General features: G+C 40.4%; 8 protein-coding genes across 11 annotated transcripts; 4 read left to right on the forward strand and 4 right to left on the reverse strand.

Annotated features, from left to right (window-relative positions):
- Positions 1-5,361: 5,361 nt before the first annotated feature.
- On the forward strand, positions 5,362-15,255 carry RB195_011158 (uncharacterized protein; the record flags this gene model as incomplete). Of its 2 annotated transcripts, XM_064192463.1 has the most annotated exons (9): positions 5,362-5,450; positions 6,248-6,310; positions 6,418-6,439; positions 6,496-6,508; positions 12,896-12,998; positions 14,289-14,386; positions 14,462-14,516; positions 15,000-15,123; positions 15,181-15,255. In XM_064192463.1, the coding sequence occupies 9 exons, from the start codon at positions 5,362-5,364 to the stop codon at positions 15,253-15,255; spliced, it is 642 nt and encodes a 213-aa protein (XP_064050046.1). The 2 variants fall into 2 exon arrangements, with proteins under 2 accessions (XP_064050046.1, XP_013298800.1); XM_013443346.1 differs by lacking the exons at positions 5,362-5,450; positions 6,248-6,310; positions 6,418-6,439 and having other exon boundaries at positions 6,463-6,508.
- Positions 15,256-16,444: 1,189 nt separating this feature from the next.
- RB195_011159 (uncharacterized protein) lies at positions 16,445-17,607 on the forward strand (the record flags this gene model as incomplete). Its single annotated transcript, XM_064192464.1, has 4 exons — positions 16,445-16,468; positions 16,542-16,645; positions 17,343-17,472; positions 17,539-17,607. 4 exons carry the CDS (start codon positions 16,445-16,447, stop codon positions 17,605-17,607), a joined length of 327 nt encoding a protein of 108 aa, XP_064050047.1.
- Positions 17,608-17,795: 188 nt separating this feature from the next.
- RB195_011160 (uncharacterized protein) lies at positions 17,796-22,659 on the forward strand (the record flags this gene model as incomplete). Its single annotated transcript, XM_064192465.1, has 12 exons — positions 17,796-17,902; positions 18,109-18,169; positions 20,597-20,772; positions 20,834-20,977; positions 21,039-21,157; positions 21,385-21,479; positions 21,568-21,682; positions 21,869-21,963; positions 22,023-22,133; positions 22,191-22,289; positions 22,387-22,503; positions 22,561-22,659. 12 exons carry the CDS (start codon positions 17,796-17,798, stop codon positions 22,657-22,659), a joined length of 1,338 nt encoding a protein of 445 aa, XP_064050048.1.
- Positions 22,660-25,924: 3,265 nt separating this feature from the next.
- Positions 25,925-46,477, forward strand: RB195_011161 (uncharacterized protein; the record flags this gene model as incomplete). Of its 2 annotated transcripts, XM_064192467.1 has the most annotated exons (12): positions 25,925-25,981; positions 27,238-27,244; positions 28,023-28,089; positions 43,334-43,490; positions 43,695-43,782; positions 44,433-44,523; positions 44,595-44,755; positions 44,819-44,961; positions 45,033-45,140; positions 45,216-45,323; positions 46,113-46,190; positions 46,304-46,477. In XM_064192467.1, the coding sequence occupies 12 exons, from the start codon at positions 25,925-25,927 to the stop codon at positions 46,475-46,477; spliced, it is 1,239 nt and encodes a 412-aa protein (XP_064050049.1). The 2 variants fall into 2 exon arrangements, with proteins under 2 accessions (XP_064050049.1, XP_064050050.1); XM_064192466.1 differs by lacking the exons at positions 25,925-25,981; positions 27,238-27,244 and adding an exon at positions 28,273-28,341 and having other exon boundaries at positions 28,037-28,089.
- A 2,832-nt stretch (positions 46,478-49,309) lies between these two features.
- RB195_011162 (uncharacterized protein) lies at positions 49,310-49,690 on the reverse strand (the record flags this gene model as incomplete). Its single annotated transcript, XM_064192468.1, has 1 exon — positions 49,310-49,690. One exon carries the CDS (start codon positions 49,688-49,690, stop codon positions 49,310-49,312), a length of 381 nt encoding a protein of 126 aa, XP_064050051.1.
- Positions 49,691-49,759: 69 nt separating this feature from the next.
- RB195_011163 (uncharacterized protein) lies at positions 49,760-50,197 on the reverse strand (the record flags this gene model as incomplete). Its single annotated transcript, XM_064192469.1, has 1 exon — positions 49,760-50,197. One exon carries the CDS (start codon positions 50,195-50,197, stop codon positions 49,760-49,762), a length of 438 nt encoding a protein of 145 aa, XP_064050052.1.
- A 52-nt stretch (positions 50,198-50,249) lies between these two features.
- On the reverse strand, positions 50,250-51,194 carry RB195_011164 (uncharacterized protein; the record flags this gene model as incomplete). Its single annotated transcript, XM_064192470.1, has 1 exon — positions 50,250-51,194. The coding sequence occupies one exon, from the start codon at positions 51,192-51,194 to the stop codon at positions 50,250-50,252; it is 945 nt and encodes a 314-aa protein (XP_064050054.1).
- On the reverse strand, positions 50,250-52,151 carry RB195_011165 (uncharacterized protein; the record flags this gene model as incomplete). 2 transcript variants are annotated; one of them, XM_064192472.1, is made up of 2 exons in its annotated part: positions 50,250-51,498; positions 51,628-52,151. In XM_064192472.1, 2 exons carry the CDS (start codon positions 52,149-52,151, stop codon positions 50,250-50,252), a joined length of 1,773 nt encoding a protein of 590 aa, XP_064050053.1. The 2 variants fall into 2 exon arrangements, with proteins under 2 accessions (XP_064050053.1, XP_064050055.1); XM_064192471.1 differs by lacking the exon at positions 50,250-51,498 and having other exon boundaries at positions 51,555-52,151.
- Between the last annotated feature and the right edge of the window lie 8,797 nt (positions 52,152-60,948).

A 60,948-nucleotide genomic window follows, 5' to 3' on the forward strand; every position in this document is an offset into this window, starting at 1 on the left:
CTGCTTGTTGTAAAAATGCCGACTTCTATTTATCAAAAGTCTGAATTTTAAAACTCTCAAGTAATGAAAGGGGTACGTTTGAGTTCATCTCCTCAAGATATGTGTATGTACATTTAGAAAAAAAAAACTTATGGTCACAACCATGCGCATAAGAATTTTTGATATTTTGTGATATTTCACAACCCCGCCCAACATCCCATGTGCCGCTTCAAAAGGGAAAACTCGTCAACTTAATGAAATAGGAGCTTACCCGCGAAAGAAGCACACATACTGTAGCAAAATAGAATAATTCAGGCATAAAAATAGGAGAATATGCAAGGGAAAACAAATGCAAGAAAGAACGCATATTTTCAAAAATATTTTTAAAAAAAAGGTCGAGTTCACCACTTTGGTTCTTTCTAACGCGGAGACCGGAAAGGTATCGGAAGAGGAGCATGAGAAATGGAATTCCCATGCATACTCCCCAACCAGAGGCATTCTCATATCTGCAGCAATACTGCGCAAACAATGGGAGTGAAGAATAAATAAGTACTCCTCGACAATAGGATAGCTTCAACCAGCGTAGAGACGTAACAGGTGCTACGGAAGAAATATGTAAAAATATGTAAAACCATCTACTCTATTAAAGCCTCTACTACTCGGCTCTGTTTTACAGAAATAAATACGCGATCGTTATGATCTCCACAAAGACCTCGCAGATCCTTAATCAGTAGGATCTTCACAACATAGTGGTAAGGAAAAAAAGCATAGAAAATTACTTCAAGGAACCAATACCGAGAAATAAGGAGTACATCGTGATAGTAAAGTACACCATTGATAATATCACATTCCTTTTCTCAAAATTAAAATGTCGTTCACATGTGGCATTTCATCAACAACGAGGAACACCTCTTTCTACTGTCATAAACAAGGCGCGTACCGTGCTCTAATAATTGGTCTGCTGCATTGCGATATCCTTCATATCAATCAAAGCGGTACACTGACCTAGCGACCTATCACTTTGGGGGTCAGAAAACCTTTGAAGATGGTCACTCCTGTGCACTGCTATAAAAAAAAGTCTTGTAAGACTTTGGAGTCGAAAAGTCATTTCTGCTTCACAAGAAATACCGGTTGTAATTACGGACCTGATGAAGAACAGTGAATATTTTTATATGATTGATGAAGAAAAAAATAAATAAATGGTGGGAAAAGCTATAAAAAGCAGTTGCAAAGCAGCACTTATACTTGAAGACAGATTCTGACACGTAGACACAACTTTCAATTATGAAAATAGTTAAGGCTCAAAAACAAAATCTAAATTAGTATAAATTTTACAATTCTTATAAATGTAGTAAAAAGTAGAACTATATGCACCAAACATCTACACAGGATATACGAAAAAAAGACATCTGCAGCAAGAATGTGGGCGACGAACTGGTCGGGATAATTAGTAAAAAGTGATAGAGCCATTGCGATAACATTCGTGGCTGACGCTGCTACGCCACAACTATCTTTTTCCTAATTTTAAAATAAATAATAAAGAGCAAAGCAAAAAAATGTACTTCGATTTGTAGATGTTGTATTTGTAATTGTTTGTTCCTACTTTGAACATCGTCTTTCTTTGTACTAGGTTTGAGTTAATTGTTTTTGTTTGGCTGAGAGGAAAATTTGCATTTCAGATAATTGGCAAACAAAAATTGATCAGCAATACATCCATTTACATCACCAATGACTCTTTTCCAATGCTAGCCTGGCTTCATGTCCTCTCATCACTGAAACGTTTTAGAAGGGTCAAGAAAGCGAATAAAGAAAGATGTGAACAGTTCCAACATATCCGGGAAAGCCCGATGGTCTTCCAAAACGTGGCCAAGACTGATACAACCTCCCCTCAATGACATTCGTCGAAGATGCCCCTAGACTCAGAGGCAGATTGAAATATTTGTTCCGTAGACGGCACAATTACTTCAATCTGCCTCAACCATCCTTGTTCCCCTAATAAATCAAAAAAGAGGAGGAACACATCTCAAAAGCTTGTTTTTTTAGCTTAATGTTTGATCTTCTTTAGCCGACAATTAAGAAAAATTCTTCCAATCTGCCATAGATGTGATAGTCGGAGCCGGTGCTCTGACCACTTTTGAACGGTTGTGGAGAGGACCTCCTTCACTTTTAAACGGTTGGCGAAATTACCCCCTTCACTTTTGGACGGCTGGCGAAAGGGCCCCCTTCACTTGAGCTGCACCCCATGAGCTAAACCCCCTTCACTTGAGGAAGGTCCGGCTCGACCCTACAGCACCTATGCAATCTACAAAATCTGCTGTCTATTGACCGAGTGTAACTGTCAAACAACATGTTAGCAAAGGATTGTTCTGGCAACAAATGAAAACGCTATGAACTTTTACATCCACGTAATAAAACCTTTAATTACGACAAAATACCTCTCAGCATCCGAGTAACATACGTAGTTCAAAGCTTTTTCACCTGACAATTTTACCTAAGAGTAAGTAGGTCTTTTATTTTCGCTTACTGAGAACACTCTTTCAACAACACGACATCGTATCTATGAAACGCTCCTCTCATCTTGCACTCATTCCTACTACAACTACATCCACAAATATAAAACTTATTTGTATTCCATTTGGTGAATAATGTGGTTCCTGGAAAGCATACTCTGTTAACTAGAGTTCACACAAAACGCATTCAATTGATCCTACGAAATCAATCGCAGAAGGGGAAGGACAGAAAAAGAAGAGAAGACACCTGCGTTGGATTCACGGAACACTGTATGATTATTAGCTATACTTTCAAGAACTAGAGATTGGTGAAAGTTAGAAGGTGCTTGATACTCAGATTTTAATTGCTACCATGGTTACGACAGTACGTTCACAAATCCACGGCCTAATAGTTTATTAACCAATAACAAAGAAACTTGAAAAGCCACAAAGTGCTAGAAATTGCTTAGCCTACGTCCCATAAGGAGGACCTGGACCCTCTTCAGGTGAAGGGAGTCCAGCTCACGAGGTGCAGCTCAAGTATTTAAAATTCAATGAAATCCGAAATGATTGGAAAAATGAAAAGAGGGACAAACGAACACAAGATGACTTCTAAACACAGTGCAATAGCAGTGGAATCCGAAATTTCAAGCTAGTAATTGCAGTGGATCCTTGAAAAGTAGCATCGTTAGAAATTTGCTTTAAGAAGGCAAAAACGAGTAAAAATCTTTCTTCCCACTGTATGAAAAAAAAATAAGGTGAAATGAAAGCATTTTCACCTGGCTTTAATGAACGAATAAAGGAACCAAAACGAAACAACATCCACAGGACCCAAAGTCTGAATTTAAAGGCATCACCCCACGAATCTGAGGTGGTGCAGATTTCAGGTGGAGTATTCTTATAAGGGAAAATAGATTATGAAGAGGCGGTGATTCCGTCCATTTCTTCCCAATTGGCGTAAAAAACGGCCCGGAAGATGCGGCGCCGCACAAGGCTGGCGCGCTCCAGTCGAACTCCTTGTAGAAAAAAGTGCGCCAGAATGCCCGACGCCGTATCTTCCAGGCCGTTTTTTACGGCAATTAGGAAGAAATGGACGGAATCACTCCGCTCCCCATAATCTACTATGCCGTTTACGAATACTCCACCTGAAATCCGTACCACCTCAGATTCGTGGAGTGATGCCTTTAACTCGAATGTGCGTTTGCACATCATAAACGAATTGATTGGCGTAGATTGCTTCAGAGAACAGTGCCCCTCACGATGATAGATTCTCCTTCATTGCACATCACTGTTCTGTGTCGTGATTCTAAACGCTTCGAAAAGTCAAAAATCTGATCGCTCAGCTTCGTTGTGAGATAATTCCATAGTTTTTTTCAAGGTACCACTATCGCCTAATTTTTCTGCATGTGTCCTTTCGAAAAAGTGTAAACTCAACCCGACTGGACTCTGAAGTAGTTTTGCAAAGAGTGAGAGTTCCTCACTAGACCCCAGAAAGGATCTAGAATGGAAACTTTTCACCTACAAAGTCTGCAGAAATTGTACGTTAACACCAACGTGTTATTGTCAGAGCTGGTGCTCCGATCCCCTTTACTTCTAGATGGTTGGCAAAGGGATCCCTTTACTTCTCGACGGTTGGCAGTGAGATCATCACTTGGTCTGCTCCTCTTGAGCTGGATCCCTCACCTGAGGAGGGTCCGGGTCCTCTCGCACCCACCCATACACAGTGATAGCGAGAAAGTGTTGAATTGAACACAGTAAAACCCAGAAGTTTTTCTTGTTTCATTTAAAAGAATTGTTAGATTAAATGTCCTCTTCTAAAAGAAAAGTGATGTTGAACGAATTGAAGCTGCAAACTAATAGTTGCATGCACTCGAAACCTCCGAATAACTAACTATAATTCATGAGAAAAGTTGGAGTTTTCGCAGGATTTTGCAAAGCAGTGAAGTATCGCTTTTAGCGACTTTAGCGAATTTTTGGAGACTTTACTTTATTACCTATTGCTCATGACGCCAGAAGAAAGACTGTGTTATGGAAGGATGCTAAGCGTACATCTATGAACGAGCGGTTAATTTAAGAGTTTGATCAGTCCTGTCGACACTGAATCAAAAGAAATGTTTTGAAAACTAATTGCGATCGGAGAAATTCTGTAAAAATCAGTGAAAACACCTACTCTGTTTTAAGCTATGCGATTATGACAGAAATAGGAAGCTTCCTCTTCCTAATTAGGAAATGCAGATACACAAAAAGTTAAAGGAAAATAAAAATCCATGAATCTAAAACTCAAACAAAAAACAAACAAACAAAGAATGCTAAGGGCAGCTTTGCAGCAAAAGAAAATTAGCGCTTAATCCAGAAGGGGCCCTTCATATCTGGATGTATCCCAAAAGTACGAGAAGCGGAACAGGGAGTAAAAATAAATGAATATAAAATGGTACGAAAGAAGAATATTTGAACAAATATAATGAGTACTGCAGATAGAGAAGTCACAGAAAAAAGCAGTAGATGAAGCAGGAGGAAACTAAAAAAATTAACTTACCCACACTCGATAGAATGTGTATTGGTGCGTGCTAAGATACAGAGACTGGTATTTGAAAAAAAGGACTGAAGAGTAATTCTGATTTTACGTATGCAACAAAATAACAGTTGAATTGAGGGAGGAGGATGGGGGACACTGCTACCCGATTTCTCGAGATGCCTTCTTAGACATGCTTTCCTTGTGGTTCCATCTTCATGTGGAGAACGTTAATCCACCTAAAGATGAACAACAAAGAAACAATATCTAAGAAAAATTCTCGAGCATCGGATAGCAGTGACCCCCACTTTCCTCCCCTCGAAATATCAACTTAAAAAGCAGAAATTCTGGGAACGTTGACAAAGGTTAACAAATTTCAAAATGAGCTGTACGCAAAAAAGGATGGAAGACTCCCTGAGTGAAAGAAAAGAAGCGGACGAGTTGAAGTGCTCGAGCTTAAAGCCTTTTCGGTAAACATTTTGTTGAAAGTAGTACTAAAATGTTTGAATGGTTATCATAGCGTGCATGGTGGTAACATAACCTGATCAGAAAATAGAGCACAAATTGATTGTAAACAGAGGATCAAGTGAGAAAGTCAAGAAAGTCTTTTTGTAGAACTGCTGTTGCTGAATCAAAATTTAACTGAATAACACAGACAATTAATTATTAAAACAACTAGAACTTCCTACCCATCAAAAGGATTCATCAATCAAAGTATTATAATTCAGATTTAAAGTATGGCTTGATTCAAATCACGTGGGAATAAATGTTACAACCAAGATGATAAACGGAATGATGCCTGTTAACTTAAAGTATTTGTTTCCAATGAAGAATAAATCTTCAAATATAGGAGAACGCCGGCGAAAATATGACGAACTTGACAAACCGCACACATGGAAATCATGGGGCGAGAACTGTCTGGAGAAGATATTAATGGATGTATAAGTTATCAAATGAGCTTTTATGAATAGACAGCAGCGAAGAGAACATTTATCTGATCCTCCTGGAGAAAAACGGCGAAGAAAGAAAAACGGTCACCAACAACGATGTTAGGAAACGTTTGGTACTCAAATAACAGCTTTCAGAACAACACAGCATCTCAAATGACTAAACGTCCTCTGAACTTGGAAAGACGATAAAAGATCGTGTTCTTGGAGGGGGAAGAAAAACTGGCGACAATCCAACAGCCGTTGCGATCTTTTCCGTGCAGGACCTCGATAGAGGGCCCTTCAATAGGAGCCGGCTGTGATCAAGTGATTTGTTCAAGGAGTGTGAGAGCATTGCTGTGCGGTTGTTTCTTCATTTCTCAGCTTCGATCTTCTTCTAATAGGTGATCTTGAGGCACTGCTTTAACATCTTGGCGCTTTGCGGTCCTTAACTTCTCAGCGCCTGTTTTTTCGTTCGAGAAGGAATAGCTCTCATAAGTTGTCGTTTTAGGGACATAGCGCTAGTGTTCCTCGTTCGTTGTTTCGGGTCAAAGTTATGGGCGAACCCCAGGCATCCCTCCTTTTGAAGAAGCAGCTTGCTGGTAGGTTTTCTCACTTGTCATCCTTTCCTACCGTATATTCAGTTTTTATCGTCATTTCCTTCTTCATTTACGGACATACGTATAGAAAGATGTGACATCATCAGGAACGCTTCAGCAAAGCTACAGTACGCACATGCGTTATTGAACAAAAAAAGGATCAGTTTACTAGAATGCGTTGACTGGGGATCGATAACCATTGATTGATTGTGGGTGTCTGTACGTGGTCTTTGCTTGATATGCACTGAATAGCTGTTCAAAAGTTGTAGACGTCCGTGTACGTGTTAATATGCGGTATGCCTGCAGCAATCGATACGCATCCATCCTGTATGTTCCCGCATGGGTGCCCTCGATTCAGGAAACTAGAGGTTATCAACTAGATCAGAGAGCGCTGCGAATCTGGGACCTAGAAAGGAAATATTTAGCAACTCGTTAGGGGAAAATCAGATTGAATTTCGTGAAACAACGAATAATATTGCTGTTGACCAACCTAGTTGCGATTATAGGACTTCTCATAACTGCTCTACATTCTGTTTGGTGATGCAGCCGGTCATACAGACCGTCGTCTTTTTTGGGTAGTAACCTCCTGGAATCTTCATTTGTGAGGGTTTGAAAACCATACCGTTTCGCTGAAGGTCACGACCCGTCTCATTTCTAGTATACGATTGTTGTGTTCTGAAGAAGAAGCTGATATTGCTTAACTAGTCCGAAACTTTCACGAATTGTCCCTATACGATGAAGTTTAGCGCACTGAAACCGTTCAAGACCACGTTCGCGTTTCGACACCGCGTCCAACAAAATGCAAGCTTTCTTAAAGGAGCCACTGCACAGTAGTTTGATTTCCTGAATGCACGAGCCAAATGCATTAAGAGCATCACGAATCTGACGTGATATGGATTTCCGATGGACAAAGACTATACGGGATCGTAGGTTACAGAAACGGGTGGGATCCCGCTCATTTCTTTCTAATTGCCGTAAAAAAACGGCCGGAAGATGCGGCTTCGATCGTTCCGAGGCGCTTTTTCTACAACGAGTTCTATTGGAGCGCGCCAGCCTTGCGCGCCTCTTCTTCCGGACAGTTTTTTCACGGCAATTAGGAAGAAATGGACGGAATCACTCTCTCTTCCACAATTTACGACCCCGTATAGGCATAACCCACCTGAAACCCGCACTATCACAGATTCGTGGGGTGATGCCTTTAGAACGCCAGAATTTTATATTCCTGATGCAGCAGTTCTTTCCCAGGAACCAGTATAGAACAAACGCTTTGCCTTAGGTGCGTGTAACATAACATACAGTTCCAAAAACTTGTACTTTTCACCGTAAAACGGTTGCACATCACTGTTTTGCAGTTATCATGCAGCAGCTAGAGTCGGCGTCGAATGTGACTTGGTGTGCGCGACGCGTTTGCGTTACACGCTAATTCCCTGCTCGGCAAGCACTCTCTACTCTGTGCCCTGGTAAAAGTCAATGGTGCAGCGCGCCCAACGTGAAAAATTTGACGCCAATTGCATTTCCACCACACGTGTTCTCAGCTATATTTCACAAGATATTCGTAGCAATCTTCTGTTTCTTCTACCTCGAGTGATAAGGAGTAGGAGGATTTGAATTTTTCAAAAGGATATCTCCAAATCTTAGTCGTTTTGCTAAAACTTACATTATAACGAATAGGGTAGAGTAGTGACAAACATCGTGTACTGCCGACTAGAATAAAAACGATTCTTTTACTGTTGCATCGAGCGACATGATTAAAATTAAAGTACTACTCCAGTACTCCAGTACTTGAAGTAGTTTTATGTAACTTGCAACTCTTTGTAACTGTAGGGTATTACCCCATTCTGACTGTTTATAGAACATTCTGTATATTCATTGCGTTTAATGATGATTCACAGTGCACATTACTAATATCTGAAAATATCTTGGACGAATTTCTCTTGAACCCACTGCTCTGGGTCGAATTGTTAAGAAGATGGATTATCCTCTTAGATCTCCGCTTCGGTCGTATCCTGTTTTTCGTTTTGATTCCATTCTCGTTTTTTGTCTTAGTTTTGTCTAGTCTTAGTTGTCGTCTAGAGTAGGATGAAGTGGCATGAAGGCATACGTCTGCCCGCATAGAAGGACTCGCATGTTTAGAAAGAGAGACACGAATGTAGTATGGCAAAGGTGTCTAGGTGGGAAGCGCCTATCTCAAAATTTAATTTTAGCTTTGATTTTCGGAATAAACATGAGTTGGAAGTCGGTTGAAGGCATACTTTCGGACGCGATCGTCGGTCATATTTTGACTCACAGTGGTGATTATTCCTTACGTTACTGCTGTTTCCCATTACCATCAACAACCGAACTCGGGAGGATTTTCGGTATAATTTTGTTCTGGGCGCTGAGTTGTAGTTTTCTGATACGTACTGGGGTCGCTATGTATCATGCAATTTCATTGCCATGGTGCTGCGGAAAGTGCAGTGCTTTTTTTCGTTTTCTGTTCTCCTGTGAGACTGGAGGTTCTTCTCTCTCCCAAATTAGTCGTAAAACATACCATTACGTAGTGTGACTGCTAGATTATTGGTGTGACTGATCTACAAATCCTCACACTGAGTTCGTTTGGAGCTTTCCGTTAATCAGTGTATTTGTTAGTATGTGATACTAAGGGGGCTGAAATATGAAAGAAAAAAATCTCACTGTTTTAGGTGTAGGTATGCATAAAGATAATATGAGATATACAGTACGAAAGTAGAAATTGGTACTGTATTAGCAGTATTGGACACGTGATATTTACCCTCACTTCGCGAATGCTTAATGCAAATTGTATGAGAAAAATAGATGTGATTTTTAGATACTAATGTAGAATTATCCTATCTTTGCCTACTCCTTGAATAGCTCGTGTAAAATGCATCAGAATGCATGAATTGTATGACATCACAATACTGTTTCGGAGTTTGAGAACATTGCTTTTTCTAAGGGAATCCTATTACGGATGAAATTGTTTTGAAACCATCGAGCCGTCCAATTCCGTGGGAATCTTCTAGGTTTTCAAACCTTGTGTTTACTCAGTTGAACTTCAATTTTTCGGAAATGTAAAATCCAGATGAAGTGAAAAGTGAGTAGGCAATGGAAGATCTCTACGGACCACTTTTTCCACACAAGTGAATTCAAATGTTATCAAAATTCTCTCAGTGACCTAACTGCAGAATGCTGTGGATTCTTTTCCTCTTCACCTAAGGATGTTGGTGCACTGCGATAAATTTGTACTCTGTAACATACAAATGGTACAATTTTGGTACAATTTCTAAGTTTCCGTTTTATTTGCATAAATAGTACAAGATCTAAGGCAGCTTTCAATGGCTTATTGCTTCTAACCTATTCTGCAGAATTGTTTCCTATGTTTCTTCTCTGTGACACGACACGGTTGTGGCTTTTTCTGTGACTTAGTACTTAGAATCGTTCCTTCTATTCACAGTTTGCATTATAACTTTTACTTGTCTTTTCTGCTGCAGTGTTGGGAACTGAGATTACTGCTTAGTATATAAAATCTATGAATTATATTTTTACTTGTTAAAAATGAAAGTAATATTTCATTGGTTTTTCACAAGAGGAGTGAATGAATATCTTATCCTACCGATATCTAGCTTCTTCTTTACAGTAGCTGTCTTTGCACCGTATGTTTGCTAAAATTCCAGAATGAAATTTGGTGCATGAAACTACCAGAACAAATTCTTTCACATAACTCGCTTTATTTGAATGAGCATTGAGATACACTACAGAAAATTAGAAGCTCCAAAAAGGTCTTTTTCATGAAGAAAAAAGCTTTCAAAACATTTTGAGTAGACCTCTCGTCATATTTTCAGAAGAATAGTTGACACAGCCAGTGAGTGTAACAATCTTGTGGAGCTTACAATAAAAAATCCTTTTCTCATTCGAAGAAGGATGAAAACGAGAAGAACACTTCAAAATTTGGATACAAGGTAGAAAGAACTCATTGTCGGGGTCAGAAGTGTTCTACTTATTAACTCGACGCACGGTCTTTCTCTGCGTGACACATACTTTGCTCTGTCCTTGAGCGTTGCATTTACGCGGCTGAACCCATTGGTTGCCGACTATATGAACAAGGATCTCACCGACAACTTAGCTGTTTCTTTTCCATAGCTTGCATTATAGATATCGAAAACAAGAAATGGCGCAACCCTTATGAAATGACATAGCAAGATTCTGCCATTAAGCCATCATGTTCGACGTCACATCGTAGCCAACCACTACTCGTATGCGACATCGCACTTGGACAGTAATTTTCAGACAAATCGTCGCTTCTGAACAGGACTGCTGTCGTCCAGCTGCAACGGAATGTAATTGTATGTTAAAGAAATAACAACATACAATTACCACACCATGATCTCTAACAGGTTCTATTATGAATATTTTTTTCTTGTTTGTTAGGGACCGGTTTTCTCGCTGCACTGCTGGATCGTGATGGCTCTTACGAGCAGTTCTTGCAGACTAATAATATTGGCCTGATTACTATATGGACTGTATGAGCTCGTGAACACTCTGTTTTCTGTGCTTGAAACCACCGTGGACGTTATCCAAATGAAATAACGGATATGCTCTTTTTCCTGACTGCGACAGAAAGGCAAATTTATATCAGTTTGCTGAATGAGTTAAGCTTGGATTTCGACTTCTTTCACTTTTCAATTTCTTATGCATTACAGCAGCATTCTTCTTGACCAGTTTCTTTATGATGGATTCTTTTTTGTACACCTTATTCCTTCCCTGTAACATTTTCAGCAAGAACTTTTGACTATTTGCTTGTTTGACTATATAAATCCCATGGCTAATGTTGACCATACAACAGGCGACATGACTGAATTTGTTGGACTTCATTTTAGTTTTCTTCAAATGTCATCACCGACATCTTCGTTTCTCTGTTAGTATGTCTGTATCGTTGCTACACTGTGGACGTTTCCAAATACTCCCTGCAACAAAACATGCAGTAAAACGCCAAGTTAAAGAGCATAAAAAATCTCCTCTTGGCTTTCGAATGCCTGGCCGATCATGTTGCGGCGTTGTGTCTATGGGCGGCTGTAACGCAGTGGTATGGTTTTCTAATAATTTTCCACATCGATGGTTCGAAATCGCTCCGGATCAAGCAAGATTTTTGTCGTATTCGATGTCAATAAGTTGGTCGAAGACTTTCCTGAGGGGAAATACTCCCTCTCTGGCAATGAAGATTTGTCATCCATATTTGGTTGGTGAGATTGTTAATGAATGTTTCGGACTAGATTCACAATAACGCTTCTACAATTAGTAGCAGTAAGGTGAAAAGCGAAAGTTTATGTATATGGTTTATTTGATAGCTGAGTATATACAAAATATTTAATTAGTTGTATTTGCTGCATCTAGCAAATACAACTTGTAAATAGGACAGATGTGCGACCCCTCCTGAAATCAGACTAACAGTAAGTGAACACATTCTGTATGCAAAGGTAAGTGAAGCAACTATCCATTACTTATAATTCTTTTGGCTGAGCGAATGTCGTTGAACGAACGAACGAACGAAAACGATTGTTTCTACTTCATTAGTTTCGTTGAAGTTCAAACATAGAGCGTTAATGCAATCTCTTAAGTGGATGTGGCGTAGTTAGTAACAGGTTTGGATGTGACTGCAGGGTCGATAATTCAAAACGAGTTTATCTCTTCTGGATCAGTAGATCAATATCAGACTTGCCCGGAAGGATGAAGACACTGATTTGATGTGTCAGCTCGTCCAAGAAAGTCATTGTATAGGCGTTACTCGCTTTCGTAAACTTCAAACATGTACTTGATTTTGAAGTCGAACGCGATAGCGCATCCTGAAGCGGATTGATTAACGTCAGACACCTTGTTCTTGTATCATCTGCCTTTCCTTCTTCTTCAACTGCTTCTTATCGCGATAATACATCATTTAATAAGAAGACAATTTCTTACAAATATTAAAATCAAATGTGAAATCAAGCGATTGAATTGCTGTGTTGTGGAATCGAAAGCATCAAAACATACAAACCAAACCCGTGAAAAAGAGATACTGTATTAGTATATTTATTAACTACCTGTACTAGTTAGTATCATCAACACGCTTTGTTTTTACTTACTACTGAATTTGTTGCTCTCTCTAAAATGCGTCTGGCTCGTGATCGAGATGTTCTGGCTTCCGCTGGTGGTAAATTCCCTGCAGTATATGTGCAGTGCAGAATTGAAATAGGTGCAAAGATGGTTCCAATTTTTTAAAAGGTAATTAAATAAGGACAAGTAACAATCATCCTACTACCTCATCTGTTACACTTTCTAACTATCGTTCTGCATTTCCTTTATTTTTTTTTGGTTCCCTTAATGTTATTTGTTGAGTTATCAATTCTATATTTTCAGAACTGAGGCGATTGCCTGTGGAGGGATTCTCAGCTGGACTTGTCAATGATGATGACATTTATAAATGGGAGGTCCTTGTCATCGGTCCTCCCGATACTCTTTAGTGGGTTTCACATTTTCAAATAATTGATTATTGTCCTTATTTGGTGCCGTGAGTAAGCTGAGAAGTTGTTTTGACCGTCGAGTGACTAATCCGGATCTCCAACGGAATGCAGCAAATTGATTCAAAACGCTGCTTGCGGTAGCGCCTCTCGCTGCTCGTGATGGAATATTTTGCAACTCATCAGTCTATGGTTTGTTCATAAGGTATTCATAGGAAATTCAATTAGTTCGAACCTACTAATTGTGCGAATCCCTCAATTTCAAATAAAAGTGAACTTCATTGGCACATAAGATCAAAGATCCGCAAAGATCGAGGAGTGCGCTATTCTAACAATCCGAACATCACTGACGTGTCTGAAAAAGCAGAATTTTAGATATTTCTTCGAAATTCCGTTTTAGTTAAGGAAAATCATAGGATCACAGAAAGTTGTGAGTCGTTGAGCACTTAAATGAGCATATCATATACGAAATTGATGGTGATGGGATCTTTGTGGGACGATATAGATTTCGAATTGTAAATTACGAGTATGGCTACACTCAATCCCTCCTTTTCGTCCTAAAGCCTTGCGAAGCGGCATTAGCTCCTACAAAGTGCGTTAGAAAGCACCATCCTTATGCACGCGCTGCGTCTTCCAGCGAAAATCAATGAAGTCTCCTCACCTGTCCAAGTAAAACCATTGAATAGACTCCTGAGGGAACTTGAGCATGTACAAGGTTCCTGGTGGCGCATTCTAAAGCTCGTCGTAGGAAATAGGGGACTTCCCATGTCGTTTATCAAAGCGATTAAGGGGAATTAAGCTTGACCATGTTCGTAATCGTGATCTTCAACCTGAACTCTAGAATGTCCCAAATTGACCTCAACATCGTCAATTTCGTGATATGATCCATTTAATTAAGCGTACTGTTTCATTCGAAATGTCTTTTGGGCAGAAGGACCTCCTAAGAAAGAAATTGTGAAAGATTTCAGTAGAACCGTTTTCTAGTTCAGTTACAACTGGCATAAAATGTATGCTCTCTTCTAAGAATATAACACTGTTGTTTTGTATTATCGTAGGTTTCTTGCAGTGTTCTTAGGACCGTTCATATTTATTATCAATATTAATATTTGTGCTTCCTCACAGTACTATATTGCACATGTGAAGTAAGTGCAATTGAAAACTGTTACCAACTCTGTAAAATATTGAGGTGTTTCTCTGTATGCTGCAGTTCCACAGAACAATTGAATTCACGGCGTTTATTCAAATTGTGTGAACGTTTGTGCTGGCTTTTCGTATGTTCCATTTTCTTTCAGCGAAGGCGGATTCTTCAAGGCAATTCTAGATTTCCCCAAAGACTATCCTCAAAAGCCTCCAAAAATGAAGTTTGTATCCGAGATTTGGCATCCGAATAGTAAGTGATCATTTCGAGCGGAGTAAGCAGTAGATATGGATTTTTATAGTTGTTTTGGTTATTATTCATCTTTAGTTGATAAGGATGGTCATGTTTGCATCTCTATTCTTCATGATCCTGGAGACGACAAGTATGTGCATTTATTTGTCCTTTCATTTGCATTAGCTGAGTTTTACTGTAGTGGTGTTCCAACAAACAAATGTAGAGACACAATTGTACAAAGCAGCGAATTTGTTCCTTTCTTATTCGGTGTTTTGGGATGCATCTTTTGTTGATAAGCTTTCAGAGTCAGGGTTATGGATGAAATTTGAATATTTACCATTTTGATGTACAGAAAATGTCTTCACTAGTACGTACGGTATTAGATGAGTTTTCCTAATGCTTCTGTGAACTTTTATAAGAATGGAACTACCTTGAAGTAAATTTGCTACGTCTTGTTTTGTCGACGTTCTACTCATAAACTGCAGTTGATTAAAAGCCTGTGTTACTCTTGGGGAAACTGCGAAACATGGTCGAAAATGGTGAATTTTTTGATTCGGGAACAAAAGGATTTTGTTTCATCTTTTTTTAGATTGATACACATTTCTTATAGTTTCACTACGGTTGCTTCCAGGTGGGGTTATGAACGACCAGAGGAGCGTTGGCTACCCGTTCATACAGTTGAAACTATCTTGCTATCAGTTATCTCTATGCTTGCTGACCCCAACTTTGAGTCTCCTGCAAATGTTGATGCCGCAGTATGATTTTTGTCCTTGCTCCACTTTTTCGTTGATAGAGTTCAGTTTTTTTTTCAGAAGATGCAACGGGAAAATTATGCCGAGTTCAAAAAACGAGTGGCTGCTTGCGTACGCAAAAGTCAAGAGGAGTGATGTTTTTTATGATCATGTAAGAATTCTACCAGAAACCCACTAACTTTTGGATGTTTCGTATTATCTTCACGTTTTTTTTTCGCACATGCTCCATACTTTTACGGTCATAACATCGTCTTCACCTGCATATGGATGGAATATAGATATAATTTGTGGTTTCTGGCAAAAATTTTATTCTGTTAAATATACTTGTGTTGATGTTTTTGCATGCGCTGCACCGGTTTTTCCCGTCCTTCCATCCCAACTCGTCACATTGTTTGTGTCTTCAATGTGCCCACTGGATAAACATTTGCAAACTCAATAGTGTTGATTTGGGTATGCAATTACATCGCTTAAACATTGCGGTTCTATTACCTGTGTATGGAACAGGTGTTTATGAACACTCGTAGTATTTCTTCTTATGTTTTCCTCTAACATCAACCAAGAATTTGCAATTAGAGGAAGTTACGATCATGTATTTTCTTTTCCTCCCGTGTCAAATTTTCGAGAAGTGGTCATTTTATCCACATCTAAATCGCGATAAGATCGATATTTCTCAGTTGGATCTGCTCCATGTTCTTGCGAATCCAAATATAAACTGAAATAGGCAGCAACTAAATTGTTTACGTTCTGATTAACACATGATAATCCATTTTCAATGCGTTAAGAAATCGATAACTCTGCTCCTCGATATGGGGTTGTTCTTCTTCATATGGAAATTTTATTCTTCTCTTTGGAAACGAACACAAGCGAGATGGAAACAGATTTTCTTGGGGTAGAATTTTGGTGAGCCTTTCTCTCTGCTGTGCAATAGCATCGATGTACTAGTAAGTGCGCAAAAAAACTGATTTAGTTGGGTGAACCTTCAGAACGGAATATGTGAGCATTCTTGTTTGTGTTTATATTTAGTATTGGATCGAGTGACACCTGATGCGCGTTGAAATGGGATCTGCCGTTCACGGTTTACAGTTTTCATGCTATGAACCGTATAAAATGGGGCTGCACATCGTTTCGCGTCTAGTGTGTATTGTGCTCCGATTCCTCTACAATATTTCAACATATTTCGGACTCGTTTGAGCAGTTCATCAACGGGACGCTATCGGAGTTTAAGCCGAGCTGCCCTATGATGGACTCTTCAGCCGTGTCCTTTACTTAGTGTCTTAGCCACTTACACACTACACATTCAGGGGCTGTCTACCGCTGCCCTACGATGGATAAGCCAAAAATTGAAATTGTAAGGATGACTTTTGTTTTTGGTGTTGTCATCCGTATATTCAGATGAAAGGCGTTGAGTATGATATTTGCAGTTGGATCCTGAAGGATTTGCCGAGGATCCATCTTGTCTAACATTAGTCCTTCGCGAGGAAGATCATACAATCGGTAATTCCCTCAAGCACATACTTTGCAGAATGTAAGGATTTGTTTGTTCTTTCTTTGGTAGTCTTTTTAGGTGAAATTTAGTTGGGGGGACTCAGTAATATCCTTTCTGGAAGTAAACAACTGTAAAGAACTATATCAGTCGCGGCCCTAAAACCTAATCATTTGCTTTAGACGATCTATGATATGTAAACAAAGGTTGCTAAGAATAAAGTAAGATAGAGCATTCAGAAATAAGGGAACAATTTATTGTCCACCCCATCTACATTTTCCCGGTCTTTTTCCGACTAGTGCGTTTTACTACAGGTCTCAAGGTTTTGCTAATTGCTATTCATGTTTTTTTTTCTCTTTTGAAGTAGTTTCTTTGGGATTCTAAGCGTTAACTGTGCGTATGGCATTGTCAAGGCGTGGATGTTCTTCGTGGTGATGAGCTTGATTAGATCACATTTCTAATTACTTTACAAGGAGAATTTCCACTGAGTTTCATAATTGACAGATTAGGGACAGATTTCTTTACAAGGAGAATTTCCACTGAGCTTCATAAGCTTTAACAGCAAACTATGCAGCAATGACATGGCATTCATAGCTTTATAAGGGACAGATTAGAGGTTAAAATTTGACGTTCAGTAACAGATTTCGCCTTTTCTGACACGGAAGTATGAATGCCATGTCATTGCTGCATAGTTTGCTGTTAAATGATAGTTTTCTCAGTTTTGTGGTATTTATTGCAGGAAAAATGTCGAATTTTGTGGATATAATGTGCCTCACCCTCTCGAAGACAAGATTCTATTGAGATTACAAACCAGAAAAGGTGTACATGCCGGGCCTATCTTATTAGAGGCTCTCACTCATTTAGAAACAGTAGGTTTTATTAGTCACACTTTAAAGCTGTTTAAAGGAAGGATCAGCTACAAATTTCTATTTAAGATATTTGCGAGTATTCGAGGGAAATTTGAAAAGAGTTACGAAGAATTTTCCATGAAAAGCGAGGCTTAGTGCCCTCTTTGTTGACATCCTGTTTTTTTTTTGTTTGGTTTTGTTTCCCGTTATTAGTTGTGTTATTGTACAGTATAAATGACTTGACAACTGCAGTGTAATGGATCCTCACTGGTAAATTCTTTCTGAATACCTCACTTAGTGATTATCACATGATTGTGAAGCGTTCAACGTGGATATGACTAAGGATGTCCCACGCGAGGGGACAGTTGATGTCCATACATGTTGGACAATGTGGAAATCAGATTGGACAGAGTTTCTGGAAAACGCTTTGTGATGAACACGCAATTGACGGGTAGGTGGTATTTACGTACGGGGTGTTTTTGTGTGGAAGAACCAAACTAATTATGTAGTTAGCTTGTCTGACAGTGCAAAAACCCTCTGTGTTGGAACTGCACGCTGGAGTGTGCTCATGCGTGCGGAGGTTCTCCAGCAACAGGAGAGGAGGGCTGTTTTGATTGAATCGCTCCACAGCTGACTTTAAGAATAAATTGCTTGCAGGAGAGGTCGAATGACTTGCGAGGAAAGTCTTCACGACGACAAAGATGTGTTTTTCTACCAGGTTAGACCCTCTAACGTATTTCCGAAGGATCTGAAACTGCTATCATAAAATATTTTGAACTGCTAAGAGGGATGTTCTCATAGATACGATTGTCGGAGCTGGTGCTCTGACTTTTTCACTTTTGGACGGTTTTCGAGGGGACCTCTTCACATTGAACGGTTGACGAAGGGATTCCCCTCACTTTTGGAAGGGAGGCGAAGGGATGCTTACCACTTGAGATTAAACCCATTACCTAGACCCCTTCACCTGAGGACGGTCCGGCTCCTCTTTATCGCACCTATAAGTGATGTTTGTTTGCCGGTCCTTTTCAACACATTTAAATGCAGCGCTTGCATCTATAACTTTCGAAAGCTGACTGAATGCACAGCATTGAATTGCAGGAAAGTAGGAAAGTAAAAAGTGTTGTAACTTTTATCAATGATAAGTTCTGAAGTGTTAGGTTGGCGAATAAGTTTTATTTTTTTTTAAAGAAGATTCAACATGAAGCCAAGGGGCTTTGCATGAGAAGTAATATGTCATCGTAAAGCTTATTCCTTATTCGATGGCTACGCAAAAAAATGAAAAAATGAGCAGAATTCAGAGAATAGACATGTAGTTCCGTCATTTTGTTCAAATTTTGTTTATTTTTTAATCCCCATTGAATGGGGCGCAGTCGGTTAGAGGTCCGTTGTAGCCACACGGTCGAGGGTTCGAAATCGCCCTAGTGCAGACCAAGCCTTTCATCCCTCCGAGGTCGATAAATTGGTACCAGACTTGTATGGAGGATAAAAAACACTGACTTGATCATCGGCTGGCCCCCGCAAGTCATTGTATAGGCCAACACGCGTTCCAAAACCTCAACGATTACGAATTCCAGTAAAACGCGTTGGATTGATACGCCAGTGACTTTTTGACTTTATCCTTTTAACTACTGCTACTCCTAGCCCCCGCAAGTCATTGTATAGGCCAGTTACACGCTCGTGAACCTCAAACGATTCCTTAAGAATTGAAGCGCATGGTGGCGGTGGCGCATCCCAAGCGGGTTGATTAACGCCAGAAACTTTATCCTTTATCACTTAGATCTAAAATTTCTACAAAGTCTTGCATTAATGTCCTATCGCTGTTGAAAACTATTCCCATTTTTCATATTTCCAAAACTTCTTAAGCAGGAGTAATCCGGGGACAAATAACAAATAAATAACTAGAAGTGCTAACTAATCAGTGCCACTGTTGTAGTCCAGTCGAAACAACTTAATCCGGTGCATTTGTTCAAACGGCCGCGCTGATGCCACTGACCTAACTATTGCATTCGAGATGGGACCTTAACTCACCGTTGCAGCGAGCGAGGGTCGTGCATCGATCGCAGCAGCTAGCTCACCACCGAATGCAGCAGAGTAAGCGGCTGCACTCGGTGTCACGTTTCTGCAAAAGGGTTCTGGTAGTTTTGGCTCGACTGTGTGACTATGGACTTCAATATTCCGATTGTGGACCGTTTAAGTGCCTTTTTTCCTGTTTCGTTGCGAGACAAACGTGTCGTGCCCGTAGGAGCTTTCGCATAGTCGCGTCGGTGTGCGAAGCCGAATAGCACTAAGTGGTAGTTAAGTTTCTACTTCTTTCTACCTCCTCCGGAGTACATACTAGACTAACACTTAGTGCCGTTCGCTTGAACAAGTTTAATGAATTAGAGTTGCATGAATTTCCTACGTCTGGATCGTATGATAATTATGTAATAACCTGTAGGTACCACTGAAGTAGAACTCCGGAATTACCGTTGATCTGTTAAACGCTATAGAATGAGCGACAATGACCAGAACTTCATCAGCGCTCTGCTCGAGTAGTAACCAACTTAAAAGCATCACTCCACGAATCTGAGGTGGTACGGATTTCAGGTGGAGTATTCTTATAAAGGATAGTAGATTATGGAGAGGTTGCTGATTCCGTCCATTTTTTCCTAATTACCGTAAAAAACGTCCCGGAAGATACGTCTTCAGGCGTTCTGGCGCACTATTTTCTACAGGGAGTTCGACTGGAGCGCGCCAGCCACGGCGCCGCATCTTCCGGGCCGTTTTTTACGGCTGATAGCAAGAAATGGACGGAATCATTCTCCTCTCCATAATCTACTATCCCTTATAAGAATACTCCACCTGAAAGCTGCACCACCTCAGATTCGTGGAGTGATGCCTTTAAGTTTAATTCTTTTTTTTTCTGTTCGAACTGCACTAGTATTTTTGAGAAATAGAGGAATTGGAGCAACATGTCTTTACCAAAATTTTGAAGGAGTTCAAGTGCATGAGTATTAGAGGCATCTTCACATATCAGCATTTGAGCGGCAGTTTGAAATTGCATTCGGTTGTATTTTTTCAAATGTTATGCGCTTTAACCTGTTCGAATGTCAGGTACAAACTGTGCTGTTTTAGTGATAATGCCTGATGTTGGATTTTTCCTTAGGCAGATGATGATCACTACGTCCCTCGTGCAGTCTTGGTTGACTTGGAACCAAGAGTCATCAACGGAATCATGGCTAGCGAGAATTTCAGCAGACTCTTTAATCCTGACAACATCTACATGTCAACACACGGAGGTGGTGCTGGTAACAACTGGGCAAGTGGTTACGGACAGGGAGGGTAAATGCTTCGTTGGAAACTTCCTGCTATGGTAAATCCTTTACATTTTATTTTTCTACAGGGAAGTCTATGAGCAGATTCTGGATATTATCGAGCGTGAATCCGAAAACAGTGACCAGATGAATGGATTTCTGTTCACTCATTCAGTATCTGGAGGCACAGGTTCCGGAATGGGTTCGTTGATCCTGGAGAAAATCCGTGATAGGTGCATTTGTCTCGAAATGAAATTACGATTCATTGCCTCACACAGTTGGCTTCAATCACAGGTTCCCCAAGAAGATCATTTTGACATTCTCTGTGTTTGCCAACCATGGTGAGACGAGTGACGTAATTGTACACCCCTACAACTCTGTTTTGTCCATGGAGAGGCTGATTGATTTCCCAGGTTTTTGTTTTGTTAGATATTGCTTTCGACGATATTTTTGCGTTCGATAACTGCTTTTTGATTTTTTTTTAAATTGACGTTCTTCCTTCAAACGAAATGTAGTTCCTGCGTTTTTTTTTTAATTAACAAGTTTTTTTTTCTGACGGGTATGATGTTTTTCGCCAACTCTTAACTTCTGTATTGAAAGTTGTGGTTCCTCAGCTCTAACAGAAGCAGAACTCTTTCAGATCACGTTGTGGTAATCGACAATGCGGCATTGAACAGGCTGGCTGCCGGAAAATTCGGCACACAACAGCCTACATTTGATCATATCAACTCGCTGGTAAGACTATTTGGCTTATGTCATGCTGCTATTTCTTCATATGATTTTTGTTATAATCTGTACTATTTCAAAATACAAAACGTTTTAGGTTGTTCGTATCATGTCTACGTCGACAGCTACATTCAGATTCGATTCCCACCTTCTCACTTCAATACGTTCACTTTTTATATCTCCAATGCAACCTCTTCACTTTATTCAAGCAGGTGCTGTACGTATGGACAGTTATTCATGTTTATTAAGGACAGATTCAATCAAATCAGTAGATCGTATGCGTATATGGAACCTTTTTTAGATTATGTGTATATGTTTTCCATCCATTTTCGTAAATGCATAATCCTAGTCCTAAACTCTTCTTATTTGTTGAATTTCTCAAAATGTTCTGTTTGTAGGTTTCTCCCCCGTTGTTGATCCCAATGAGTCATTTACGAGAAAAACTTCGGTTGCGGACGTGGTGCGAAATCTTTTGAAACCTTCTTCGATGATGGTAATGTTCGATTTTGGAACATTAATTCATCCTGACGGTTACTTCAGTGAAATCTTCAGGTTTCTACTGCAAGTATGACGAAACCAACACATTGCATGTTGTCGGCATACCTTTTTTTGCAAGGACAAATCACTTCGACTGACGTGAACACCGTCTGTCTATCCGAAAACGTTGGTTCACCTATAGTTCCTTTCTTTCCTTCGCCTACATACTCTATTATTTGTCAGCACTCCATAAACGCAATTCGTCGCGCACCTTGGGACTTCACAAACCCTTTGCGAATTGTACACGCACCTTCTTCTCCATACATCAAACCCCAGTACAAGGTGAGGATTCGCCCATTATGCTTTGCTGACTGCTTTAGACTTAAGACTGAGATGTTCCCTGGAAGGTTTCTTTTCTACGATTAAGAAAGAAGTTTAGGTGTCTGGTCTGATGCTAAACAATCACACTAGCATTGCACCTCTTTTCGAGCGTATACTGCAACAGTTCGCTCGACTCCGCAGCAAAAATGCATTCATAGACAGATTCCAGAAAGAGGTAAGATTTCTGAACAACGTTGATTCCATGCCGTCATCGATCTTATCTCTCTTCCAGGAAGGGTTCAGTGTCGATATGATGGACAGCTCTGCAGAGCGAGTACAGGAATTGATAGACTTATATTCCGAAGCAGAAAAACCTGAATTCCTCGGATGATTTTTGCTTTGTACAAATTGATTTTGGGTTTATATATGCCGGGTGTCCACTACTTACCTAGCCGGCCTTAATGTGGTATTTTGCTGATGTGTTTGCATTTGCGATTGCTTTGCTCTATATTATTTGTTCGTCCGGTTTTTTTTTTGTTTCGACAAAGTCTTGCTTGAAATCTCTTATTAATAGTTTCGATTCAGCTTTGAGACCATTCACTTTGTTAGTAGGACTTTAAGCGGGAACCTAATTCGATCTCGCTATTGTGTTGTTTTCGTTGATGCAATGAAATGCATAAATCAATCTTATTTTCAATCATTGGTTATAGATCCTAGCGGGGCTACATTTATATGCTGTTGTTCAACAGTAAATTCGCTCTCGATGGACCCAGCATCCTTCACCAAGATCTACGGGTGGGATCAAAAGGATGTGCTTTGTAGACCGTTTGCGTAAACTATTGCTCCTGATGTGTTGCGATGGGACCCTCGCTTCACTTTACAGCTGATTGGAGCTAACGAGGGTCCCTCCACAATTACATCGTTATGTATAGTAGGGTCAACACGAAATGAAGCATGGTGCAGTTGTGTAAACGGTTGCGCTCTAGGCGGCGTGGTGGAATCGAGGTGGAATCATCGCGAAACGCAATGATAAGTGATACAATTAAGGGTTCCACCACAACCGTAAAGGCATCACCCCACGAATTTGGAGTGGTACGGATTTCCGGTGGAGTATTCGTAAACGGGGTCGTAGATTATGGAGAAGAGGGTGATTGCGTCAGTTTCTTCCTAATTGTCGTAGAAAACGGCCCGGAAGATACGGCTTCGAGCATTCCGGCGCACCATTTTCTACAAGAAGTTCGACTGGAGCGCGCCAGCCTTGTGCTGCGAATCTTCCGGACCGTTTTTTACGGCAACTAGGAAGAAATGGACGGATTCACACCTCTCTCCATAATCCACTATCCCGTGTACAAATACTCCACCTGAAATCCGCACCACCTCAGATTCGTGGTATGCTGCCTTTAAACGCCATGTTCCACTGTGCCACTTCGAGCCGAGCTGCTTACGCGACTGCACCGTTGTACCCGACTATACAACAATGATTATTGAGTACGTTGAAGACTGTAGAAACACTTATTCTGTGTAGATAAGGTTAGATGCTTCCAAGCTTTTACGTCTTTACCACAATCCAGATGTTGAGTAGTTACCTGGGTAGAGATTGCTAATCCCGTTTGCAGTGGGATCTCTGGCTCTTCAAACCGGACTGTGATACTGAGCGGTAGGGCCCGCTGCGCCACTTGTAGCGCAACAGACTACGTAGTTGCACCATTAGCCAGATCATCTTCACCCTACTGTGCATACATTTGTTTTAATTTGTGCTCCGTTCATTTAAACCCGCTGCAGCTGGACAAAGCGTATGGTTTATACAGATGGATAGTTTTGCACTTCTCAGCTCAGCGGAATGCTCTTTTCTTCTCGAATTTTCCAGCATTGATGGGCCGAAGACTATGCATTTGCTCGAGAAAGCAAAATAACCGGAATTTATCCAGTAGTTACTCGGCGAAAACTACTAGTTCATCACTATATCGTGCTTGAACATTTTAATTTCGTTGGAGGAAACTGAGTAGTCTTCTTTTGAAGAGCGCTTTCATCTAAGTAGTATCAGATATGAATTGAAGACTTTAGTGCAAAAAAAAAAAGAAAAATTGCATGGTTAGAGGAAGAATTCCATCCTATGTTTTCGGGTTAATGTCACAGTAGTGAGCTGTTACTGTTCTACTTCGAAAGACAGCTGAGAAGACAGATGTATCTCTCCCAGCGATCACATTCTAGCTGTTTCTTTCCAGAACTCCCGGATCCCGGAACTGTTTCTTACAACGGCTTCTGTTGCAATGTGCAACCGTTGCGCCCTGCCCCTCCTGCGATTCGTCGAAAACAATTTCAGACGAATTGCAGGAGGGGCGGGGTGCCGTGCTTGTCGTCGTAAGAAACACTTCCGGAGTCCTCACAGATACAGGGGAAAATTAAAGGAATCATCCTCTTCCCCACAATCTACGACTCCTGCGATATAGGCATTATTCACCTGAAACCCGTACCACGCCAGATTCGTGGGGTGATGCGTTTAAGTCGAGATATTGTCAACCTTTTTACTGCTGTGCTTTAGCTGTCGTTTTCAGAAACGTCATGTACTGCTCGTGGGATTCTGGTGAGATTCAAATTTTGCCTTTTCATTAGTTACTGCTTGAGCGCTATGTCTGCGGATCCTCTCGCAAATCATCGACTTACTAACAACTTCATGACACCAACGAGCGCACGGATTTTCCATTCCGTCTTTTCTTCTTTTCTTTTTTTTTTGTCCATGAAGCACATTCTCTCAGATTGATTTTGAAGCTCTGATAGTCCAGTACGAGCTCGATCGGCATATATTTCATACTTTCATCGATAAACAGGACTTGTTGGAGTGGTGTGCAGAACAATGCTCATAGCCTTGCTTATAGAATGTGCCCTTATCAATATCTCTGCGCAGCGGAATCCTTTAGTTTCTTCGACGAAATCGATATTTCTGTGATAAGATAACGGCGCTGTCTGCATTTGTCTGAATTTCTACACGAATACTTATTCGATGTATAATTCTGATTTCATTTCCTAAATCTTCCAGTTTCCGTCTTGACTTTCCATCCTTGCACTCTAATATAGTATTTCGTTTCCTTTGGTCATGAGTATAATGCTCAGTTCAGTAATCCTCTGCAGTCGGCGAGGGAAGAAAGTGACCCTAAAAGAAGACCGATTCCCATAGCGTACTCTTTTGGTTGAGGTGCCTCGCCTATGACGGAAGAATGCACTTGAAGCGCACTCAAATAAATGAACTAGGCTTCATGGATTTAGGTGCAGCGAGACAGCTGAACTGACAATAACAGATGTTGAGGTCGTTCTTTTTTTTACTCTAGTTATAATACATGCGTCAGTAGTTAAAGTCGACGCCTGCTGTGTTCAACCGAACGACATAACGCATCTGTCGTAACGCATGTTCTTTCCCTACTGCCTCGCACTCTCTTTTTCCTTTGTTCGGTCCCAATCAGAAGCGCATCACAGTCATTCGGTTAAAGATTTCCGATACTTCGCGCATACTTTCCCGTGCGATCGCAACGGATGACGGATGCACCTGGACTGAGGCACGACTGACGAAAAAAATAGAATGGGTGTTTATAGTCGGACCAAAACGACATAGAGCAAGGTGAAGTTGCTTAAGCACCTGCGCTGGAAACGGCGCGGCGGAGATGCCGATTGGAATCGACGTGGGACCGACGATAACTGGAGTGTTCGATGGTGTTACCGTGAGTCCTTCCGCGATCCTTTCCGTTGCGCTCCACCGCGCCGCTTCCAGCCCAAACGACGCCGAATGTGTTGAGCCGGTTGAATGCTAAGCGTCCTTGATTGGAGCAAGGCAGAGAAAGTCCGTGATTCGCTCCAGTCGCGTCGCAGTCTCCCAGTTGAACAAAGTCAGCTTTGAATGTTTGTAAAACAGTCGAGATCAGTTAACTTCTCAAGCAGCTATTCGAAAGAAACGGTGGTGCTAACAGCAAAAATAATTCCAAGCGTGTTAATTTTGCTGTGGGTAAACAGCAAACAACACTGTTTTTTCTAGTGTGTCGTTAAAGAAACGACGTAATTGGGAAATCTACCCAAAAATGTAGAATTCGGGGTTTATTTTACGACCATGAGCGTAGCTCTTCTCAATTCTCCCTATTCGTTCTGAAAAACAGCGTGGGAATGGCGTTTGCTCTTACGACGAGGTTTGCGCCCCCTTTTAAACATTCCGGTCCCCTCAGCGGCCCATTCATTGTTTTTACTTGAATAGACTAGTAGGAGACCTTATTGATCTTCGACTGCTCGCCCGTAGATGCGGCGCGCAACCAAGGGCGTAGCGTTCTAACGTATCTCGTAGGAAGAAACGCCGTTTCTCACGCCGTATTTCATGGACGATGAGGAGGACTAAGCGGAGCTGTGCTCATACTCGTAATCTACACCCCGAACTCTTTATTTTTCCACGGGCTTCCCAACTAGTCAGTTTCGTGAAACGTTGCGTTTAATGCAGTCCACACGGATCCCTTCTAATGTAACGTCTTTCACTTCGAATAGTCATAAATTTCTTCAACTTCTCGCATCTCAAAGTTTTCATACGTATTCCAAAGCCGAAATACGTATGACAGTCTGCGCCTCCGATCCTCTCATTACCCGCACGCTCTGTCTCGCGCTTTGCTCTCTCGTCCATATGCCAGTGTTGTGTGACACGTTGAGAGCGTCGGGTGTGTACATACATGCGTTGCCTGTTTTGGTGTAGGTCTCGCTTCATACCAATATTACGTAGTGTTGCTTTCTATTCCCACCATAGGGCATATCATTTCCGTAAACATGCGTTCAATGTTGCAGATTTCGTGTTCTCTTATGCACATGGTCGATTGTTTAAAATTTCGACTCGTTCTATGATAAAGATTCAGATAAAGATTCGTTTTCTCTTCTTACTCAGCTGGATACATATCCACGATGTTCAGCTGAAGACTGGTGGATTCCGAAACATCGAAAACTGTAGAGTAAAGGTTAGGTGCTTTAGCGTTCTATTATTTTGCTATTACTTTATTTTTTTAGTTCTTTTAATTGTGACTAGTATTGTGTATTTGTGTGTATCTGTTTGGGTTCTTTTCATTTTTCAAATAGTTTTTCAAAATGTAAAATAAGGTCTGAGAAGAAATTTCACATGTGAGAAAAAATATCTCGCTTTCTTTGCTGTACAATAAATGGTATGCAACAGTAAACCGTTAGAACAATTAAAATGCAAAAATAAACAAGAACCAGTGATTGCATTTTCGAAGTTGTGTCGATAGAAGAAACTACTTCTTATGTTGGAAAGTTTATAAAAGGGCTAGTATTGCACTATACCTGCATATATCGTTTGTTTATTTTTCGTTTGGCTATTCAGTGCAGCATATGCTGGATGCACTACCATATACAATTTTGAATTTGTTTCATCTCAGAAAATGCAACAAAATGGGAAGAACGCATTCTCAGCTTCTAATTATAATTTGATATCAACCCGTTTTTGGGACATGAGTGATAGAGGAATCCCGCAGAGTATCAAAAATAGCGTATTCCTCACTTTTCTCTCGGTGCATTTTTTAAGTGAATACAGATTTTGGATTGTCGTTAGAATATTCTGTATAACGTTCTTTGAACCATTTTGTTACGCATAAATATCAAAACATTGCCTATCGTGTTATCTCTTCTTCTTATAAGTCCTCAATTTTTTCCCTTTTGTGATAAGCTGATAGATATTTCTGTACGTTGCGTTTTATTCACATTAATTGATATATTATTCAGCGATCGCTTGTTCGATGCTGATGAGCAACGTTGTTGCACAAGAGTTTTCGATCGATGGGAAACCCTTGTAAGTCGCTTTCTTCTGTTTTCACGAACATTTACACCTATTTTTTCTCTTTTGTATGTGTTGATTTGACGTGTGCAGCCTTAGTTTTGAAGGTAATGCTTATTAAGTGCAATGGTTAGTGAAATCCTACTGTTATTCCTCCAAATCCTGCTTATTTTGTTTTACTTTTCCGAGGATTTCTAGGAATACATCGGGTAAGGAAGGAGAAAAGGTCCACTGCATTCTTCTTCAGGAAGCCAACGAATTTTCGAGGTTTTCCGAAGTCCACCATCTTAACTCTTTTCATTCTATCATGCTTAGTTCCTCTTTCGGTTGTTTTCAGACGATTAGTGGAATCATAGCATATTTTGGATCCGAACTTGGTTCCTGTCACTACTTTTCTGTCCAACGATCATACCCAAATATTAGTGGATTTCTGAATTACCTAAACGAAATTAATAGATTCAAGGGGTGAAATCAGAAAAATAAACAATCCATTGCTTTTGTATCCATCATATGCATTACATTTACATGCAAATTTGATCAAGAAAAATTGGACTGTTCACATCTATATAGTGGAGTTTCTGTGTACATTCTGATTAGATTATCTTTGTTTTCACTCAAAGCTGGGCGTTTTGGTGATTTACGTTCAGAAAATTACAAAAGTTAAAGCTTAGTTGTAATATCATGTTGCCTGTTAGCAGAATTCCGTTACTTTTACCTACTTCTTTCGAAATGTTACTAGAAGTTTCCCGTTTTTTCGTTTTGTTCCTGCCCCATTTTCAAATAGTGTCTTATGGCAAATTTGTTAGGAGAGTTCAATTGCTCGAGATCGAGAAGCCTTTAGTGAGCACAAAACCGTCTTGAGAACATGACTCAAATTATGTGTGAGTGTGGTTTTTCTCAAAGTTGTGCCGGAGCTTGAGTGTATTTTATTTAATGACATATGTCTGAAGTTCTCTTGGAAGTGCATTCGTTCATAACTTTGTAGATTTCAAAGGTAGATTGCAAAAGATCGGTGTCGTATCGTTTTACTTTTTCTTCCGATTCTGTCTATGTTCAGAAATCGTCATATGAAAGACATCACCCCACGAATCTGGGGTGGTGCGGGTTTCAGGGGGATTATGCCTATACGATGTCGCAGATTATGGAGAAAAGGGTAATTCCGGCCATTTTTTTCCAATTACGGCTCAGAAGATACGGCTTCAAGCGTTCCGGCGAACTATTTTCTACAACGAGTTTGATTGGAGCGCGCCAGATTTTTGCACGCGCCGCATTTCCGAGCGGTTTTTTGCGGCAATTAGGAAGGAATGGACGGAATCACCCTCCTCTTCATAATCTAAGACCCCGTATAGGAACTCTCCACCTGAAATCCGTACCCCAGATTCGTGGGGTGATGCTTTTAACATAAAGACAGGTGTAGCGCGTCCGGTGACAGGTCCGCTATGGCCGCACGGGGGATGCTTCGTGAACCGCCTTAATGCGAACCAAGCCTTTCATCCCTCTGAGGTTGATAAGTTGGTACCAGACTTGTCTGGGAGGATAAAAATTCTGAGTTGATCATCGGTTGCCTCTTCCCTCCTCCCCCAAACCTCCTAAGTCATTGTGTAGGCAAACACGCCTTCTACAACCTAAGCGATCACGAATTGCAGTAAAACGCGTTGGCACCTCCTAAGTGGATTAATACGATAGAGCCATTATCCTTTATCTTAACAGCCTACCATGAATCTGACATGGTGAGGGAATCAGCAGGAAAAGCTAAAGATGGAGTTGTAAATTGCCGGATAGGGGGTGGTTTTGCCCATCTCTCCCTAACCGTCCTAAAAAAAACGACGTGGAAGGCAACGTTTTTCACGACGAAATGGTGAATAAGCTGCTGAGGGGAACGGAGCATGTACAAGAATGGCGCATTCCTATGAGAACTAGGAGCGGGGCTACGCTCATATTCGTAATCTACATCCCGAACTGTGTGTTTACCCAAAGAGATCCAGCATCGTCAGTTTTGCGATACGCTACCTTTAAGAAATGTGTACGTCAAAAAAATTATTGTTTAATACGGGTGGCTTGAAATCGTTTAGACTGAGTCTTTCATGTAAAAAAATTTCGACGGTTCATGTCAGCGCCGTTTTTCACCACGATCAAGGGGAGATGGCCGGAACCACCCCTGATCCCACAATCTTCAACCTCATCTCTAGCTTTTCCTGCGGATTCTCATACCACGTCAGATTCTGCCTTTAAATAACAGTTTTGTCGTAAATTTAGTAAACTTTGCGCTGGCGAATGAGTAACACATTTTGTTAGTACGTTTTAACATGCAAACTATATGAGATTCTTCCCTTGACGATTAGCACTGCCTGAAGAATTCTTAAACAGGCGCGGTTCTTTTCTAAATATTCTTCGAAATTTTCATTTGTTTTCATTCTGTACTCTTAACGTTGTTGTATCATTTACATCTATATCTCGAAAGTCCTTATCGTAAAAGATGGCCTTTTTACCCACAGGTTCAAATTCCATTGAAACACTCGGGTAAAAGTAGTATCTTTGAACCTTCAAAAGTTTTGACATGCGTCTGATATGGTCGCAAACGTAGACACTGGAAAATATTGGAATAACCTCGCAAAACTCAAGAAGTAAGAAGTATTGCAGCAAAAGAGCAAATTATCTTTTTTATGCGTTTTTAATGAGCAGGGATCTTACAACTGCGTTACCAACCGTCGCCTATTCATCGCAGTGAATGTCTCGAAGAGTGGATGTGAGTGGCTACCGCAGAAAAAAGGCTCTTTCGTCTTCTCGAGAATCTTTTACGAGAACGAATTCGAAACTGCCGTCTTCGAGTACTCGTAGAAGAATACATCTCAGTCTGTTTTGATTTCGTATCTTGTTGTTGTCATTTAACAGTCTCGAATGAGGCAAATACTTGTTTTTATTTCCTAAATTTGCAAAAAAAAAACATACACAATTGTGTTCACAATTCTAGGATAGCTACTAAGAAACGCTTCTCTATGTATAGCTCAGATTACTTCCCACAATGTTCATGTTGGCACTGCTCACTCCTTATCACTTCAATATCCGAAATAATTTCTACGTAGGAATGTCGCACCATGAATATACACATTTCGACCTAGAAACATCCAAATTTGTACGACCACAAGCAGACTGAGGGTCATATTAGACTTTTGCAGGCGTACCTCAATTTTATCCAATAGCATATTTGTGTGTTGTCTATTTTCTGGTGTGACGTTGAATGTATTTACTCGTTACATCTGTTTTGATATCTTTAAAAGTTGACGCTTCTTTAGTTAACTGCGATTAATTTTTGTACATTGGTATTCGCCGTATTTTCCTCATAGTATTCACTTTCAAAGGTGCCAACTTTCTACTGTCAAATTATTTGCCCTTACAACAGTAACAGTTAGTACAACTCCTTCTTTCTCTGACTATCGAGCCCTGTTTTATTTGTGTAGAGCGAAATTCTATTATTGCGCGAGTTCTATTCACCAGTTGACCTTACCGATATGAGTTGCTGCCTTTCACATTTGTAATTCGCTGTGTTTCGAATCTGCACTGTTCATTTTCCAATGAACATGTCATTCACCTATTCGAATATCTATGGGGATTGTGCAGTTTACCATTTGTTGTTGCACCATCCTTTATTCTGTTGGATTCTGTGTTTATCAAAGATCTTCAGACGTTTTATCAATCCATGAGTTGACTCTTTTGAGATGATTGCTCTTCGGCAGGCACACACCTCACAATGACTCATCCGTGTCTGCCGGAGCCTGCGTTGTCGAACTCTGTGTGGTTTCTTCTTTATTTGTGATTGAAATTCATTACTTTTCTTTCTAGACAGCTCCGAACTTGTGAATGTGGTCGGTTAGTGTGTTTTCGAAGGATTAGAAGGATACATGATTGCATTTTAGTCGGGTCTCACCTCTATGCTGGAAACTGTCGCCTGCGCATAGCGTCCTCCCTAATTCTGAGTCATCATGACTCATCGTTCCCGGCCTTGAACCAAACATCAGTTTCTCAGCTTTATGTTCATAGCAGCTTCATTTTTGTTGTACTTTTGACTTCTGAGACATTTTCTCTTACAGTAGACTCAGTACAACATATCTACATATGGGCAATATTTTTAGACGTACTTTCCGCTTTTTTCTTTGGGTGGTCCCTTGAGTGAATGGTTGCACTCCTGTGCAGCTCCGAGAGATTCTTCGAGATTTCTGATCGCCGTGTGTTATGTGAGACTGTCAGTTTCAGCGTCGTCTTGGGTCTGTAAAACTTTGAGAGCGCTCACATCTGACCTCGATACAGCGCATGAGGAAACTGTAGCAGCTGCTGTGCTGTGGTTGTTTGTGATTTGTGACGTAAACAACAGTGTTCTCTCTCGTTCACTCGATGCGGTGGCTCTGGATTCTGAACCTGAGACATCTTATTCAAGGTGCATTGCGCTCACGATATTTATCATTCGAGTCTCGATCTAGTTCCGGCCATCTGTGTTAAAACTTTGCGGAACAGTCCTTCGGGGCATGTGCACAGCAAACAAATCGTCATCGTATCGGCGCACATGATAGCTTTCTTAAATAACGTACGCCGCCTTGTGCAATGCATCGAATCGAATCTGAACTGCGTCTGACTGTCGATTTTGCTGTCAACGATCCTACAGAGTATTGATTTCTGCCCAACAACCCGCGTGAAGCTGAGAGTCGCTGGTGCTGCCATGTTTTTTGCTCTGACTACGTGGTGGTGTGAACTAGTTTAGATGTTTGAGCGCACTTCTTGAGGGAATACTTCCACCTATAATGCTTCGTATGTGACTCTACCTCTCTGCCTCTACAGTGCGCGGCCAACTCGCGTCTAACAGGAAATTCATCATCATTTTCTTTTACCGACTCGTTTCTTTCTCGTTTTCATCTCAATTGGTCTCGAAATTTTTCTCAAGCACATACGATTGTTTTTTTTTCTCCTGCCCATGCTGTTCTTTGACACGTTGTTACGTCACTTGTTTTGGTTATCCTTTACTTTCCCGGCGTTACCAATGTTCAGAGATTGTTGTCGTGAATAAGTTCATTAAACCTAAACGCACCCATTATTCTGCTCTATTTTTCTGGTTCGAAATATGTGATCTAATTTTGATTTCATGTTTTTGTCGTTTACAGAAGAATTATACTCGGTATTCTTGAATTTCTCGGGAAACATTCTCACAACCTTACCTGATCCGAATTTGCTAAACTGTTTAATGGTTCTGTAATGCACTTTGTCAAAGTTTGCTGACTGAGTACAGCTTAACTGTTCCTTCTTCCGCGCTCAGCTCATCACTTTTTGCTGCGATTGCGATTTTATATCGAGATTTACTCCACTTACCTCTGAGAATCGCTGCCTCTCACTCCGCTCCTATGTTGCTACAACGAGTAATGTATAATTGCATAAAACTACATTTAATGAACTAAAGTAGAAAGAGGACACTGGAATTCCAACGCTTTGATTCAGTTAAGATAATATTTCTCTTTGATTTCACAAATTTCTTGTATTATGCTGTAAATCTGAGCATTCAATTTCTTGTATTTTTTCTTTGATTCATGTATTTCTTACTGTTGCTCCTATACTTATATTTTTTTCGTCCTTCGGAGTACTCGTTTTCGCGTCTCGCGTTCCTTTTCCTATGGTAACGCCAGTGCTTCCATTTTTACGCCTATTTTGAAAAAAAAAAGGTTTTCGAGTACCAGTAATATTTCTGCAATCCTATGACCTTTGACTAAGGAAGGGACAAACACTTTGCGAAGGCCCCAGAAAACATTATACTGTGTTTAAAGTAGACTTTGAATTTCAAGGTTTCTCTCTTTTTTTTGTACTCATCTATTGTCAATTCCAACGGTAGCCGGTAAAAAAAACATATCGGTGGTATGTTCGATAGGTATTTGTCTGTTTAGAATAAAGAATTATTTTAGAAAAGTAACCGAATATCGAGTAGGGGCACAACCCACTGTGAAATAGTGTTGTAGTTTTCCGAATAAAAATTCGGTTGTCACATACGTGGAGACTATCCATGTTTAAATTGCTGAAGCTTCCTATAGACATAAATTCTCAACGCTTTTCTTTCGAGAATACCGAAAAGTAATGCAGTCGTTTTTTTGATGAAAATTATAATTTCCTATGGTGTCCTGATAGTGTTCTTTCGACATTTTTCATTTCATTTTTTTTTAACGCTTGCAATTTTTTTTTGTGGAAAAATTGGATGAGGTTCCTTTTTTTGATGAGTTGGCGATAGAAGTTTTCTCTTAATTTTTCACTCTAGTTTTTATATGTAATCTCTAAAATATACTATTTCGAGTGTATTTCTAAGGTAAAAACATTAGAGTGGACATATATTCAAACGCAAGCATATTAATGTGTTTAATATTCATTTGTTTCACATGCAAATTATTTTAGCAGTGAGATGTTCTATTGATCGTACATAGTTTTGCGAACATATGTTTTCTTTTACGTTAACTCTACCGTTTCATGCCTTTTTTAAAATAAGAAACTGAAAGCGGTTGGATTCTTGGTGGATTTAACCAGGAATTGGTCAACGTTCTTTCTTCTTATCCGGTTGAGTTCTTCCAGCATTACCATATTCGTGAACATTTATTTATTCAACGTTTGTAACTTTACATTTTGGAGATGAAAAACAGTAAATAGTAAAGGGATGATTTTCGTTACTTTTTTGTGATAACCATTTGATCTACTTGGAATAACAGTGTACTGTGAACGGGCTGACCAGAAACGGCGTTCCACATGTGGCATATCTCCATAGCAGCGCAGCGCGTTCTCTGCTGGGCGCATCGAGCTTTCTGTTGTTCTCGCGTTATTTTATTTCATTTTAATAACTTCTTATCCGGCATAGTCTGGAAATATCTCAACCATCCTCCTCTGTTTCTTAAAATCACATATTAACGTTACATCTAAAAATCTAACCACAAACGCACAGAAGTGCAACCATTGACTCGCAGGATTATCCGAAGGAAAAATGGGTGGTTTTAAAAACATCGTTCATCTGTAGACATGAATTGAGTTTATTATAAGAAGAAAAAAAAAGCAATTCCAACATCTGAATGGGTCATTTCGAAGTTCTACTTCCATTTACTAATGAATATTACATATTTTGCACATAATTTACTCATTTTATTTTTTCTTCTTCTTAGCATTGTACGAATAATATTTCTAGAAATACCAAGAAAAATCTTGAAGTTCTTTGTAGTACTTCTCCTATGTCCATTATTTGAGTGCAACACGTCAATAAAGAAAAAAAGACTGTAATTACTTTGTAGCTTGAAAAAATGAGAAAGTACACCAGAAAAAAAAAACTGCTGAAGTCCATTCCTAAGACTCACGTGTTTTGTTTTCGAATTTTCCTCAAACTGAAAAACTGAAAAAACTCATTTCATGGAATGATGTCGCTACAACTAGATCTCAACGAATGCTGTGGGGACTGTGTTGAAAAGCAAACATTCCCTTTAAACAAGCTCAACTGCAGCATCTTATCCTCATTTTATTCCTAATCATCTGTTACACGATTGTTATAGAAGGTGTGTTTAGTTTGCAGGGAGATTTCTAGGATCTTATAGTTCTGCGAGATCTCTTCTTATGCTGTTTTTGTCTTAAATTTTTTGTTATACTCAGCACTGTTGGAGAATGGGAACTAACCGCTTATTCGCATTGACTGATGTAGGAATAAAACTTTTACCACCGTTAGAAACTATTATGATGTTCCTTATTTCTTGTTTATTTGATTTCTGAGTACTTCTACTACCGAGAAGGGTACGCTAAACGCAAAAGGGATTTAAAATTTATGGAAATTACTCATGGTTAAGGTCCCGATTGTGCTGCAAACTCTAAAGTCACAATCACCATTCAAGTTTGTGTTGAATGGTGAAAAGACTACATCCATACTCCTGTCTCCTATATTCTGGTTCTATTCCTGAAATGGCAAGAAGAAATTTGGCTCCAGGTGTTCTATCCTTGGCGTAAAGTTGCTTTAGCTTCTATCATACAATGTGACCACCTTTTTTTATGGTCTGAGAAGGTTGATCAATTTATATTTCAATTTGTCGGTCACCATTTCTATAACCTTCATCATTGCTGCAGAACACTTTTTTCTAAGGAAGGTTCTGCCAACCGCATCACCTACCGTTCTTACCTTGGGACCTGTGAACAAAGTTTCAATCGTTATTCTGCATTAAAATTCGTTTTTTCCTGCACTCAAGAGTGGCGTTCATTTCCACCAAATTTAACCCAGTTCGTTTGCGATCGAAACACTTGATAGCGATACGGTGCTGACGTGGTTGCGGTTCATCCACTGTTACGGACACATCAGCTTCTTGTATCAGCTCATCTATCAGTTTTGGTGGAAAAAGTGGTGGAGAACATGTGTTTTGTGAGCACTCTATTTTATGATGCCGACCAAAGCCGCTTATCGCATTCTGTGCCGTATTGTGTTATCTGACGGCGGCGGTGACGACGGTTTGATAGAGCATTGCGAGGTCCACCTTTGTGCATTGACTCGTTGTTGGGAACTCGTCGCCTGTTTGCTTGAGCCTAACCTGATTCAGTTCGGTTGTCATGTCATGTGGAACGTATAGGTAAGAAAGGATTTTCCTCACTTGCTTTTTCTTGTTCGCATGTTTAGAGCAATAATTTGCTCTAAAACTCTACAATTCTGGAATTTTACATTTTTTGGACAAAATCTGTCTTCTTCTACTGTATCGCTTTGCTAATTCTAATGGTTGGAAGTTCCTAAACACTGTAGAGTGTTGTTGCTTCCATCGCTCTTCGCACCATAGATCTCCTCAATTGATTTTTAGATGTTTTCATACAGTTTTCACGCAGAAGTCTGGAAGCAATGTAGTTTTCTTCCTGTTTAGCAGTCTTTTGCTAGTTTTCGTTCATCTTTTTCATGTCCACTTCTCTTTTCTGCAATCTTTTCGAACATTAGCAAGTGCCGGACAACTTCATGAATACCTTTTTGTTCAAATCTTACATTTAGCTATTCTTCGTAAAAGCTCGATGAAAGGCACTTATGGCAGTTATGGGCTAGTGTGTTTGTGTTCACTACTTGGACATATTATGTAGCTTCGCTTGCTGTTTACCGAGAAATCGAGGGAATACTGGTTAGAATTGGGTGCTCTTTGTTTCTCATCAAGAGCTGGTTCGGCTTCTCTGCTAACGATGACTGCGTACTTGTTCTCAATAGAAACATATTTGCTCATTCTTTCTGATCTGCTCTCATCCCAACTTTTTTTTGGATCACCTACTTCTCAACCTAAAGCCAAGCATTGTCCTCAGTCTTCCTTCTGGTTATTGAAAACCTGTCGTTGGGTGCTTTACGAATTGTGTTTGTTGCATAGATCTTCTCTGAATCAATTCCCTCACTTGAGATAAGCATTTAGGATTGTTTTGTTGCTCACAAGAACGTCTTTTGGCATCGTTGCAATGTTCCATGTATGTTCTTTCCCCATTTCCTGTAAGTAGTGCAATACTTGTCTCTTCAATGGAGCAGCTTATTCCTCTCGGATTCCGTTATAATATATAATAATAATTTACAATTCCATTATAATATGATATATATAATATCGAAAATGGATGGTATGCATGTGTATAGTCGATATCTTGTAATTGTAGTATTTTTTATTTGTCTCATCTTCTTATCCGTTCTTTTCCTTGGTTTTTTTTTTGAAGAAAAAATTGTAATATTCTTTCTCAGCTTTTTTTGCATTAATTTGAGAAACGGTGGGACTATCACGCGCTGACGTTTCCGTTGTGGTTTGAGATTCACATCCTATCTTAATGTGGTGTAAACAACTTCTTCCCTTTTGTGGTCCAAGCTCGAAGTGCCTATTTCGTGGATTTTAATTTGCACAGAATTCCAGAGGATTCACTCGTCATCTGTGAATATATATAGTTTCGCTAGTAGAAATATACAGTAGTATATGACTGCAGGCAAATTTCTCTTCCTTCTTCGACTGAACAGTATCATTTCCTTCCCCCTAAAGCAGTAGAATTTTGGAACCTTGAGTCTTTGGAGTTTGATAACCCGAGGTTTCTCCATATATCTTATCTAGTGCAGCTCCTGTTATTGTACCCTTCAGTGCAAATCGTTCATTTGTGTGGACCAGATAGTAGCAATCATGCCATCTGTGACGCTACAATTTCGCACAATTTAGGTATAAGAACAGAATACCTTGGTTGTGTTGCCACGGTTACAAAATTCAACAATGAATTCCAACGCATTTTTCATGCATTATGAATGATCAATGACGTTGTCGTTTCCGTGTTAGAAGCTACATCACCGCTCACGTATTTATTTTACTTAAATATACCATACTTAATCTTCATAATTAATACCATACTTATTCTTCATAATTATTCCTTATATTTCACGATTTTATTTACAGATTTACTCTTGCGGGCAGATCAAGTTGCGCTTGTCGTTGTATTGTTGTTCCCTTGTAAAATCATATTTTCTAAATGAACCTTATACGTCTACATCCATTTCCTTTTTCATTTTTTTACATCGAGCGTTTTTTAAACTTTTTTCTTGAGAGATTTTAAAAGGAATTAAAACGAGATTATCTTTAGGCAATTATCAATTGACTATCGTACATTCTAATTTGCAATTTTCCAAAAACTAGTGGATTGCGAATCTTTTTTTACCCAACCTACATATCGCGACAATGGTGGGAACAATTTCTAGGGAAATTGCTTGTTAGGTGGTAAAATACCGATTCAGAGATACCATTTATGGAGTTTGTTTGGTTTATGGATTACACACTTTGGTATTCTTTGAGTGAAATGTTTCTTCACTTTTTTGGATGATCGATTGGTTTTTTATGTCCCTCTCTTTCATAAATAAACGAAAGGGTCAAAGAAATGATAGAAAAAGGAGGTCGGGCTTGGACCTCATCTCCGTCGCTCTCTCTCTCTCTTTTGATTTTATGTCCTATTCAATCAAATTAGTCCTTCATTTGATTGTGGTGATTTCATTTCCCACAGCATCAACCTTAATTTAGGCCACGGCCCACAAAAACCAAATAAAATTGCACAAAGGAGCATTACATTATCCTTAATAAATCATAATAATAAATAATCTCAGACGTTACTAGTCTGCAGATTAAAAAATTATAGTGAAGTTTTCCTTTTTGATGGTGTCCGTTCTCACATACGTCATAACGTGAGGATTAAATATGCGAGACGAGGCGGCGCAGGAGTAAAGTGGACTGCTGTTTCCCAAAAAAGAAGGATGATCCAAAAGGATATTCTTTATTTGACGATGTCCGCTCCATTTTGTTGATTAGTTCTCTCCATTCTTAAAGTTATTTGATTGTACCATAATTTGTAATTAATGTATTGCTCATGATCGCTGGGCCTAATGTTTCTTATGTTCCGCCCTATTCACCTCAAACCCCATTATTTGAGTTTGTCACGTTGAAACCCCATTTTTTTCCAATTCAATAGTTAATCTCGAATTCTCTTTTAAGAGTCTAGTCAATTCTGCAGTGCGAAGTTTTGTAGTAGATTTCACAACTTATTTGTCACAAATATTTCAGATTTTCCTGATTGTTAGCACAGCTACGATAGAGAGACTCTTTCTCCTTTATTTTTATTTTCTTGCTCAGACAAAATCATAGAAAAAACCTTCTCACAGAACTTTTTTCCACCAACTTTCACTTTCTACCGTAAATTTTTAAAACAAACGATCGATAAAAGATCCTCGTGTTCATTTTTAAAGTTAAGGGGATTTTCACAGTTGGAATGGAACTGGTCGGCGAGAATTCATCTTCGCGGAACTCCAGTTTAACTCAGGGAAGTCCTTCTTTTAAGCGACGGAGAACATGCACGCCAAGTTTTTCACAGGCATGTATCGCTTCAATCGTTGCATATATTATCGACTTCGAAACTGTTTCGAGCTAAAAGCTCTGGAAGGACGACGGGAATGATAATCGATGCAACCGTTAAATATTCGTCCTTCAACGCTCAGGGCTTTCATCAAGCTGTCTTCTTCATTTTTTTCTTCTTTTTTTTTTGATTGACGGTGGTTGCAGTTACATCCTATGATTGTATCAGTTCAAAAACATAACATCTTTTCTCAGTTTCGCAACCGTCGCTTCCATAAAAAATTCACGCAAACTTTTCATGAACCACTCCATGCTATTAAATCGAAATAATCATCTAAAATCTAGCTAGTATTTGGTATTGCATAGACACATCTGAGGGCTTCATGTTAAACTTTTGGTTAGTTTAATTGGGGTTTCTGAAACTCTAGTATAGTACGGTCAAAACGACATGAAGCATGGTGCAACTGCTTACGCGGCTTCTCTCGAGGCGGGACATAGAGACTAGGAGCGAACTGGAACCCTTGCTGGCATCATCCGTCGCTGCAGTTTGCAATGGTCCCATCTCGGTCCCAACTGCTGCCTCCACCGTGCCGTTTCGAACGCATGTGCAAATGCACCGCAACCACACTCGTGATTCATGCCGTTTTGACCCGACTATAGTTCATTTATATCGAATATCTCCTTTTTTCCCTTTTTACCATAGGATAAAATTTCAAGGAAAGCCCGCTCCTTTTAATTGTTCGATTTCAAGTTTTTTGGGCATTGTTTTATGGGTTGTCGTCCCATGCTTCCCAGGGGAAGTTCATGATTTTTCGTTCTAATAGAAATTGTTTGGAGCGCTCAGCAAAGGTCACGAAAACAACTGAGTGCAGCGGCTGCGCTCATTTTGATTCTGGAGCACGTTAGATCTAGATTTGTCGTTACTATTGAAATTGTCATCATAACGGCTGAGCGTCGTCGAACATCGCGAATGCGCCTATTCTACTTGCTTGTGTAACGCGGCAAGAAAAAATTGAAGAGAAATGAAAAGAGAAGAAAAGAAAGTTGATGGGGGAAAAATGGTCGACGAGAAAAAATGTAAGGGAAGTTATCGAAGGTGAAAAATTCGTGGAAAAAGAGTCTGTAGCGTCGGAAGACCGTGATTCTCTTGGTGTTAGCCTGTTTCAACGTGGGTGACATGATCATACCGTGATTGCGTGGCCGCTCTCAGCAACTCTACTGATTCAGACGTTCTGCGCTCATTTCTACACATCTTATCCACTGGGGTAGTGTTGCTCTCATTCGTGATCTAGTGCTTTATGCGTACAGATTTCCATCAGTTTCAATTATAATTGTGGTTGAAAAAAATTAGAAACATGTATTCAGTTTCAGCATTTTCCATATTTTAATCCGAATTCTTGAAATTGTTTGCTCGTTACGCTCAAAGTCAAACTAGAATAAATAAAAACACATTTCCTCCCGTCTGGTAACCTTTTCAGTGTAAAAATACCCTTATTATTGACTATGTACAGTAGTGATAGTATTGTAGAACTTTTGTGTTTCCTCTTCCTATTGATTGGTGATATAATCCCGATTTCCACTAAACATCTCCTTCACTTTTGTTTTCGCTAGCTTCAGGCTTACAGTTCGTTAATTGATGTTCTTAATTTCTCTTCTTATTTGCACTCTGCTCACATGCCCTTTTTTCGTCTTCTAACAGTAACAGCTAATTATTCGTTTCTGTCATGTCTGTTTTTTCGTCTTCTGAGAACAAGAATTTGCACAAATCTGTGACGTTAGGTGATTCTGCGAATTTTTCGTTTCTACAGAGCATTTGCACTTCTTCTTCGCGCATGATCGGCGTATCCGCCCCGAACAATAACCTACAAGTCCCGGTTTTTTTTTTAACGTGAAATCAGTATCCTTACAGTTCCAGATAAGGGTGGTACTAACTTGTCGACCCTGGAGATATGAAGGGCGTCGGATAGTAGACGAGTAACCATCTACTGTGCAGGCGTTATGATAACATTTTACCAGTGCACTGTTCTTCTTAGTTGGGTTAGCGGTATGGATTTGAAATAACTGGGAAATGATGAACTCTTGAAGTTTCACATAAGTTTCGGAATCATAAATGCAACAGTCGGAATAGGAATAGTGCTTTTGGTTCTGAATACGGGAGTAAGATTACGATGCTGGGAGTGAATTGCCATACAAATTGCAGCCACAGTTTGAGATTTGGATGAAATTGTTGCAATTCTAAGAACTGAAAATCTGTGACTGAATTGAAGTGATTTCTACAACAAACAGGTGATTCTCGACTAGTATACTAAAGTTTTTAAAGCAGATCACAACCATTCAGCTAACTAGTACCTTCAGCTTGCACTAATTAAGTCCTTGAAAACACTAAGTAACCGTCACATTGATCACAATTGTTTTCGCTTCGTCAAACCTTGCATAGTTTCGAATTCCTCTTCAGCACTTTTTAATAATGTTCTTTCTTTTTTTTCTGTTCAGTTCGTAATGTTCAGTTCTTTACTTCCGCTCATGATTGCTGTAATACTCAAGTGAAGCAGCAATCTGAAATGATGCGATTTTATGCAGCCCTTTAAACGAACTAGTCTAGAATTTTGTTTATCCTCGTTCACTGTTTTCTAGGTGCTCACATTTTTTTCTTTAAAGATGACTTTCCTGACTGTAAACATGCAGTCACTGTTAGATTACTTCACATGACGAAAATCTACATAACAATGAGATCTTAAAAGTCTCAGTCCAAATAGTTCCAAAGAAAAAAAGCTACATGCGAGTCATAACCACATGACATGAGTCAGTAGATTTCTTGTCGTTTCTGCACGTCTCGAGCTATTTAGCGTCTGATGTTTGCAACTTACGGTTACCCAGTTCATTTGCACGGCATACGGTTATGTGGCGCTCCTCCACTTTGAATTCTAACGTCCACTTCAAAAAAAGTGGGATATGTCTGTGTTTCACATTTTGCACTCTAGCTTGGGAACACCTAAACAGTTTATTCTCTCTCATTATCAATTATTTGAACCTGCTCCCTCTACGTATTAGTTAAATAGTAAAACTACTTCATTTTTCATGCTTCTTTCATTTTCGTTTTTTTTTTTTTGGAATCCAGTTAACGTTTCTTTCAGTTTGTGAAGTTTCATGTCCTAGTTGTCCTTATTGTATAAACAATTCTTATAAACAAACTTGTTCCGCTCTGTTTACTCGCTGGATTGACTTTGTGTGCTTCGGAATGAACAATGCAACCTATCCCTTAGCAAATTTGAATTTGTGTGCCTGAGCAAACCTAATGACTTGGCTGAAATTTCATACTTGAGTCGCTGTTACACTTTTTTTTAGGAACTTTTTTTGAAATATCTAATCTTCTGCTGGAGTATATGTGATTATTTCAGTATGGGGAGAAATGATTCGGCGATGGCTTCCCCAGTGACAACAATGGAATCAGTTCCATCAAAAATGTCTGACTTCTATATTGGTCTTGCGCTTGCTGTCTCCTCATCACTCTTCATTGGCAGCTCTTTTATCATTAAGAAAAAGGCTCTTATCAAGGTATGTTACGTTTACATGAGGTAGCTGTTTACATTCCTACACTTTTATGAATCAGTTGTAGCAGTTTTCTGCTTTTCTTTCTCCCTCTTTTTTCTTTATTCCTTTGTAACCGTACAGTTTTTTTCTTTCGTTTAAATTTTTTGAATATAATTTTTAGTTACAAATATGTGTATTGTAATTACGTTCCATCATTTTATTTTACAGCTTGCGAGTGGCGATGTTTCACAACGAGCAAGCGAAGGTGGTTACGGGTATTTGCGTGAATGGATGTGGTGGATGGGTGTGATAACAAGTGAGGAACTTACTACTTTTCAAATATATTTTGTTTTCCCTTATTTTTGTTTTTTATAGCTATATGTGCCCGCTATGACTTTTCTTTTTATTCCTTCTTAGATCATATTTGAGGTCCTGAAAAGCCAATTTTTGTTGCCCTACTAGCTCACAGTATCACACTGTTAGTAAGCAACCATTTGCATTTTCTTGACTTAATATTTTTCTGCTCAAACTATTGTTTTATTACACATTTTATTGTACTTTTAAACATTGTTGATGTGTTCTTTCGGAAACTGAAGTGCTTGAGACATTCGGCTCCGATAACCAACATTAGTTCTTTAATGGTGTATAAGCACAATTAGATTCATCATAAGGTTCTCAATTTCTTCATGTTAAGGCTCTCAGAATGTTAAAATAAAAAAAAGCCATATTGCATTTTTTCCTTATCTTACGGGCATTTTTCCATTAGTTTAACGACTTATCTCCTACGTTTCACCGGGAGTCTTTTTTTCGTAGAGTTGAGGGTGAGTAGGAGAATTTTCACGAGAGAAGAGCACAGCAAGACTCTCATATGGAAATAATTTCTGGTTGAAGTTTAGGTGAGAATGATATGAGTTCTAGGAAGACGAGGTTCGAAGGTCAATACCTTCATCATTTTACCGTTTTCAGTGGGACTAGGAGAGGCATGCAATTTCGCTGCGTATGCGTTCGCTCCGGCTAGTTTGGTCACTCCTCTCGGAGCTCTTTCCGTTTTAGTAACGTAAGTTTTTCTTCTCTTTTGTTTGTTCACTTGTTTCCTCTTGTACTTTTTTGCATACGTTCACATTAAAGGGCTGTTTTGTCGTCGCGTCTTCTAAAAGAGAGGCTCAATCTTTTGGGAAAGATTGGATGTGCCGTCTGCCTTCTTGGCTCCACCGTTATCGTTATTCACTCTCCGAAAGAGGAAGAGGTGGCTTCTATGGCAGATTTAGCTTTGAAAATGAGGGACGCGGGTTAGTTGTGATCTTTATTCCTTAAGTATATCAGTCCCACTTTAATTTTATATTTATTTTCAGTATTTATATTATACGTTGTTAGTGTCATACTGGTGACCCTGTTCATAGTCATCTATGTTGCTCCTCGTTACGGTAGATCGAACATCATTGTCTATATAAGCGTATGCTCGCTGATTGGGTCGCTATCTGTGCTTTCAGTTAAGGTAATAGTTTTCTGTCTTTTTAGTTGTACGCCTCAATTCAGTTTGATTTGAAATCATTGCCATTTCTTCAGGGTCTTGGCTTGGCAATTAAGGAGACAATATCCGGGAACCAACAACTTACAAATATACTCACTTACTTCTGGTTGGCGTCCGTTGCTGCGTGTGTTTCTGTTCAATTGGTAAGTCATGCTTGTTTTTCTTGTCGATCTTTTATTACATATAAATAATTCAAATGCTAGATTGTTTGTTTGTAGGTATATCTCAACAAGGCACTGGATATGTTTAACACATCCATGGTGACGCCAATCTACTATGTGTTCTTCACAACATTCGTAATTCTAGCTTCTTCAATATTATATAAGGTACGTCTAGAACCTCTCGATCTTTTTCTTTTTTGTGTACTATGGCTTTTTTGTACAAATACATTCATTTTCCACTTTCATAAACAAATATATTTTCCTCGTTTCCTTTTTTTTAGTAGTCGATCAGAATAGTCTCCGTGGAGGCTGAATGACACTCGGTTCAATTTCCTCGAAAAGAATTTAATATCCAAGAAACCCTCCCTTTTTTTAAGAAATTAAGATCTAAGAAACTTTCCAAAGGGGGAATTAATTTGCAACGAGAAAGTTGCAGTTGTCGGGATGTGATGAGGGCAGTTTTGAAACATTTTGTCAAATAATGTTTTATTGCTGATGCAAGTATTTGATGTTGATGTCTCGTGTTTCTTCATCCTGTGATAGGAACTGGTACCGTTACTTGTTCAACAAAAAAGTGACCAGTAATTAATAAGCTCATGTATTCGTGTTTAGTGCATTTCCGAATTAGAAGAAAAAAAAGCCATCCACTTTATCACTTGAAAAATCGTAGCCGACAGTGATCACAGTGAGAATTCATTGCTTTAATTGAGAAGATTTTCTGGAACTAAACTTCCCGATACTTAATACAGAACTTTGACCACTACAGTAAGCTAACTAATTGCAATTCATTGGTGCTTTAACAATCCACAGAGGAATTCCCCTATTAGATCTAAGATAAAAAGGATAATATTATGTTTTGAAAGATTCTCTCCTGGGTATTTTGTTTTTTTCAAGAGTTACCTTTAAAAAATACTCAAGACTTGACTAAGAAATTGGACAATGCCCACTTTCCAGGAATGGTCCTGTCTTGGTGCTTCGGATATTCTAGGAAATGTGATTGGTTTTTTGACGACAATCATTGGAATTTTCCAGGTCCGTGTTTTGTGTTGCGTAGTACTTTGACAAGTTACAGTCACTGTATTTGTGATTTCTTGTTATTCCAACGAGGTTTAACAACCAGCTTACGGTCACCGTTTCGTTTCCAGATGCAGCTTTTCCGCGATGTGAACATCAGTTTACGTCAAGTGCGAGTGCTTCTTCACCGACCTTCTGCATCTCTTGCCAGCCTTGATCTCTCGTCCAATTCCGCCACAAACCTCGTCGATGATTTCAATATTTCTCCGCCGAACGGTGCCGCTAGACACCCCACCTATACGTGAGCTTCCGAAATAGTGTCTAGTAATGTTCCAAGTTGCCAACTTAATTACTTGTTCTCTTTCCGTCTTGGTCGCGTGTTCATTTGGAGCTCATTGTTCGTAGTCTGTTAATTATCATTTATTTCCTATGTCCCCAAGCGTTTTTCTGGGGACAACTATGTGCATGTGATACTTGTCAGCTCTACTTTAGTTCTCAGACAGTCTTTTTCGCTCAATGCTTTGATTTTTTTTCTTGCTAGCCGCTATAGGGACGACATAATGCCAAAGCTCCCAAAATATTCATTATTCTAGATTTAATAGAGTATTCACTATGACTTTCTCTGCAGTTCTTTTTTTTTAGCATATTGTACTGCAGGTCATGTAAAATCGGAGACCGGTGTGCCGTTGATCATTGTTTTTTCTGATACACGCTTTATTTCGACTAACACGGTGTGGCAGCAGTTGTTTGTGATTTTTCCGCTTTTCATTTCCACGTTTAATAATGGCTACGATATTGACGAGAAGCTCAAAGCACGTTTGACCACGTACCCTCCTTATCCTCTCTGGTACTGTTGTTCTAGAAATACATTTCTCCAGTACCGTCCCTGGTACTTTTCATTATTAATGCAATGCGTGTATGTTGCTATTGTATATAGCGAGAGTAAGATTTGAATGAAGATCTATTGTTTCGCAGAATGCTGCTTCCAGTAATTCAAAGAAAAATAAGTAACGCATAAGTGAAGGTTATCCTGAAATTAACTGATCAGCTTTCCCAAAAAAATATGTAAGATTGTTAGGGATTTGTGCGTTAACATAAATTTCGGTCCTTTCCATTTTCATCCTACTTTGCCGCGAAGGAGAGCGTGGTACCACAAAGTGGTCGAAAATTCGCGACCCCCGTGCTTCATTCCGTTGTGCTTGCGATGAATCTACAGTAGGGATCTGTGGAGTGAGACCCTCCTTTGGGCTGAAAGACAAACAGCAGCTCTGCCGCAATGATATGCTCGCGGTATTTTGTGGCCGGTTGGAAACCGCGTCTTTTTAACGTAACCGCCTACTCCGCCTACATTAAAGATTAAAATGTTTTCATCGGAACTGTAACTGGAAGGAATATCCAAAATAGGGGACAGGAATTCAAATAAGTACCTCTAGATCCTATGATGTGCTTTCATCCAGAGAAATATAACTAGTAATCATCTCTGCAAATGTAATATTGTATGTAATAATATGTATAATACGTGATATAATATGTATTGTGCATTAAAAGTGCTAAAAGTAAGAAAGGACTTGGCTCTGGAGAATTTTCTCTCACGCTCACGTCCCCACTACCTTAATAGGATTCATCAGATTAATCACAAGCTGGAACCTGAGTGAGTAATTCGAACGTTCAACCTAATATCACTTAGTGCACACAGTTATGAGACAACATGGAGGTTAATAGAAAAAAGCTTCGTGTTTAGGATAAGTGCACGTCGAGTGTTAAACCAATTCATCACTCTAGACAAAGCTGAAGAAAAGCTGGAGCATTATCACATTATCATCCATATGTCCGGGTGCTTGTTTCCTTTAAAGGCATCACCCAACGAATCTGAGGTGGTACGGATTTCAGGTGGGGTATACGTATACGGGATAGTAGATTATGGAGAGGGGGTGATTCCGTCCATTCCTTCCTAATTGCCGTAAAAAACGGCCCGGAATATGCGGCTTCGGGCGTTCTGGCGCACTTTTCTCTACGAGGAGTTCGACTGGAGCGCGCCAGCCTTGTACGGCGCCGGATCTTCCGGGCCGTTTTTTAAACCAATTAGCAAGAAATAGACGGAATCACCCAACTACTCCACCAGAAATCTGCACCACTTCAAATTCGTGGGGTGATGCCTTTAAAAGTGAAACGCACCTGAGATTCTTCCTCCAAATCCCGAAGTCCTAAGGTTGTGATCCCCTCAAAGAGTGGTTCATCGACTTTCGTTACTCTTGAACGACTAGCTACGTATTAGATAGGGCAAAAAAATTTTGAAAAAAAGCTGATGGGTTATCAAGATTGGCCGAATAACTTCATATCGGGGTCAAACGGAGAATCGACGAGTAGAAAACGAAACGAGCGAAACTTAGGAACGGAGGTGGAAAGAAGAGCCACAACAACTCTATTGATACTGTAAACTACAAGTTAGCGTGGAAAGAAGGAGTAGGGAGTGGTCAAATGTCAAATTTCCGATGTCAAACAACTCTCGCACAGACAAGGTACGAGGCGCGTTGTTCCGAAGATTACAGTAATTATGGGCACTGCGAAGTGGTGCTTAAAAATCCGTTATCTGCTCGTGGCGGCGCTCTTTGTACTGGGCACGACGCACAAGAGTGCACGTTTTTGGGACGTACAAATTATGAAGCCTAGAGTGTTATATGGCCGAATATATTGTGTTATATATAACGCTACACCCGGCTTATACGGATATATTGTATATATTCTGTTATATACATATATATATATATATATATATATATATATATATATATATATATATATATATAACACAATATATACAATATATATCCATACAAGCCGGGTGTAGTGCAGTCGCTAAGATATCTGACTGTGACTGCATGATCGATCGATGGTTCGAGACTTCCCCAGTGAAAACCAGACCTTTCGTTGGGTCGATAAGGTGGTAGCAGACTTGTTTGGGAGGATAAAAACACTGAATCGACACATTGGCTGGATCTTGCAATGGATATCTTCGAAATTGGACTACTCTATTGTTTCTGAGGAGAATTCAGCGGTTGGTTTTTGTTGGGAGGAAGTGCGTTGACAAGATTAGACATACGTTCTTGATCCTTAAGTACTCTGAATTATTACCTTGATTACCTTGACTCCCGTTGATCTTCGAAATGGTCGAGCGGGCGCCAGTAATTCTTCCATTTGTCCCGATCGCGTGCCAGAGTAGCCCAGGGGTTCCTCCTTTCGCGTGGGACACGAAGAGCATCATATTTTTCTTTGAAGGCGTTCGTGAAGAAATCTGACCATCGGGTCGGCGGTCTTCCTGTAGTGCGCTTAATATCGCGGGGAACCCAGTCGCTCACGGCTCTGGTCCAACGGTTGTCATTAAAGCGCATCACGTGTCCGGCCCACCTTATTTTACTTTCCTTGGCAAACGCGGCGGCGTCTCTAATCTTCGATCGCTGACGTAGGAGAGAACTTCGAATCCCGTCCCTCACTTGCGTGAAACGGGATACTCCTAGCATCACTCTCTCAATTGCGCGTTCAATGACGCTCACCGCGTTTTCTTCCTGCTTGCGAAATGCCCAGGTTTCCTAAGCATAGGTCAAAGCAGGAAGTACGGTGGTGTTGAAGAGGTGAGCACGGAGCCGGGTGTTCCTGGTCTTCTTCACTACATCCTCGATGCTCTTGTACGCTCCCCAAGCCGCTCGTCTCCTCCTGCCCAGCTCGGGGGTCAGGTCGTTCATCATGTTTAGTTCCCGACCTAGATAAACGTAGCTGGTGCATTCAGATATGTTCGTTCCGTTGAGCGTGAATGGGGCATCCGAGACCCATCCGTTCCGCATGAACATCGTCTTTTGTAGATTCAGCTGAAGACCGATGCGTCCACATGTTTCGTCGAATTCGGTCAGCATTCGTTCCGCTTGGCTCATGCTAGGTGTTATCAGTACGATGTCATCAGCAAAGCGCAAATGGTGTAGCTGCCGACCATCAACCTTCACTCCCATGTCGTCCCATTCCAATTTTCGCATTGCGTTCTCGAGGGTGGCTGTGAATATTTTGGGTGAAATTGTATCACCCTGTTCAGACCCCCCTCTTCACGTCAATGATGATGTTCTTGTAGAATGGCGAATTTCCGGTCGTGAAGTTACTGTACAACTCTCGAAGTATCTTCATGTACTGAGTAGGGACGCCTTGGTTGTCCAAGGCTTCCACGACCGCTTCCGTCTCAACTGAGTCGAAGGCCTTTTTCAAGTCGATGAAGGTGAGACAGAGCGGCATCTTGTACTCTCGTGATACCTCGATGAGTTTCGAAACAGTGTGAATGTGGTCAATCGTGCTGAATCCTTTTCGAAACTCTGCTTGCTCGCATGGCTGTCCTTCATCCAGGACTTTTTCAATCCTATCAAGGATCACTCTTGTAAAGAGCTTGTAGATGACGGACAGTAGGCAGATTGGACGATAGTTGCCGATGTCATGTGGATCTCCCTTTTTATACAACAACACGGTCTTGCTGGTCTTCCACTGTTTAGGAACCTTGCATTTCGACAGATAACGTGTAAAGAGCCTCGCCAGGGTGTTGATGAGTACTGACGGAAGGCTCTTCAGGTGTTCTGGTCTTATTCTGTCGGGACCGGGTGCCGTACGATTTCTTACCGACATGATAGCATGTCGGACTTCGGAAGAGAGCACCTTTGGAATGACTTGTCCGTCTTCCCTCAGATGGTGAGGAGGCAAGCAGACATGGCTGTCGAAGAGATCAGAGTAGAAGTCGTAGATGATTTTCTCCATCCCCCTTCTCGATGCAATGGCTGTTCCCTTTGGGTTCCGGAGAGCAGTCATCCTCGTCTTGCGACTGGCGAAGTCTCCACGGGCATAGCGGATGCTTTTCCCCGCCTCTGCAGCTTCAGCCAGCACTTCTGCTCTTCTCTCTTTAAGGTCTTCCTTTATCGCCTCTCTGCAAAGCCTTGCGAGCTCGGACGTGAGTTCTTGGTTCCCTGCGGCTTGTGCTGCTCCACGCTGGCGCATCAGCTCAGGAGTTTCAAGAGACAGGCGTCTATTGGTGGTTTTAAAACTCTCAGCCTTCTTCGCGCAGTCGTGAAGGTGTTCAACAAGCCGGTTATATTCCTCGTTGATGTTATCCGTTGTGGAATCTTCCCAAAAGCCGGCTAGCGTAGCGAAGAGATCCCAGTTGATGGTAGTCCTGGGATTTCTCTCTCTGAACTTGGCGGCTTTCTCTGCTCTCCTTGTGAAGGAAAATCTTCCTCGAAGGAGGCGATGGTCCGATCCCGTATTAAACTTTGGTACAACAGCGACGTCCGTCAGGCAGAACCTTTTATTGACAATGATGTGGTCTATTTCATTACGGTACCCTCCACCGGGTGACTCTCATGTCCAACGTAGAGAGGAGGGCTTCTGGAATTGCGAGTTCCCATGGATGGTCTTAGTCGTCATGATGAACTCGGAGAGCCTCTCCCCCTGGTCATTCCATTGTAGGCCGTGGGTCCCGATGTGAAGTTCCTTCGGCGTTCTTCTTGGGCCAACTTTGGCGTTGAAATCGCCAATTATGACCTTGTAGAAGGCATGATCTTCTCGGTAGAACTTCTCCAGGTCCACATAGAAAGCTTCGACTCCTTCTTCTTCGTAGCTTGATGTTGGAGCGTAAACGAAGAAGATAGTCAAAGCTAGTGTTGGACCACATCTTCTCATCCGCAGACGTCTGATTCGGGTCGTAAGTTGTTCGAAAGAGTCGATGTTCTTTGCCGTTCTCGTGTTGACGAGGACGCCGACTCCACCAACACCTCTACTGTCGCATGTTCCTAAGAACAGTTCTTCTCCACTTTCATATACGGCGTTGAGAGGGTGACGTCGTCTCGTCTCGGTCAGTCCGATGACGTCGTACTTGATCTTCTTGGCTTGCATAATCAGATCTTCGATGGCCGCTTCCGATGCAAGCGTACGTGCGTTATAAGTACAGATCGCCATCCTAGTTCTTTTCCGTTTCGGTAGCCTATATGACTCCTACAACCCCGTCCTTCCTGGCGCTACCGCACCAGTCTTTCCTCTGGAATCAGGAGACTCTTTTCTATTACTGTGACATGCAAAAAGATTTTAAAACCCATGGGCAGGTTGCAAGCCTCCAGTTCCATGAGTTTTCGGGAGAACTTCCGTTCTCCCGGAGTGGGCATGTGGAGCTTATTTCTTGGAGGCGACTCCAAACCGCCTCCCTTGCACCTCCCAGTCACTTGATTGCAGGCTTTTGGCCGGACTGACGTGCGGGATACAAGGATGTCATGAGTCAGTCCTGGCTCAGCAAAAACAGGGAGTCCATCCCCTGAATCCACCTGCGTCTCTGGGCAAGCACAAGGTCGCTTTTGGTCCGCGATTAGCCCCCTATCCGCCACCCGGGGACGCGCCACGTAGCCTCGCGACTAACCGGCTGTGATCCCTCTAGTGAGGGAGATCCGTAGACTCTGAATTATATAGTATTATAATCAGCGTATCCATTCCAAACGGGTTGTAACGGCAGACTTTATATATCCATATATTGTGAGAAGGTGCTGTCATGCAGCCTACTGCCAGGTAGTATGCTCTGATAGTTTCAGTGCCTAAAGGAAACATGTACTTTTTGGCAGTTTTTTTTTATAACAAATTAAAGCTGAAAATGGTCGAGGATAGAAATTTTGGATTGAAAACATAGAACGACGACGAACGACTTGATTCTGCACCGTTGACCACCTGTATGAAAATGCAGGCGATTGCATCAAGCAGTAGCAACTCACCATATCTGAACTATGTGGTTCTTGATGTTCTACGGTCTTTGCAGCAACGAACCCTACGATTTGTGAAATATCTCAGTTCAACATGATCGCGAACGTGAAACAATAACCTTTAGATGGCTTTGTCCACTGTTTTATATTTCGAGGACTTTTTTGGTCCTTGTCAGGGTGACATTCATGGTTGAATAGTGATAGGACAATGAAGGATTTGTTGAGTTCAAAATATCCACTCCAAGTGGTCAAAGTAAAGTGGATAAAGTGCACTGCGTTGATCAATCCCCGCGAGGACGCTTCTACGCGTTCGACTTCGTTACGGAAGCGTTTGAGTTTCTATGAATGAATGCAGTTTTTTTCCGTTTTTTTTTTCAAATCAGAAGGCAAAACAGTGACTTCCGAGTACGTAAATGTAGTGGAGAAAGTGTGCCAGTCGCAGTTTTTCGCTCCCTCTCCGAATGCACTTTTGGAACAATCTGCTTTTTTCCCTGTGACAGCTTCGAAGCTGACATTTCCCACAAATTTACTTGTCAATGATTCCAACGTTTGTTTTCTTTTCTTTTGTTGAAAGGAGAAAATGTAGGAGTTCGAAAAGTACGTAGGCGATCTGTGAGGAAAGATCCAATCCCTGGGAAGAATTCCCCGGAGAAAGAAAAGTGCATATTACTGGTTGCTGGAAGAACTGTAGAAAAACGAAGAAAATGAACTTTATTCTGAAGTTTTCTGAGACACCTCACATCTGGAATAGTTATATGAACCAGATGTTCAGGAGGCTGGTAGCCAGATCTGTTTGATGACGCCTTTTATTGTGCAGAGTTAGAAATTGTCATATTTCGACGAAGCACACAACCTTCTCTTTCGATCCTCCTTTGACGAGCTCTCAAAAACGGTTTCATTTTAGAACACGAAGTCAGAATATTGTTGATCTAATGTCCTCCCACCTCCTCATAATAGCCCCCCACCCCATCTTAAGGATCTATCGGCTAGAAAGCCGTTCATACTCCACTTTTACATGAACTACAATTCCGTCGTCCTGACAATCTTTGATTTTTTCTTCTGCCTTTCTGTGACGAACTGACTGGTCATTTAAGAATAAGGAAAGTAACTACGCCTTAATTAAAGGATCCATAGCATGAAGCTTGTGATGTTAGGATCTGTCCATTAAAAGATAGGATTGGAGTGCAGATTAGAAGTATGAGCATCTCCCGCTCAATTTGCTTTAAGCATCCCGAAAAACGGCATAGGAAACGGCCTTCTGTTGCAAATTCTCCTACGAGACACCCCATAACAAGCGCGCTGCATTTGCAAGCGATTGGACGATAATCAATGAGATCTCTCCAGAAATCTGTCCGAGTAAGATCGATCGATAGGGTGTTTAGGAACCAACCAGATTATCGTCCAATCGCGTGCTCAAAGATGCCTCGTTGAAAATATCGTACATTCACGCCGCTTTTAGCACCATTTTTCAGGACGACTAGAGAGTGATAGAGTGTGAACACGCTCATACTGGTAACCCAGACTTCTAACCTTATCCCTTCGTTCCAGATTTGGGAGAAGAATTTTACTCGGGCAGCTTCCACCGTTCATAGTAGGAAAAGGGCGTGAGAACACTTCAAGTCCCAGCAGAACGAGGAGGAGGGAGGCCAGCATCAAGTAGTGTTTTATACGTGTTCTGATTAACAGTTCGCTATTTTAGCTTTAAATTTTAAACTTCGATGAACTTTGTGTGTATTGAAATACATAAACGAATGTGTTGAGAAGATGGTTATGTTCTGCTCTAATATCAAAAACGGTATCGATTGTGATCATTCGTCTACTCGTCGAAATTTCGACTTAGCTTTTTCTCGGTGGACTGGTGGTCTTTCCTTTATGTCTTAAGTTTCAAGCAGAACGCAGTTGCTTGTTATTTTTGTCCAGCTGTCATAATAGAAAAGCACCTGGTGTCCTGGTCATCCTATTTTCCCCCTTGAGTCCAATGTTCCTGATCGTTCACTCAACGGTAGAACTCTGAGTTCTTCCTTTTCTCCATAAATGAAACGGAAAACTCTTAGCATCATCGCTTTAAGCAAGAGATCAATGACGTTGATCGCAATTTCCTCCTGTTTGCGAATCGCCCATGTTCCTGAAACGTAGCTCAAGCAGAAAAATAGGTGGTGTTAAAGAAATGAGTGAGGTCATGCGTTCCTGATCTTCTTCACTATATCCTTTGATGCTCTTGCAAGGCTATAACAGAAGGAGTTCGTTACCCACCGTCAGCTCTTGAATTACGTAAATCCTCACGTTAGGGAGTGGACCTAAGTATAAGTTAACTGTGATGAGTAATTGAATTCCATGGTGAAGGCAATGTTTCTAATTTCGGAATATCGCAATTTATGTTACTGTCTCTGTTTTAATCTCCTTCGAAATACGTGTTGATGCGATACATTAGAAGGAATAACTGTTTCTTCTATGTTTACAGACTTCCATGTGGTGAGAAACGACCTGAATCTCGGTGCAGTTGCGCAGTAAGAGGGCTGCGCTCGAACCTTCGTCATTTTTACGACGGTTAAGGAAAGACGAGCGGAACCGCGCTGGTTTCCGCAATCTACAACTCGAACCCTAGTCTATCGCTGTGATTTCGGCACCACGTCAAAATTGTGACACGCCCTTTGGTAGCGTAGTGGACAACGAAGACTAAACCTACTTGTAGAAGAAAGATTTTCAGAGAAATATGATCCTTCCCTGTTTTTGAAAACATTTATTTGTTAAAGACGTTACCGTATTTCTGTGTAGAACAATATAACGTCCTGCTCATGTCGATTCATGCTCCAATATTGCGGAAAGGTTTGCATACGAGCCAACATAACGACGAGGTTTCGAGTCATCCGCAGACGTCTGCGAGTGCGTCATTGTAGCACAGTTTGAGGCTCGTTTCCGAAAAGATGGGGGGGGGGGGGGGAGCGAGAATGCCAACGCACGGAAGTCTACTGTGGTTCTGTCGGAAGCAAAGGATTGGAGTCGTTGTAACTGCGAATTTTGATTTTTGTATTCTGAAGGGACCAGGTGTGGCGCAGTCGGTAGTTAGTCCGGCTGTGACTGCGCGATCGATCAATGGTTCGACACCGCCCTAGTGCCAACCAAACCTTTCATCCCTCCGCAGCCGATAAATTGGTACCAGGCCTGTCTGGGAGGATAAAATCACTGACATAACACATCAGCTAGTCTCCGTTCCTGTGGGTCACCTTCCCACAAAAATCCGTTAACTTTGATGTCAGCGTGGTCGCCGATAAACACTCCATGCTGAATTCTGATAGAACAACGGAGGAAGCAGAGTGAATGTTCTTTTCTCAAGTTTCTTTTCGACTGTGGTAGTTCCTCTTTTTTTCTTTACGCTCTTTCCGATGTTGGAAAAATGGAACACGCTCAATTTTACTAATTGATGACCTGTCGAGAGCACTTTGCGAATGAGGAAGGAACTGGTATCTGCCTCATCTCCTATTTTTTTGACTCTAATACATGGTACTATAGTGTGCAACAGTATATTTTTTAAAAATTTTTTAGACGTTTGGATTTTTCGATACCGTTCTATCTTTGAAAATTCTTTTTCTTTTACTCCCAAATTCCTGTTCTGATTTTACTTAGTATTTCACTGTATGCAAATTTTCAAATGCGGATCAATAAACACAACTCAAAATAGTACTTCTTTACAAACGTGGGAACGTGTTTTCAATCGCAGATGAAAACTTTGATCATGTAGCTTGAATATTTCGTGTTCTCCGGGAAAAAAAAAACTAAATAGTTCTTCTCAGGATGGTCAATTTGCCTACAGTAAGAATAAAAGCAGGATTTAACACTTTTTTATAATTCTCTGTTGACTGTTTTCACTCTTCTTTTTCAGAATTTCTTTTGTATTCCAAGTTTATCTTTCAGTCGTTTTTTTCGCCTCGTCATTAAGTAACCACATTATAGAGGGCATAGTGAGATTTTTTCAAAAAAATTTCGGTCAAAATTAACAAAGAATGCTAGAAATTCATGCTTAATTAAAATTGTTGAAACAATTTCAATTAAATGTTCTTTATGGAAAACAGTAACGGTGAATAAATTTAAAATTCTTGAATGGTGAATCATAATGCATGGATATTTCATTTCCTGACTCCCATCATACTTCTGGAAGTCTAATGGACCTGCGGAATAAAAAAACCTGTAAGAGTTGTTCTTATAACGATAGGTTATTCTTCTCGGAAATTTCTAATTTGATCAACTGACCAAATGATCAGAACTTCATTGATCGAATGAGATCAACTGGGAGATTCCAAGAATTCACTAGACGTTGAAATGAATGAGTGAAACCGGTCTAGGAGCATCGTTGATGCACTCACTGTCCGTCAGTCGTCGTTATTGACATTGTAGTGGCGAAAATTCGTCTGCGCGCTCGAGAATTATCTCATCACCCCCAGCAGCGACGCACCGGCGCCGATCAGGTTCTGCCACTGCCGCCGCCAGCGTCAATGCCCCGAATTCTTTTCACACCTGATTCCACCTATCAGTAGATCTCTATCAATATTTGAAGATCATCCTTCCTCTCGCTGTTCCTATGAGAAACTTTGAAACGACTGGAAATTGCCAGTATTGTGGATTTTTTTCTTTGATCTACATTTACTCTATTTTTCCTGCGATATGTTTATATGTGTTGCGAAAAACAATTTGCAGAGTGATCGTAACTATCACTTTTTTTAAAATAATGTCAACAAATAAATATCGTTTCATCTATGAGATTCTTTATGAAAACATGACCTTGAAGAATATGACCGTTAAGAATGTTCTAGAAAATGAAAAGAAAAAACAGCGAGAAATCCACGTCAAGAAACATCCAACAATAACGAACAGAAGCTCTTTTTCCTTTACAATGAACAGAACACAAGCGATATTTTTTGTTCAAACAGGGAAAAAAAAACTTTTCTTGCTGGATATTTACCACTACTACTTGCTGTAACAATTGTGGTGGGGTATGATTCATCGGAAGTTTCTGCTTGAGTTTTTCCGTCGAACTGAGTTATCTCATTGACTTTTTTCTGGCAATAACTGGAATAGGATAATAACTGTACGACAATAACTGTACGACTTTGTGATTCATTCTTTTCCCTTCAAAACATCCAATATTTTACTAGTTGTAAATATTAAAGCGTGAACGCAGTAGAATTGCTGCGCACGACGTACACGCATCGTTTTGTATGTATGAATGCCTGTTATCCAGAGGCATTCAGGATACATAATGGAGTAGCTGCTCCTCTAATTGTAAACACGTATATAAGCTTAGTTTCACAAGCTACAATCTCTCTGCACGAAAAATTCATTAAATAGTAAGTTTAACTTAGCGGATTCCTATTTCTGTTGTTGTTGTTGTTGTTTTGTTCTGGGTTTTCTTTTATCTTTTGTTCGAAGGAGTTTCTATAGTTCACTGTTTATGTAAATTAAAGTGTAAAAGTATGCCTTAAAAAACTAAATTGATGAATTAAATTAAAATTGTGAACTTATACCAGAACGTTGTCGCATTTCCTTAGAAATGCATCCAGAATGTTCCGTAACGCTTGGCACAGAACTATAGCAGGTAAATTTTAGAGAGAGAACGGAGCACCAGTGTGGAGTTACCTTAAATAATGTTGTTACGATATTCCTACGACCTTTTCTAGAAGTCACAGATGTTTTTTGAATTCGTCTTGAATTGACTTTTGAATTCTTGAAGTTGAATGTGTAGCTGCAAAGTTAAGAAAGTAGGTGAGTATTTCTCAGAAAAAAAATCGAGTCCCGATTTCTTACGTTTTTTTTTGTAAGAATAGGAAGAATAAATGTAAAAATACGAAATAGCGACTAATGAAATATTTATTGTTAAGTTTTTGTACATTTGAATGTCGTATTTTGGTTTCTCATAAGTCCATTTTTCAATTGAAAATGCTAGCATTTTCTCGGTAGCACTGTGTTTAAAATCAATTCTTTGGAACAATTAACATTTATCGGAAGTATATTCACTCAACGCGATGGATTTTACTGGTTTTTCTTTGCTTCAAGCGTCATTAGCGCTGCACGTTCTTAGGATTTTCAGAAAATTACCGACTCCTCAAAGTTCCAAATAAAGTGTTATAGCAATCGTCTTTCAAAGATTCAGACGCATTACCGTAGAGGTTTTCTGAAAAATCATAATCACTTTGAGCAATGACAACCAAGATCTCCTGCTTCTATTGGGTTTAGTTCAGAAACTGATGACAGAACACCTACAACACTTATCCGCACTTCTCCTACTCGCCTTTAGGAAGGTAAGAGATGCTCAGTTAATATCAAATGTGTTCAGCGCGTAAAGGCGACGTATTTGCCGCAACGCGTGCTCTTGCTGAGGCTCACATACACACACTAAACGACCCACCCATTTCTTCTTCCGTCTACCTTGAAACTTGCCCCAATCGAAAACGCTTAATGTGGTTTGAACATATTCAGTGCCAACTGCACGCAAGATATAAACGAGAAAGATATCAAAATCTCCTTGTGTTTTATCAGCACACCACCACGGCAATGCTGGACTCTTTCCCCAAAAGATAATGTCAGGGATGTAGATCACGAAAATGATTACGATCACGCTCCATTCCCTCCTAGTTGTCCTGCGAAGCAGCCAATTTTCTCACAGGGCACCTGACACCGTGTCACGTATGCGAGAGCAGGCACCTCCGCCACACCTGCGAATGAGAAGTAAACTAACGGGCTGCCGACGCTGTCTGTCAGCGTCGTGACAAGTTTTCAGGTGCGTCGTAGAGAAATCCGAGGCCTTATTCGACGCCGTTTCCCAGGACAGTGAGAGAGGGTGGGGGAGGGGAATTGAGTGTGATCTACCAATACTCGTGATCTACACCCTTAAACCTGTCTTTCTGCGGGATTATTTCAACATAGTCGTGTATGCAACCTCTAAAGACGAATTTCATGAAATTGACGATATTGGGATTTGTAAGCAGATCATCATCGAAGCATCATTGAGGACACGGGCGTAGTAAAAAGATGGCACTCCTTAAAGGCATCACTCCACGAATCTGAGGTGATACGGATTTCAGGCGGAGTATTCGTATACGGGATTGTAGATTATGGGGAGGGGGTGATTCCGTCCATTTCTTCCTAACTGCCGTAAAAAACGGTCCGAAAGATGCGGCGTGTGCACAAGGCTGGCGCGCTCCAATTGAACTCCTTGTAGAAAATAGCGCGCCGGAACGCTCGAAACCGTATCTTCCGGGCCGTTTTTTTACGGCGATTAGGAAGAAATGGACGGAGTCACCCCCTCTCCTTAATCTGCGATCCTGCATACGAATACTCCACCTGAAATCCGTATCACCTCGGATTCGTGGGGTGATGCCTTTAATCTGCCATTACATAATCGCAGTTTTTGTCACTTACTCCAGTTATATTAGTTGGATTATAAACGTTGAATGCGGACGGATTGACCCATTTTCTATCATGCTATATAATAACGCACTTAGTCCGTGTGTGTGTGTGTTTGTGTGTGTATGTGTGTGTGTGTTTTTGTCTGTGTGTCACGAAAATACTCCATAATGATGCAAAACTCTGCACCCGTGAGGTGCCGAACCGTCGCCATGCACCTGATAGGCGAGCAGTCTACCTCTTCACCAGTGCCCAAAGTTATAAAACAATTTATTTAGGCTCTGATAAGGCTAATTTCTTTCTCTCATGTGTTAGTAAGGAAAAATAAACTTTTATGTGAATGTATACTCCCAAATTTGCAAACTATCATGCTGTATAATAACGGGCTTATTCTGTCACGTGTGTGAGTCTGTGTATGTGTGTGTATCAGTCAAGAAATTCCAAAAATAGAGGGAGACGGATACCATGGTTTGGTGCACTGGAACCTCAACGCGATAAAATTGGGTGAAACGGGTCCTACGGCGTCGAATCCGTGATCCGGCGCCAGATAGATGTAAAATTTGGTGCGACGGATACCATGGGGCCGGAATGGTGCACCGGTGCCACAAAGTTAT

The sequence above is a fragment of the Necator americanus genome, chromosome III (assembly GCF_031761385.1).
Source record: "Necator americanus strain Aroian chromosome III, whole genome shotgun sequence".
NCBI lineage: Eukaryota > Metazoa > Nematoda > Chromadorea > Rhabditida > Ancylostomatidae > Necator > Necator americanus.